We start from the raw sequence: 72,089 nt of genomic DNA on the forward strand, positions 1-72,089 counted from the left end.
CTCTTCCTGATGTTTGCTCCACCTTGAGTACCTTGATCCCGCACAGTACGTGCATGTGAACTACCTCTGTCTAAATCAGTTACAGCACCTCAAATGTTCAACTTACATCTACACGCACCTTTTGACACATCCAAAATACAATGTACATGTTACAGATTCTTAAGACAATTCTGTTATTTTATTCCATGTTGATGTAAATTTTGATTTGGCCATATATAAAAGATACAAAAGTTTAGGTTGTTTTTTTTGTATACATTGTCGAGGATCGTGTGAGAGCTAACACACAACGCACAGCAAGGGGGCATGAGACAAGAGGGGAGTGAGTGGGAGGGACAAAACAGTGGGGAACAGAGACATTAGGAGATCTGGGGAAGGGAGAGGGATGGGACGGGGAACATGGGGAATAGAAGAAGGACATTACAGGGACTTTCAGGAAGGAAAGCAGGGAATTTGAAGGAGGTGGGCTTGGGTGGATTATCGGGGGTAGAAAAGATCGAGGATTTGGATGGGGGATGATAAGAGGTGGTGGTGAACAGCTGTTTTGAAAGCCTGGAGGGAAGAATGGGAAAGAATAGAGTGAGGGAGTTTATTCCAAAGGCGAGAAAAAAGAGGAATGAAAGAGTGAAGGTGAGCAGTGATTCGTGATTTTGGTAGTTTTACCAGAAGGGGGTTGTTGGCAGACCTTGAGCACCCTGTGGAAATGTGGTGGGGACAAATCGCAGAGAGAGCAGGGGGGGCAAGGCTGGAGAGGAGACGGTAGAAGACAGAAAGACCACCGACCAACCTGCGGCGATTGAGTGAGAGGCCCAAAGACTCAGCCTCATTGCGGGAGATGCCGATGATCCGAAATGCCTTGGTTTCTACAGCGTGAAGCCGAGAAAGGTGAGAGGCAGGAGCACCAGCCCAGACGGGAGAGCAGTACTCCATCAAGCTACGGACAAAAGCTTTGTAAGTGGTCAGGAGCTCAGGAGGGCCGAGGAAGGACTTTGCACGACGGAGGATTCCCAGTCGGCGACTGGCTTTGGAGGCGAGGTTTGCAATGTGGCTTTCCCAGGAAAGGTCATGGCAGATAGTGAGACCCAGAAGCTTGAAAGAAAGGACTTCTTCCAGAGGATTGTTTAGAAAACCCCCCCATTCACTTTCTCAATGGTCCTTTCGAGGAGACATAGTGAGAGCAAGAGATTTGTCCGGATTGAAAGTCATGTTCCACGTGTTGGACCAGTTTGTGAATTTATCCAGATCTGCAGTGAGCGAAGAAGCTGCTGCTTGCCGGTCTGAGGGATAACCGATGGTACGGCAGAGGGTGGAGTCATCAGCAAAGAGATATAGAGGATTTTCAAGAGAGTCGGAGAGATCATTGATGAAAACCATAAAAAGAACAGGGCCCAGAACGCTACCTTGAGGAACTCCAGCCTGGACAGGAAGAGGGGATGAAAGAACTCCATTTCGGGCCACACGTTGACTGCGACAGGAGATGAAGTCTGCGAGCCATGAGTGGAGATTTGGATACCATAGGAAGATAGTTTGGTGAGCAGAGCAGGGTGTCAGACTGTGTCAAAAGCACGTGATATGTCCAGGGATACGGCTCGGATTTCCTGTCTGGCATTGAGGACCTCCATCAATTGTCGGGAGAGCAGAAGCAGCATATCCAGGGTAGAGTGACCTGGTCTGAAACCAAATTGATGATCGGAAATCAAGCCATTGGAGAAGAGGAAGGATTTCATGTCTGAAGCGATGATGTATTCCATAACCTTGCTGATGATTGGGAGAAGGCTGATTGGTCTGTCGTTGCAGTGATCTGTGTTTGCACCTTTTTTATGCAGGGCAATGATGTTTGCAGATTTCCAAGCAGATGGCAGATGACCTTGAGCAAATGAGAGGGTGAATAGAACAGAGAGAGGGTGAGCAAGAGCAGAAGAGCAGGCTCTGAGGACACATGGGCTGATGCCGTCTGGACCGGTTGCAGAATCTGAATCGAGGTTTGACAGCAAGTTCTCCACCTTGTCAGGAGAAAAGGGCACAGAGTCCAGGGACAGTTGGGTGCGACTGGGTAAAGTGGGTAGAGAAAGCAATGGGTTTTGGACACAAGATTTAGCTGCAAACACCGAGTTTAGGCATCCAGCTTTTTCACGTGCAGTATCAGCAGTGCGGCCATTTGAGGTAAGGGAGGGATGGAGGGGGAACATATACCAGAAACAGATTTGATTAGATGCCACCAGGATTTTGAGGAGGGAGAGAGGTTTGAGAGTTCAGACTTGAGATTAGAAAGATGTTGTTTTCTGGCTCTGCTGAGGGTAGATACACACTTGTTCCGAGCTTTATGGAAGGAACTGAGATTGCCCTCAGTTGGGTTTGCTTTCCATGAGGCAAAGGCAAGTTGTTTCAGGACAGCTGCCTCGCCACAAGCTTCAGTGAACCAAGGGCGGGAGGAAGGGGAGGACAACTGAACACGAGAGGGGATAAATCTGTGCATGAGGGAGAGCAAGTTTCTTTGAAAGAATTCCCAGGATGAGTTGATGTTGGAGAAAGTAGCGATAGGAGACCAGTCTAAGTTTGATGGCTGCTTGGAGACCCTGCGAGTCGGCTTGAGTGAAATGACAGACTCAACGGCGATGAGGTGGTTCTCTGATAATAGCCAGAGAGATGTCCACTTTGACAAGGACGTGGTCAGAAGAACCCATTGGAGCGGAGGAAGAGCAGCAGATATTGTCAGGGAAATTTGTCAAAATCAGATCCAGAAGAGATGGAGTACCATTGGTTGAGGTCCGGTTGAGGAGGCTTTGGGTGCAGGGGATGGGGGGAGGACAAGGGGGAGGGGGAGGGAGGACAAGGGACGAGGGGAGGTAAGGAGGGTTGTTGAAAGAGTGTGGGGGATTGCAGAATAGCTAGGGGAGGGGCCGAATGAGGAGGAGAAAAGGCTCTGTGGTGCTGGGGGAGAGGGGGGACAAGAGAGGCGGAAGAAGGCAGTTGAGGATTTGAGGAGGTGGAGTGAAGAGATGGAGGTGAGGGGGAAGTGGAAGGAGGCAACTTTGTGGATGAGACGGGTGGAAACTTTGAGAAGGATGAGTGAGGGGGATGAAAGGTGGGAGAAAGGTGTGGGGGAATTTTTGAGAGGGAGGCTTGGAGGGAGAAGAGTGGGATGGATGCTTTGAGAGCGAGTGAGGGGTGAGAGGGGCGAGTTGGCACTGAAGTTGGAAAAAAAGAATTGTTGATGGAAAGCGAACATTCATAGCAAACTGGGGTTTTTTTAAGTTTTCGGTCAGAGATGAGATTTAACACAAATCTTGATGGATGCAATAAAGGCAAATTCAGAGAATAGAGAGAAGAAATGCTGTAACAGTTGGATTTTTTAGGCAAGGAATGAAGGAGAGGTCGAATTGAGAGCAGTCTGTTTAAATAGCAGAAGAGTAATGCATTATGATACAGTAAAGAGAACCACATGTGTGAAAGAGGAAGATGAAGCATAAGAGATCATTTTTGTTATTATTAACCTCCGCCATCGAAGATGGATGGAGGTTACTGTTTTCACCCATCTGTTTGTTTGTTTGTGAACAGTATTATGGAAAAACTGCTGGACGGATTTCAACGAAACTTGGTGGGGGGATTAGGTATGGTCCAAGGATCATGCCATTAGATTTTGGACTTGGTCCAAAAATTTTTTTTTTTTTCTAAAAAATTTATTTTATTTGAAAAATATTAGAATTTTTTTTTTGCATTTCTACATGTTTTAAGTGATTTCCAACCCCCAAAAAAATTGTTAGAGAAAAAAAAAAACCCAGAAATTTTGCAACTTTTTCAAAAAAATTTCGATTTTTTTTTTGGGGCGTCGATCGTCGACATCGATGCATGTAGTCGATGACTACATGCGCGTCAATCTCGTTTCGTTTATTCAATCGTGGTTCAGTAGAGTCTCATCCGTCTTGACCTACAATGAATAGGATATCAGGTTCACTTAAGTGACCCAGCAGTATTGGTGGCGGAGGTTTTGCACTCTACCAAGTGCTCCCCCTCTAGTTATTAGTGTTTGAGAGTTTTCAACAGATTAAGTCATGCAAGTGTTGTAGAAAAAAAAAAAAAAAAAAACGAGGAAGAAGAGGATGAAGAAGAAGATGAAGAAGAAGAGGAAGCAGAATCAGGAGAAAGGTAGCGTTTTTTTTATTTTTTGATTTAAGATAACAAATGGAGTGATGAGTTGGGAGAGATGGAGGACGTTAGGAAAGTGGGGAAGATAGAAGTTGAAGGTAATGGGGAGAAAAAACAAATAAACACAATCGTACACCGAGGGGAACCGGTAGGCCTCAAGCCTAGGCCTCAAGCACCCGGTAAGACAACGTTAACAAAATCTCACAATTTTTGAAACAAAACCGAACTAGGAACACACAGTAACATATAGGTGAGAAAAATAAACAGTTAAAACGGGACAGATAACGACCGGAAACTTAACTTTGAGATCGTCAGCAGAGAGCCCCAAAGGAGACCTCTCGATGCTCCAAACCCAGAACCGGAAGTCAATGTTGATATAAAATCTGAGCCTGTTCAGCAATTTTATAATGAAGACATTCCATAGTGAGGCCTCACACACAAGCACAGGGGATGTGTATGAAGGAGTATTTGTACTCAGATGTAATCCATGGAGCACATATGGTAATATGGAGACAGTTTCCCCACATCACTGGGTTTCAGGTAATTAATAAGGAACCCACTTTTCAGAAAATCAGATGGCAAGATAACATTCACCTGGAAAAGCCTGGTGTTGGATTAACGGTTAAGGTGGCTGGCTTAAGATGTTAAGCTCGTGAGTTTGAGCCCCTATCATCACCTATTGAATGAACACCAGGTGGGTTGACCCAGGCCATCATCCTTCCGAGGTCAGCAAAAGAAATATCAGCTTACTGGAAACAGGAGGAATTGCATCAGCGGCACAGCCGAGTGCCCAGAAAATGCTTCAGCCAAGCAGCCACAGCCAGCATACAAATAAATAAAACAAGCAGTCATAAACTGGTACTTACAAAATCGTCAACTTGACCTCTGACCTTGTCGAATAAAAGCTGCCTCGAGAGAAGGTAGTGACGCAAACCAGAAGTTTCTACGATGATTCTATAACAAACCATCAAAAATCGAATGTTTGACCTCACTGTAACCTTGACCTTTGACCGATTTTGACCAAAATCTAATCAGGGCTCGCCATCACGTGGTGTAATTTGACATTGGTAGCTTCTTCCGTTCGAGTTCGAGGGAAGTAGTACTGGTTCACCTGTGTTCAGGATTTAAAGGAAGCCCATTTGTATCATTGGATAGTTTGAAAACTGGAGGAGTAAGTTTATTTGTTCATTCAATGAGGATAATTACACAGGAAAGAGCAAGAAGAATCATCAAATGCCAAAATTCCAAATCTTCAGCAACAGACAAATGGACAGCATTGTGGGATTTTAACATTTGTCTGCACACTCAAATATGCTTCAGATCCCAAAAACCTTCTTGATACACCAGTATATTCAGAAACCCTTGTTTCCCTTCTTGAAACAGAAAAACATCCCTCAAACACCTGCAGATTATGTCCTATTGTCCGACCAAGTACTTTTTTTTATTTATCTGTGTGCGCCACTGCTCGAAATTATAAACCATTAGAAGGTAACTCGGTAGAGCGCATACCTCCGCCCTGTAATTCCTGATCCACGAGAACATATCTGGCCCAATACATTTTTGAAATAGCATGCTACATATCGTTTTTTGAACCCTATCTCTCCATGATGAAGAATCACTTAAAAATTCTTGTAGTCGGATCTGAATTCAAATCTTCACCAAAATCAAATCAATTTGTCGTGGTTGATGGAAAGGTCCCTAACCTGACAACCAAGTTTCGTCTGAATCGGTCCACAACTTTTTTAGATATCCAGTACACAAACCGAATGGGAGTGATAACATTACCTCCTTCACCTTCAGTGGCAGAGGAGGTAAAAACAAACTAGAAAACAAGAATATGAGTGAAAACTCAGCGCAGTTCTCCCTTCCTTCGGCGCCCGGCGATGAAGTCATGCATCACCTGGATATGCAATTGTGAAGGAGCGGTATACAATAAAATGTGGAGAACGGACAATGTTAATAAAAATCCATATTGTTGAGTAAATCCACACTATCATTCATTGTACGATGAACAAGACATTAGTAAATGGACTAACCCACTTGTCCAACGGCGGAACGTTGTGGTTTTTAATCAAAAGTCTGTTGGATCAGCTAAAGATGAAAAGGGAAAGATCGTTCAACAGAAGGTGAAAATGGTTAAAAAAACCACAAAAAATTAACTTCATTTTAATTACACGGAAAGAGGGACAGAAATTACATCGATGGGAACTTACAAACCCTGGGGGGTGGGGGTGGGGTTAGCGTAAGGGGTGGGGGTAAGAGGGTAAGGGTAGGGGTGGGGGAGGAGGTGAGGGTAAGGATGGAGGTCCACATAAAGACCCAGGGGTGTGTGTATGTGTGTGTGTGTGTGTGTGTGTGTGTGTGTGTGTGTGTGTGTGTGTGTGTGTGTGTGTGTGTGTGTGTGTGTGTGTGTGTGTGTGTGTGTGTGTGTGTGTGTGTGTGTGTGGCGCCAGTCTAATAAGTCGTGAAACTGTTAAAGTGCCTGTGCTGTAAATATAATTGCATTTCTGATATTCGGTGGAGTTCTTCCCTTACATGCTCCCTAACTCCCCCCCATTATTTATAATAAATATCCCCAATTGTTGATGGGCGTGAGGATGAGGGTGGGGGTGGGAGGAGGTGAGTGTAAGGGGGTTGGGGTACGACAGTGAGGGTGGGGGTGGGAGGAGTGAGGGTAAGGGAATGGGGAGAGGATGGGGGGGGGAGGGGATGGGGGTGGGAGGGATGAGGATGGGGGTGAGGATGAGGGTGGGCATGAGAATGGGCGTGAGGATGAGGGTGGGGGTGAGGATGAGGGTGGGGGTGGGAGGAGGTGAGTGTAAGGGGGTTGGGGTACGACAGTGAGGGTGAGGGTGGGAGGAGGTGAGTGTAAGGGAATGGGGTGAGGATGGGGTGGGAGGGGATGAGGATGGGGGTGAGGATGAGGGTGGGCGTGAGGCTGAGGGTGGGAGGAGGTGAGTGAAAGGGGTTTGGGGTAAGAGGGTGGGGGTGGGAGGAGGTGAGTGTAAGAGGGTGGGGTGGGGAAGGAGGTGAGGGTAAGGGGTGGGGTGGGAGGGGATGAGGGTGGGGGTGGGAGGAGGTGAGTGTAAGGAGGTTGGGGTAAGAGGGTGAAGGTGTGAGGTAACAAAGTAGATCCACCCTTTACCTTCTCACACAATTCGTTCTCCTGTCGAGTTTATTTAAGATTTGATAATTAACTTCCGAACACATCGACCACAGACACTAAATTGTGTATTTTAATATGACGACAGGGCCTCCACCGTCACGTGACGGTCCGAAAAAAACATGAACATCGCGGGTCACGTTACGTGGTTACCCTTGGTGATCGCTGATATCGAGTGAAGAAATATCTTATAATCCGTACCACTAGTTTAATGTTACTCACGAAGATGTTTAAAAACCAGAAATGTTCACAACACAAAACTTCCTCTACTCACAACTCGCTTCGGGAAATGTTTCTCTCCCTGTGCTCGTCCCGCGAACACGGATCCACGTTTGATGCACACTCACAACTCTTCTTCTTCTCTATCCGATGATGTGTAACATCTCTGAAATCCCTCCCGATCGTTATCTCATCCCAACTAACGTGCATCACGAGATCATTTCCTCCAAGACGAGAATCTTAATAAAAATCATTCCACACAAAAATATCCAACGAGAAAAAAGGTTTCACAAGCCAAGCTAGAAGATACACCCCGGTGGTACTTTGAGGGTTAACGTCACAGAAAGGTTGTTGTTGTTTGTTGTTTTGTTGTTTTGTTGTTTTGTTGTTTTGTTGTTTTTGTTGTTTTTGTTGTTTTTGTTGTTGTTGTTGTTGTTGTTGATCATCGCCACAATAGCAGGACAAGTCGTGGGTTCCTTGACTCCGATTCCGAGAGGGCTCCGACTCCTGGAGGGGGCCCTGGGGAAATGACCGGTGGTTGACATAAAAATAGGAGGGTGTCAGCTGCTTCTCACTTACTGGGTACAGGTAGCCAGATTAGTACGATCACTTTGAGTTTCTTCAAAGAACACACACTGTGTGGGGCCGAAGACAGACTGTCCACATCAGGGTGGCTCAGGATCACAGCAGCAAATGGTCTGGAGATACCCTGCCTTGTCCGTCTTGTATTGGTTGTCGAGTCAATGGGCATGGTACTCCCTTGGTGTAGATTCTTGGTGATTGAGGAACCCCAACGTTTGAAGACAAATGTTCCCGGTGTAGTTGTCATGAACATCATCAGTAAGTGTCGTCAGTTGGTTCAAGCCGAGTTTGAATCCCAGACCAATATGGAGTTGAGTAATGACTGGAGTGAAGTGTTTCAGCAGGCACAGAAGTGTGGGCTCACTGAGAAGAGTACCATGGCTAGAGACGCAGGCAAGGATGCGGAGCATGTACCTGTGGGGTCTGTTGTGTCTGTCATGGCAAGCGGACGGAGGAACATGAGAAGGGACAGTGACAGGATGCTGTTGGAGCCGGGGAACACACCACTGCCTGGAGGTCTTATGGTTGTTCCGATGCTTACGAGTATCAGAGAATGCTGAGCGACGGTATTCAGAATCTGTTTGTGATTCCATCTCAAATAAATGACTCGGTTCCAGAGATTTTTGGAGAATTGCTTATAGCATTCTCAACCGTCATCAATAATCAATTCCTGTCCTCTTCAATGGCCCTGAAGTGCTTACTTCTCCTATTCATAGAGTCAACCTTTACTGACAATTTTACTGCGAACTCCACCCTTGAAGACCACTGACACTCGTTGCCTATTTTTCCTTACCGTCTTGACGCAAGGCTTTCCATAATCATCATCATCATTCCCAGGGAAGTTGTTTAGATTATGCAAGGGCTTGGCATCTCAACATCTACTAGACCAGATCGAATCCCTGTAATTGCTTTGAAGATATTGTTGCGAATCTAGAAGCCATGAGCACACAATCATTCAGGTTCCTATAGATTAGTTATCTCGGTAAGTACGTGTTTTATAGATAGTCCTTTCCCGAGTCTAATGGGTAATTAAATGTTCCAGTGCAGTGAAGTTATTTTAATCGTCAGGTTTTCTTTTAGTTGGTTTTTACACCACCGACATCACACCGCATCGCCCTCGCTTTCATTCGCTTCCTCCACCTGGCCAATCACAGGGTTTGCCGCCCGTTTTGGCGAATGAGAGGAATGCGAGGGCGCATACACAGGAGGTAGTCCGGTGTGGAGAAGGCTGAGCTCGGGGAGGGGCCACCCGGCGGCCCTCGACCAATCGGCGTGCAGCGGGTGGGAGCGCCCCACCGACCGATGATTCCTGTCGAATGAGAAGGTGAGTGAAAAAGAGAGGTGTGGTCGTCGGCACGGGAGGAGTTTGAGGAAAGAAGCGGCGGAGTCCGCGACGGCTGGAGGTCTCTTTTGTTCGAGTGATCCTGGTTCCCCAGCTCTCGCCACCGCTCTCCGCCTGGCTCGGTGGCCCACAGTAACCCACAAGCAGCCCCTCGTGCTTGGATTCAGCCATGCCGGTTCGACAAGGGCACAGAGAGCCCCTGGAAAGAGGAGTAGACGTCCAGCCACGCGCTCGCGGCAAGGCAGCCAGCTACCCTGACCCTCAGCTCGACTGTCCTCCGGGCTGGAAGTCCACATAAAGACCCAGGGGGGTCCGTGTGTGTGTGTGTGTGTGTGTGTGTGTGTGTGTGTGTGTGTGTGTGTGTGTGTGTGTGCGTGTGTGTGTGTGTGTGTGTGTGTGTGTGTGTGTGTGTGCGTGTGTGGCGCCGGTCTAATAAGTCGTGAAACTGTTTAAGTGCCTGTACTGTAAATATAATTGCATTTCTGATATTTGGTGTAGTTCTTCCCTTACATGCTCCCTAACTCCCCCCCATTATTTGTAATAAATATCCCCAATTGTTGAATGTACTCAGCTCGTCATGTCATTTCTCCATTGATTGAGCGTGTTGTGCATGTGAGGGATTAGCTGGCAGCTGTGCTCCGGGGTAACAAGATAATCGGGCTGGCGAAACTTGGCGATGATAAAACCGCTCGGCATCACACACGGAACGGACTCGCTAAGCGGCTCGCTTCCGTACGAGTTCCGTTGAGGGTGAAATTCCCCGGTAGTTGGACCACGTGGTTACTTTGGTAAATTGAAGTTGGCAATCAACCCTACCCCACGTGGTCTACCCATTGGCATAGTTTGGTCCAAAATAACCAGGACCCGTCGACCCCGGACTTCTCTGGGCCGGCGATCTGAAATTCCGGGCGATCGAGCCGAGGTGACTCCACTGCTCCATCTAGTGGTCATGCTCATGGCGACGCACCGGCGGAAAACGACAACACTGGTGTCAGAAGTGGGATTCGAACCCACACCTCCATTAAAAAATTGCAGGTTCAAAACTACAACACTGGTGTTCAGGAGTGCGATTCGGCCCCCTCCGCCTCCATAGCTAAATTCACGGACGCGGATCAGGGATGTACGGAGAGAACCCCCCCCCCCCGTGTCCCCAAATTACGAGCACTTGAAAAAAAAATTATATTTACCAGCACGCAACATGGCCAGCCAAGATGAGCTGGGGCAGGTGGAGAGTGTAGAGAATAAGTTAATGGAACCAGAGGCCCTGGACACGGATGCAAACCAGGAAGGATTGGGTGCAGTCTTGTCTCAGACACAGGGGGGCGTGGAAAGAGTGATCGCGTATTACAGTGGGGCCATGAGTAGGCCCGAACAAAATTATTGCGTTACTCGCAAGGTGTTATTGGCTATGCTGTCTGCCGTGAGCCATTTCCACCCGTACTTGTACGGGAGGAAATTCTTGGTTCGAACTGACCATTCCTCCTTGCAATGGCTCTTACGGTTCAAGGAACCGGAGGGCCAGATTGCAAGGTGGTTGGAAAAGTTGCAGCAGTACGATTTCAGTGTGGCCCATAGAACCGGGAAGGCTCATGGGAACGCCGATGCGCTCTCTCGACGCCCCTGTCTGGGAGAAAACTGTAAATATTGCACGAGGCATGAGGAGAGGAACCAATTGGCGGACACCTCCCAGAAGCCCCTAGCCCGTGCGGCCCAGGTGGTAGGCCCAGTTTTGCCACTAACCGCAGGTGAGGAATTTGGCGGTTTGGCGTGTAGCATGGCCCAGCGGGAAGACCCTGTGATAGGGCCCGTGTACAAGTGGGTCCAAGAAAACAAGAGACCCAGTGGGAAGGAGATTATCTCGTTCGGAGCGCGAACAAAGGCATACTGGGCCCAATGGAAGACCCTAGAGATGAGGGATAACACCTTATACCGCAAGTGGGTGGAGATTCCCTCGGAGTGAACTTATTGGCTGGTAGAAGTCCCAGATCAATTTAAGACGAGATACACTTCTAGTCTTGGGGGATTTCAATGCATCGACTGGAACTGAAAGGGATGGTTATGAGACGTGTTGGTCCCCATGGGTCAGGAACTATGAACCAGAATAGCACTAAGTTCCTTGACTTTCCAAGAAGTCATGGACTTAGGGTGGCCGGTTCATGGTTTCAGCACCCACAAGCTCATCGCTGGAATTGTTATTCCAACACTGGTGGTGTGGCAAAAGAGATTGGCCATGTTGGCCAATTAAAGGCATGTGGGATTGGCCATGTAGGCAAAAGAGATTGCCATGTGGGCCAAACAGGGGAATTCACGCATTGATGTTCGCAGCAGGATGATCCAAACCTGCAGGGACTACCGGAGTGCTCAGTTCCTCAATAATAACCACAGAATTATTGCAGCAACTCTGAAGTTGTAGCTTAAATCCAGGAGAATTGTACCATCCCAACCTAGGCTGGATGTTGGCAAGCTCAAGGATGAGAGCGTAGCTGAGGAATTTGTGAACAAGCTGAGTGGAGATTTGAGGAGTCTGGGTGCTTTGGGAGGTCCTGAAAAGTTGTGGAGTGCCTTCAAGACCACTGTCCTTGATGTTGCTGGTGGATGCCTTGGACCTCACCGTTGGGCAAAGAAGAATTTTGTCTCTCAAGGGACACTGGATACCATTGACCAGAGTCACAGGGCCAGGCTGAATGGCAGAGCTGAGCTGATCAGGGAGCTGAGGTGTAAAACTGTACGTGCGCTAAGGGTGGACAAGGAGGCCTATGTGCAAGGAATCTGTGAGGGGGTAGAGCATCACCTGTGGTCAAGGAATTCTCGTCCTGCTTACAGGGGAATTCACGCATTGCGTTCATCCAAGCCCATCCCACAGTGTACTGCAGTTAGAGCAGAGAGTGGTAGGCCCTTGACAGAGGAGTCCGAAGTGAAGGCCCGCTGGGCCGGCTACTTTGAGCGGTTGTACCAGGCTAATCCACCAGCTGTCGTGGTGGACGTCAGGGGTGTTACAATCGCTGTTGCTGAGCCTCCAATCAACTGTGGTCTACCTTCGCTTGTGGAAACATAGGCTGCGGTGAACCGGTTGAAATGGGGTAAAGCTCCAGGGATCTGTGCATCCATGCTGAACTTCCCAAGGCTGATGGAACTGCTGCACTCATGTCATTGTATGCAGTTCTGTGCTCTGCCTGGAACACAGGCATCATCCCAACTGACTGGAAGAGGGGCCTTGTTGTCCCTCTATGGAAAGGGAAGGGTGATTGCCAAGACTGCAACAACTACCAAGGGGTGACGCTGCTCTCACTGTCAGGAAGGTCTTTGCTTGCATAATTCTTGATAGGGTTCGCCACCATCTGCTTGAGCACCAGTGTCCAGAGCAGTCAGGCTTTACACCAAAGAGGTCAACGATTGACCGTGTCCTTGCTCTTCGGGTCCTCACCGAACGCAGATGAGAGTTTCGGCAGGGGCTGCTTGCAGCCTATGTTGATCTCAGCACAAAAAGCTTCGGTCACGATTATGTCGTGTTTGTTTGTACCCATATTGAAGTTCTGTAGTTCCAAACATCTGTTTATTCTCTAGAAATTGTTTTATACCCTTCTCCAGATCTATTCCTCCTCACAATTCTATCTTGGAGTCCTATAAACAGTTCCTTCGACTTCATGGTAGAGTTTCTGCTCTGACATTTATGGGACCTTCTATAGAAAGGTGTGTTTCTTTCTATATCATGTTCAATCAATATGATTGGCCACAGGTGGATTCCACTCAAGTTGCAGAACATTTCAAAGATTATGAAAGGAAATCAGATGCACCTGAACACCATTTGGAGTGTCATAACAAAAACATTGACTACTTCTTGATGCAAATCATTTCAGCTTTTCATTTTAAAAAAAATTCTAAAAACATGTTTTCACTTTGTCATAAGGGGGCATTTTGTGTGGATTGGTGACAAAATTTCAATTAAAACCATTTAATATTAAAGCTGTAACACAAGAAAATGTGAAAAAGTTAAATGGTGTGAATACTTTCTGAAGGCACTGTATTTGGAAATTGTTTGGAAGTTATCCAGGGTGTTCGTAAAAACTCGCTCACTCTTCACCAAAGACATCATGGGATACTTAACGTCCACCAACTAATGCTAACATAGAGGACACCCAGCTTAACCTCCATCCGAGAGATGGTACACATATTCATGAAATTCCCTGGATGTGAAAAACCAGGATGACAGTTTGTAGCTGGGCTAAGATTCAAACAAACGCAAGATTCAAACAGCTCAGAGGCCAGTGTGCACACCTCCATGTTCTCCTACCGGCACGAAAGGATGGTGCTTAGAGGAAAATGACAATTGCATGTGAAGAGAACATCAGTGAGCCAGGAAATAATGTGGTCTTGCGTCCAGAAACAGACCCTGGTTAGTCGACCGCAGTGCCAGCAAGTGTCAAGACAAACACCTTGAAGAAACTATTTCAATTGCATGCTTATCGAAATGTCAATTTCCTCACCATTAATAGGATCATTGCCACCCCAAGTATGTAATGTTACCTAGCAGATGACCCTAAAATTAAAGGCCAATTTTAAGGAAAGGAATCATGGGATATTCCACATCCTTAATCTAAATTTGAATGAGATAGCATGTTCCAAAATGCACCACTTCTTCCTGGCAGTGCATCAGTGACAGCTGTTATCACATTTGTTCCTGCAGTCATCAAACCGAAATCCTGTGCTGAATTGTGAACATGCCACCAGCTGACATATCCTGCCACTCTTGTATACATTTTCATCTTATTTAAAGAAATTGGTGTGGCCACGGCTCCAACATGTCACTTTATTCAAACAGGCATTTTCATAATAATTCAACATCTTGTTGAAAATATTTTTCAACTGGAGGGATCTGTGTCCCTTTTCACTTCTTGGTAAGTCAGAGTTCAAAAGCGTGCCCTCCATTAAAGAGGATTCACCATTATTTAGAACTTTTTGGTTGTCGTCAATCATGTGGCTTTCCCCACAAGATGCTGGTGGCTTCTTGATCGGAAAGAAATAGGATGCTGGCTATGGTTGTCTTCCAAAGCATCATTGGTTTTTCAATCAGTATGACTATTTGGAGGTTAATTTTGTAAACTTGCATGCATTTTATCATCCATGAATGTGGGAATATCAATGGTTTTTTGAAATCTTTCCAGGCTGTAGACAAGTTGATTTATCAAATCTTACAATTTTCGAGTATAGTTTAGTGTAATAATATATAGTCTATTGTTTAATAGCATCCTCTCTGGCATCCTTTCTGCTCTGCCTCAAAAGCTCATTGCTGGGTGACAAGTTTATCCTAATTCTGACGTCGCTGGTAGTGATAGCGCTCCGTAGAGTTGTCAATCAACATCATTACCATATTATAATACGTATGTATGCATGTGTGTATACGAGTATATATGTGTTCCAATGGTTGTTATCTCCATAATTCGGGTTTCAGAAGGTAAAACGGATTCCTCCCAGGACTCGAAGTATCCACCTTCGTTCCGTTGTTTATGTGCTAAGTTGTGTTGTTCTCATAGTTTTGTTCTAAACAGAAACCTCTTTTTTTCATCTTTTCAGCATTATCACGAGGTGCTGGACATCATCCAATTGGAGTTTGTGTGTGGTAATGTTCCCCAGGCTGGTTTGTCGGATCTTGCGAGGTTCTCCTTTTGTATTTCCAATACTCCAATTATCATTGGTACAATTTCGGCACTCTTCAGCTTTCAGGATCTTTTGTCTTCATTCTTGACATCTTGATATTTGGTCATTTTCTTGATTTCTGTGTTATTTAGACCAAAATCACTGGGTACTGAATCTTCAATTAGCAATGCCTTATTTTCCTTCTTCTATCTGAGTATGATGTCTGGTCGCAGTGCTTTGTTTTCTACGTTCACGCTGGATGGGATCATCAGGTCATATATGATGATTTGTTCTCCATCCCAATTGAGCTGACCTCGTCTTAGCCATTCCAATGAGCCTTCCTTGGCGATCCCCATTCTGTCAAGCTCTTCTTTTTCTTTTGATTTTAAATCTTCCTGCTCTTTTGTCATTCTCCCATTTCTCATGGTATATCTGCTGATAGATCATTTTTGTTGTTTTCCTTTTTTATCTTTGTAATCGTTGGGGCTGTATTTGTTTGTTTAATTTTTCTGGGTCATGTCCTACATTTGCACCTGTTTTTGGAAGTTTGTTGCAAAATGGGTTAAGGATATATTTTCTGGTCTGTTGTTTTCTTGCTCGTCTATAAATCTCATTCGATAGTCTGCTGAGCTTTTCACACACGCCACTTGTTCCACATGTTGTTCTGTGCACTTGGTAAAGTTCCATCAAACCACCTCCTTACTTCTCGTCTCATTAAGTACAACCTCGGTATGCATTGCCTTTTGCAGAATATCTTGTGAAATTAGAAATTTCCTTGTTTTGATGTCTAAGTTGTTCATCTCCAATTGTGACAAGTTTATAATTGCAGAGCTACATTGGCATACCGGCACTGCAAGTTGGGTTATAGCTTTGTTTTTTTTCTTGGAGAGAGGGATGACTTCAGAATTAGTCATCTATCTGCCTAGGTACTCTTTGCTGTTTATTTTACGCATATTGTGTGTTTTACCTTGGGGCCTTCTTCTATTTTGAGGTATATGTGAGATGCTTCCTTTTCTCATTCCTGTTTTGTTGTACTTTGATCGATTGAAATGTTGGATGTTCTTGTTTTTCCTCGTACAAATGTGCATTTGGCACATTTGGTCAGACAAAACTCCATTTGAATGTCCTCCAAGTATTGCTTTTGTAGTTTCAGATGATCTCCCAATTTTGCATCATTTGGTGCGAAGACTTTTAGATCAATCATGTGCAATAGATGGGTTACCTTTCTTGTTTCTTTGGTCATCCTTCTGTTGCATGTCATATTGTATCTGTGTCCTTGTTCATTGTTCTCAGTGGGTCCAGAGCCAGACAAAATAGGAGGGGGGGAAAGCCACCTTGCAAGATACCATGTCATATGTTTACTCCTGGGATTTCAATCTTTCCTACAAGTAAGGTCATATCAGCATTGTCTTCCAGTGTCATTGCTTTCTCAATCAGTGTGACTATTTGGGGGTTAGCTTTGTATACTTGCATGCATTTTATAATCCATGAATGTGGGAATATCAAACGCTTTTTTCATCTTTCCAGTCTGTGGACAAGATGGCTTGTCAAAGCTTGCAATTTTTGAATATGGTTTGGTATAATAACAAATGTTCTATTGCTTCATAACGACCTCTCTTCCATCCTTTCTGCTCTACCTCGAAAGCTCGTTGTTGTGGTAGTTGGTTGTAAATTGCATCGGTAATTATACTTGTTAAAAGTTTTATGTTGTTGGAAGGAACAGCGCAAGTGAATAACCCAAATCATTATGTAGTTGTTGACAGCCATGATAAAAAATTAATTTGTGCTGCGATTTCTAAAAAAAAAAACTGGAGGTCAGAGAATACAATACAAAAAAAAACTGCTGTCTCGAGAAAAAAGAACATGGTCTCTGAACCCTAACCGTTCTCCATGGTGAATCCTCATGTGAGGCTTCAGGATGGATGGCCGATGAAAAGATTTTCCTCAAACTATGCATTTGTATGGGCATACTCGTTGGTTGGTATCTCCATTTAAGGGTTTCCGAAGGTGGGAGGAGGTTTCCCAGAACTGAAAATCTCCACCTCCTTTTTCAATAAAAGATCATGCAGATTCATGAACCAAAATGTGAAACTTCGTTCTCAAAGCCTCGTTTCAAAATCTTCACTGAACCTCTGACAGCCTCCACTTGAAGCTCGTTTGTGGTGATATTCACCAGAATGCTTTTCGAATACTCGCTGAGGATTTTCTTCATCATTCCCGTTGCTCCGACTATCACTTGTGCATTTAGATGGGCGCTCAACATTGTGAATTATCATGTGCGTCTTAAGGGTACAAGACTGATTAAAAGATTTTCCACATGTTGAGCATTTGTATGGACATTCACCACTGTGAATTCTCATGTGTGTTTTAAGGCTAGATGACTGATTAAAAGATTTTCCACATGTTGAGCATTTGTACGGGCGTTCTCCACTGTGAATTCTCATGTGCCTTTTGAGGGTGCTCGACTGATTAAAAGATTTCCCACAACTTTCACATTTGTATGGGCGTTCTCCATTGTGAATTGTCATGTGCTTTGTAAAATTTGATGGCCAATTAAAATACTTTCCACAAACTGTGCATTTGTATGGATAGTCTCCATTGTGAATGATCATGTGTGTTTTAAGGCTGGATGATCGATCAAAACATTTTCCACAATGTGTGCATTTGTATGGGCGTTCACCATTGTGAATTCTCAAGTGTGATTTAAGATTGGATGATTGATGAAAGGATTTTCCACAATTTGGGCATTTGTGTGGGCGTTCTTCGTTGTGAATTATCATGTGCAATTTCAGGTTTGATGACTGAGGAAAAGATTTTCCACATGTTGAGCATTTGTATGGGCGTTCTCCACTGTGAATTCTCATGTGAGTTTTAAGTGTGGATGACCGATTAAAAGATTTTCCACAAACGGTGCATTTGTACGGGCGTTCTCCATTGTGAATTATCATGTGAGTTGTAAGTGTGGATGTCTGATTAAAAGATTTTCCACATGTTGAGCATTTGTACGGGCGTTCTCCACTGTGAATTCTCACGTGCCTTTTGAGGGTGCTCGACTGATTAAAAGATTTTCCACAACTTTCACATTTGTATGGGCGTTCTCCATTGTGAATAGTCATGTGCTTTTTAAAATTTGATGGCCAATTAAAATACTTTCCACAAACTGTGCATTTGTATGGGTAGTCTCCATTGTGAATTATCATGTGTGTTTTAAGGCTGGATGATCGATCAAAACATTTTCCACAATTTGTGCATTTGTACGGGCGTTCTCCACTGTGAGTTCTCACATGCCTTTTGAGGGTACTCGAATGATTGAAAGATTTTCCACAACTTTCGCATTTGTATGGGCATTCACCATTGTGAATTCTCAAGTGCGATTTAAGATTGGATGATTGATGAAAGGATTTTCCACAACTTGTGCATTTGTGTGGGCGTTCTTCGTTGTGAATTATCATATGCAATTTCAGGCTCGATGACTGAGGAAAAGATTTTCCACAAACTGTGCATTTGTATGGGCGTTCTCCACTGTGAAATGTCACATGTGTCTTCAGATTGGAAGACTGAGTAAATGATTTTCCACAACTTGTGCATTTGTATGGGCGCTCTCCATTGTGAAGCATCATGTGCGTTTTAAGGTTGGATGAACGTTTAAATGATTTTCCACAACTTGTACATTTGTAAGGGCATTCTCCGTTGTGAATTCTCAGGTGTATTTTGAAGGTGGATGAATGAACAAAGGATTTTCCACATCTTGTGCAGTTGTATGGGTAGTTTCCATTGTGAGTCATCACGTGTGATTTCAGGGTGGATGACTGATTAAAAGATTTTCCACATGTTGAGCATTTGTATGGGCGTTCTCCACTGTGAATTCTCATGTGCTTTTTGAGAGTACTTGACTGATTAAAAGATTTTGCACAACTTGCGCATTTGTATGGGCGTTCTCCATTGTGAATTGTCATGTGCTTTTTAAAATTCGATGAACAATTAAAATACTTTCCACAAACTGTGCATTTGTATAGGCGTTCTCGATTGTGAATTGCCATGTGTGATTTCAGGGTGGATGATCGATTGAACAATTTTCCACAAGTTTTGCATTTGCGTGGATGTTCAGCTTTTTCCCCTTTGTGAACCTTGTGAAAATTATTCTCTGAAAACATTTCATTATTCGGTGCGTCTGGTTTGTAAAAAGTCCTCTTCCTCGTTTCAGTTGGCGGGTCCTGTGGGCGTGTGTCTGAGCTGGTCCTACAAGTAGGTGCAGTCTCCATTGGGGATTCAATGGATCCACCTGTAAATATAACATCACATGACCTGTAAGAAAAAAAAATCAGATTCGGTACAATACTTGTCATATCATTCTGACAAACGTAACCAGACATGTACGACTGTATGTGCTGTAGCATCAACTGCTTAACTGTCGTCTAACTTGTTGCGGTGGGAGGAAAACATCTCACGCTGTTCCACATGGCTTAACTCTTGTGGACACGTTCCAAATTAATGGCAGACAATGCACACGCCGGTCTTGAGGAGAAACACGAGAACCTTAGCTCTATTGAAACCAAGGGGTTTATTCAGAAACCACAAACAACCAGGGGATGATTCACGATGAAAGGAATATGATGGCAGTTTGGGATAGGGAAGAAAAATGGACACAAAAATGATGTGCAATGAATCTAAACCAGAGTGGTGTCAAAGCCACCCAATGCTCGCCTGTTTATACATTTATTGTTTTTAAAGACTAGTCTAATAATATTTTTTATAAAGCATTGCAATGAAGTCTGATCCAAATAATTTTAAAGCAATATATGTATTTGTATATTGTAATCAGTAAAAAATAGTGTGGTAGATAAAAAACATTAGAAAGGAAATAACTTGCACCAAAAACTTTAACATTTTTATGCTCACGCTGACGCTCAAGCTCAGGCCGGGGGTATCGCTATATGTCTCTGTTCTTCGAACAGCCGAGCTAAAAATGAATCTAAAAAAACAGGCACCTCACACCAGATTTCAGTCACTGGCGTTAAAGGGACAAAACCAGGGGATTCACATCTGCTGGACGAGCAGATGGAAAAATGAGTGCGGAGGGCAGCCATGAGCATGCGACAAGGAGGGACGAAGACAACGAGGAGCAGGAAGACGAACGGACACAGGGTGACAAAACCAGGCAGAGAGACAAACAGGCAGGATGACCTCCTCAATTTTTTTTCTCCTTATGAAATCGTTCTCCTCAGACCAAACCCATTCTCAGACTTCGATGCGCCTCACCTCTTGAACCCCAACCGTCCAATTCGGCTCCCAACCCCGATTCTGTGGTTCTCAACCCCGGCTCGCTTCCTTCATCCTTGCTGCTATTCTCCACCATAAACTCCTGCACATCTGAAATTTGGTGCCGCGGGGTTCTTCCAACACGTGCCAAGGAAATGCAAAAAAAAAAAATTTTTTTTTTGAAATTTCCGGCACGATCAACTATTCCCTGGTGTGTGCCCCGGTTAGAATAGGTACACCGTATCCCTGCGTGTCGTAAGAGGAAACTAAAAGGGTTGGCGTCAGGAAGGGCATCCGGCCATAAAAACATCACCTCAAAAGGAAACCATGAGTACAACTGATGGGCAGGGTACAGCCCGAAGTACCCCATGGGGGTCCTCACCCCCTCTCGTTAAAACTCAAGGTGGGGAACCCGATCGAGGCAAAGGAGGAAATTTTTCCATTTATGATGACCAATCGTCTGATGCCCCACGTGGAGATCAGTTTCTGAGGTTTGGTACAAGGAATGTAGGGACAATGACAGGGAGATCTGGAGAAGTGGTTGAAACATTGGTCAGAAGAAGAGTGGACATATGTTGTGTGCAGGAGACACGATGGAAAGGAAGTGGTGTGAGAATGGTGAAGGGTAGAGTCCCTTTATCGAGAGATTAGCGACAACTAACGATTTGACGCCATTTTGAGTCCATTCAGTGCGGTGCGCGCGCGGAGCTGCCGTATGGCGCTAGTGCATTGAACCGTATATTCCATTATGTTCTCTATGTATGAGAGATGGGAATTGGCTTTTCCATGTTGATAATGAACAAATTATGTGAAGATGACAAATTAGAAGATTTATGACAACTAAGAGCCATATGAGAAAGAAGAAATTCACAGAGCTGGTTGTGATTTAACAGTCACAGACATTTAGAACCATGACAAAGAAGGAATGAACGAGACAAGTACATGTGCTGCTTATTTCAGCCTCATTTTAATTTCAGGGAGGCGAGAGCGAGACTCGAACTCTCACCTCCCTGCTTATACATGTACATGTACAATACAATGTTAAGAGTTATCTTTGTAATTCTGCAGTTGTTTGACCTTGTTTATCATGTGTGGGAAAATATTTGTGTTTGTTTAATTTTCATATTTAAATTATTAATCTAAACTTTGCTGCATGTTGCTGAATGCCGATCATATATTAATCCCACCAAAAATAGATTAGCCCACCCCACCCGGCCCCCTCATTCACACACACACACACACACACACAATCTCTAATACATATACAAATTACATATTTACAATCACACACACATACACGCATGTACTAATGTACACACATACAAATTATAAATTGAAAGTCACACACACAAACACAAGTTAATGTGCTCACACATTCAAATCAACAGAGACAAATACATACATTCAATGCATGTCCCCCCCTCATGCCCCCCCCCAAAGGTAAAAGCCAGTCCCAACCATTCTACACTCAGAAGTTAGATGGGCTCCCTTCTATGCTTCTATGGGGTGTTGACCTGTTTCGTATCCTGAGATCTGGCAGTCTACACCCACACCAATAGATTTTTAATCTTTGGTCAGAATTAGGGTTAGGATTAGGGTCAGAATTAGGGTTAGTGTTTGGGTTAGGGTCAGAATTAGGGTTAGGGTCAGAATCTTCTCTTAAAAGCTAGGGTTGGGGTTAGGGTTAGATTTAGGGTTCGGGTTACGGTTAGGGTCGGGGTCAGAATTAGGGTTAGTGTTAGGGTCAGAATTTTATTTTTTTATTTTTTTTTTTTTGTATACCTTGGTCGAGGCTCGTATGAGAGCTAACACACAACTCACAGCAAGGAGGCATGAGACAAGAGGGGTGGGAGTGGAAGGGACAAAACATTGGGGAACAGACACAGGTGAACTGTGGAAGGGAGAGGGATGGGGATGGGACGGGGAACATGGCGAGGAGAAGATGGACATTACAGGGACTTTAAGGAAGGAAAGCAGGAGAATTGAAGGAAGTGGGCTTGGGTGGATTATCGGGGGTAGAAAAGATCGAGGATTTGGATGGGGGAAGATAAGAGGTGGTGGTGAACAGCTGTTTTGAAAGCCTGGAGGGAAGAATGGGAAAGAATAGAGTGAGGAAGTTTATTCCAAAGGCGGGAAAAAGAGGAATGAAAGACTGAAGATGATCAGTGATTCGTGATTTTGGTAGTTTTACAAGAAGGGGGTTGTTGGCGGACCTTGAGCGCCCTGTGGAAATGTGGTTGGGACAAATCGCAGAGAGAGCAGGGGGCCAAGCATGCAGAGGAGTCGGTAGAAGACAGAAAGACCACCGACCAACCTGCGGTGATTGAGTGAGAGGCCCAAAGACTCAGCTTCATTGCGGGAGATGCCAATGATCTTAAAAGCCCTGGTTTCGACAGCGTGAAGTCGAGAAAGGTGGGAGGCAGGAGCACCAGCCCAGAGGGGAGAGCAGTACTCCATCAGGCTACGGACAAAAGCTTTGTAAGTAGTCAGGAGCTCAAGAGGGCAGAGGAAGGACTTTGCACGACGGAGGATTCCCAGTCGGCGACTGGCTTTTGAGGCGAGGTTGGAAATGTGACTTTCCCAGGAAAGGTCATGGCAGATAGTGAGACCCAGAAGCTTGAAAGAAAAGACTTCTTCCAGAGGATTGTTGAGAAAGTGGATGGGGGGTTTTGTAAACGGTCCTTTCGAAGAGACATAGTGAGAGTGTGAGATTTGTGTGGATTGAAAGACATGTTCCACGTGTTGGACCAGTTTGTGATTTTATCCAGATCTGCAGTGAGCGAAGAAGCTGCTGCTTGCCGGTCTGAGGGATGACAGATGGTACGGCAGAGGGTGGAGTCATCGGCAAAGAGAAATAGAGGATTTTCCAGAGAGTCCGAGAGATCATTGATGAAAACCAGAAAAAGAACAGGGCCCAGAACGCTACCTTGAGGAACTCCAGCCTGCACAGGAAGAGGGGATGAAAGAACTCCATTTAGGGCCACACGTTGACTGCGACAGGAGAGGAAGTCTGCGAGCCATGAGTGGAGATGGCCTTGAATACCATGGGAAGAGAGTTTGGTGAGTAGGGCAGGGTGCCAGACTGTGTCAAAAGCACGTGATATGTCCAGGGATACGGCTCGGATTTCCTGTCTGGCATTGAGGACCTCCATCCATTGATGGGAGAGCAGTAGCAGCATATCCAGGGTAGAGTGACCTGGTCTGAAACCAAATTGATGATTGGAAATCAAGCCATTGGAGAAGAGGAAGGATTTCATGTCTGAAGCAATGATGGATTCCATAACCTTGCTGATGATTGGGAGAAGGCTGATTGGTCTGTAGTTACAGGGATCTGTTTTTGCACCTTTTTTATGCAGGGCAGTGATGTTAGCAGATTTCCAAGCAGATGGCAGATGACCTTGGGAAAATGAGAGGGTGAATAGAACAGAGAGAGGGTGAGCAAGAGCAGAAGAGCAGGCTTTGAGGACACGTGGGCTGATGCCGTCTGGACCGGTTGCAGAATCTGACTCGAGGTTTGAAAGCAAGCTCTCCACCTTGTCAGGAGAAAAGGATACAGAGTCCAGGGACAGTTGGGTGCGACTGGGTAAAGTGGGTAGAGATAGTGATGGGTTTGGGACACAAGATTTAGCTGCAAACACCGAGTTTAGACATTCAGCTTTATCACGTGTGGAATCAGCAGTGCGGCCATTTGAGGTAAGGGAGGGGATGGAGGGGGAACATACACCAGAAACAGATTTGATTAAACGCCACCAGGATTTTGAGGAGGGAGAGAGGTTTGAGAGTTCAGACTTGAGATGAGAAAGATGTTGTTTTCTGGCTCTCCTGAGGGTAGATACACACTTGTTCCGAGCTTTGTGGAAAGAACTGAGATTGCCCTCAGTTGGGTTTGCTTTCCATGAGGCAAAGGCAAGTTGTTTCAGGACAACTGCCTCACCACAAGCTTCAGTAAACCAAGGGCGGGAGGAAGGGTAAGACAACTGAACACGAGAGGGGATAAATCTGTGCATGAGGGAGAGCAAGTTTCTTTGAAAGAATTCCCAGGATGAGTTGATGTTTGAGAAAGTAGTGATAGGAGACCAGTCTGTAAGTTTGATGGCTGCTCGGAGACCCTGCCAGTCGGCTTGAGTGAAATGCCAGACTCGACGGCGGTGAGGTGGTTCTCTGATGACAGCCAGAGAGATGTCCACTTTAACAAGGACGTGGTCAGAAGAACCAATTGGAGCGAAGGAAGAGCAGCAGCACGTTAGTGCTGCTAATTAGGGTTAGTGTTAGGGTTAGGGTCAGAATTTGGGTTCGGGTCAGAATTAGGGTTAGTGTTGACCCTAACCCTGCCTTCGAAGAGTGGGCCGAGTTAGCCCGGATCCGTTCTCCGTTCATTAGTCTGTTTTGACTTTAGTTTGACTTTGACTTTGAGTCTGAGTCTGATTTTGGAGACATGATCTTGACCCTATATTAATTGATCTATCTCGAAGACTCCAACTCAAACTTAATTTTAAATAAAGATGCCTTCCCTTTCAAGTGCTAATTAATCCACGAGCAATGAATAACAAGCCTGAAAAGCCAAAGCAAAGGCCAGTCTCACTCGCAGCACACAAATATACACATATGGGACCATTACCACAATCACACTGACCTGGCAGAGAACCGACGAAGAAGTTGCTTTCCATCCAACACGACTGACTGTTCTCCAAGATTTTCCGTCTTTTAGCATCTGATGGAAATCTATACATCTTGAATCCCTTCTCTGTTCTATTTGTGCACCCAAAGGTGAGTTGTGACAGGGGTGAGTTGCTTGAAGGATGAAGTGGGACAAATCGTTGTGGACTCAGATGGAATTAAAGGAAGATGGAAGAGATATATGGAAAGGCTGTTGAATGTAGAAAATGAATGGGATAGCAACATCGAGAGTAACCCAGTTTAGGACCAGCAGAGGAGATAACTGAGAAGGAAGTTGAGGAAGCTATAAGAGCAATGAAGAGTAGAAAAGCAGGAGGGCCGAAGGGAGTTGTGGGAGATATGTTGAAGGCAGCGGGAAGTTGGGGTGTGAAGAGAATGACAGAGATCTGTAATCTGGTGGTGAAAGAAGGCCGCATTCCAGTGGATTGGGAACCGAGTACCCTCGTCCCTCTGTACAAGGGGAGAAGGTGACCCTCTGGACTGTGGCTCCTATAGAGCAATAAAGTTATTGGAGCATGGAATGAAGGTATTGGAAAGGATGTTGGAGAAGAGGATAAGGAAGAAAGTAAAGATTGATGAAATGCAGTTTGGATTTATGCCAGGAAGAGGAACGACAGATGCAATTTTTATTTTAAGGCAGTTGCAGGAGAAGTACATGGAGAAGAGGAAGAAGTTGTTTTTTGGGTTTGTTGATCTGGAGAAAGCATTTCATAGGGTTCCACACGAAGTAATGCATGGGCATTGAGAAAGTTAAGAGTGGAGGAATGGTTGATCAGAGTAGTGATGGCCATGTACGAGAGAGCGCGCACAGCTGTAAGGATGAAGGATGGGAACAGTGGTGAGCTTGAAGTGAAGGTGGGAGTGCACCAGGGGTCGGTACTAAGTCCATTTCTATTTGTAGTTGTGATGGAGGTGCTGGCTCGGAGGGTAAAGGAGGGTTTACCGTGGGAGCTGCTGTTTGCAGATGATCTGGTGTTGATTGCAGAGATTATGGAAGGACTGAAGGAGAAGATGAACAAGTGGAAGGAATGTATGGAGGCAAAAGGTTTGAAGGTGAATATCGGAAAGACGAAGGTGATGGCAAGTAGTAAAGCATGTGGTGAGGTGGAAAGGACTGGGAAGTGGCCGTGTGCTGTGTGCAGGAAGGGTGTTGGAGTGAACTCCATTCAGTGTACAATGTGTGCTGAATGGGTTCATCGAAAATGTAGTGGTGTGAGAGGGTCATTAACCAGTGTGGCAGCTACATTCAAGTGTAAGGTATGCATAGAGGGAGCAGCAGATGAAGGAATTGTTGAGTTGGATCTTGGAGATGGTGTGAAGCTGGAAGGGGTGAAAACATTTTGCTACCGAGGAGACATTGTGAATGGAGAAGGTGGATCAGACTCTTCGACGGTTGCGAGAGTGAGATGTGCATGGAAGAAGTTTCGGGAACTGAGTGGCGTGCTGACGAAGAGGGGAGTGTCGTTGAAGCTGAAGGGAAAGGTGTATGCTACATGTGTGAGGAGTACGATGATTTATGGGAGTGAGACATGGGCACTGAACATGGAGCAGCAACAAAGGCTGGAAAGGGTGGAAATGTGAATCGTTCGGTGGATGTGTGGAGTATCGTTGAGAGAGAGGAAGACAAATGATGACCTGCGGAAGATGATGGGAATAGAGTCTGTGATGGAGGTTGTGAAGAGAAACAGGTTGAGATGGTTGGGTCATGTGTTGAGGAAGGATGAAAGTGACTGGGTGAGAGGAGTGTTGGAAATGAGTGTAGTAGGAAGTAGAGGACGGGGAAGACCGAGAAAAACTTGGCTAAAGGTGGTGGAAGAAGAAATGTGGGCAAGGGGATTAAGAAGGGGAGATGCAGAAAATAGGGTAAAGTGGAGAAGATTGTAATGGGGCCCACAAGGCTAACCCCCGCTTTAGTGGGGAAAATGGCCTTTAAATGCGTGTGTGTGTGTGTGTGTGTGTGTGTGTGTATGTGTGTGTGTGTGTGTTTGTGTTTGTGTGTGTGTGTGTGTGTGTGTGTGTGTGTGTGTGTGTGTGTGTGTGTGTGTGTGTGTGTGTGTGTGTGTGTGTGTGTGTGTGTGTGTGTGATCAACTATTCAACCACACAAATCAACTATTAATTTTGGAAGTCCTCGGGTCCAGTGTTTTCGTTCCTTACAAAGTTCCCGGGCACAAGTTAACACTGACCCTGTGACGATCATGCATTTGCACATCAGATCAATGAATTCAACCACCTATTACTTTTGAGGGTAACATAGGCCAAAAGGCCAATTTGGGCCAAATTTTCTAAAATCCTCAATTTTCATCTGATTGACTTGAAATTTGAAAACCATTTGCATATCAGGTCACTGAACTCAACCACCTCTTACTTTTGAGGGTAACATCGGTCAAAAGGTCAACATAGGCCATAAGGTAGGCACGAGAGAGTCTAAAAAAAATTAGCTGAAAAAAACGATGGGCCGAGGCGAAAAAATTTGTAGGCCGGGGTTCGGGGGCCTGGGTGGCCCCCGAATGCTAAAGGTTCCAGGTGTTCTCACCTGCATTCTACTGCATTTCCTGGTCCCTTTTAAGAGGATTGTGTATAGTGTTGTCCTTGTTAACAGGGTAAAAGCACTGAAGACAATCATTGAAGACATGAAATTCATCTTGCAAATTATTAATCAATGTTGTAATGTAAATTGTTGTCAAAATTCATTGTACAAATCATGAATCAATCTGTTGGATAATATTCTTTCATTGTCTTTATAGCAAATTAAACAAAGTTGACAATAATTGATACCAAGTTGCATAATAAGTGGACAATAATTGATACCAAGTTGCATAATAAGTTTGCATAATAAGTTGACAATAATTGATAACAGGTTGCACTAAAAGTTTGCATAATAAGTTCACAATTGGTAACACTGTTGCATCCACTAGTTGTTGAGTTCTTGAGTCGATAATGTCGACAGGCGCCTAACCACTGAACATTGTTCACTTCTTTGTCTTTTGGTTCAGGTTGTGCTTTTTTTTGCTTGCACGTTGGTGGGAAAGTCTTGCCTTCTTTGCAGCCTTCTCAGTCAGTTATTTTGTCTTGCGCTTGGTCAACTTACTGAGAGCAGCTGCACCCACTTCTCACCTTCTTTCTTCTTCTTTGTCCCTCCTGTCTGCCAGTTCTGCCTTGTAGGTTTTGTAGGCTCCCCTCATGTTCTTGCACAGGTCTAGATCTATGGGACTGTGCAGTTTGTCAGTCCTACTGTAGTACTCCACTGCAGTTTGTCCTGATGATCGAAGATTGTACTTGACACCCATCACTGCGCTGTAGGTCTCCATGTTTAGTCGGTGTGATCTGACATCAAAGACATCTTCCATGAGATTGAAGGCACTCTCAACTTGTGGCCCATGGAAGCAGGACAGCACAGCCTTCACCATTCTTGAGAGTAGGGGTACTTTCCACCTTCAAAGACCGTAGTCCACAAGTCGTCGATGCGAGCAGACTCATCTTCCTGAGCTGGTGGCAGGCTAGAGTCGATCTGGAAATTCCGAACCTCCAGTTCAAAAGCATCACATTCCTCTGGTGCAAGGACATTTGTCACCAGGCGTGGCAATTTCAGGAGCTGCTCCTGGCTGACAGTGTGCCCTCTGCTGAGTGGATCAATTGCTGAGACACTTCTGAGGACAGCATTATGCAGGGGCATTTTCTTCTGGAGGTACTTTCCACATGTCACATAGGCCTTCTCCACACTCTGCAAGAAGTCATGCACTTCTCCATCTCCACTACGGGCAGTGTTGACATTCTCAGACACACCAACTCCAAGAAACATCTTCTTCACTTGTAGCAGGTTCGCTTTCTCATCCAGGTCGAGGGTCTGAAGTCTCTTGCCTGAGGATGGCAGCTTCTCAGGTTTGACAAAGCAGGCCATGAACTCTCGGACAAGGTCCACCTGCTGGTCATTGAGCTTGTGGATCAGTGGGGCCTTCATCTCAAACAGGAGGACATACTTCTTCAGCAGCGGGAACACTGATGTATAGAACATCAATATCAGTCTCATCAATTTCTTCTTGTGGAAGACTCGCTGCAGTATACGCTCCTTTCGTGCCTTGCCATCTTTGGTGATATTCTTCTTCTTCAGAACATCATGGATCTGGCGTATTCTCTCCTTGGCTTTTGTGTCTACGTGCCTGCGATGGTAGACCTCCACAACCCGTGACAAGTAGTGTGCGCGATCAGCTTGAGATAGGAAGCCAAAGTAGAAGACAACAAAGGCATCCCACAGCCGCAGAGTGTCAACACTGACATCATACACAGAGAGCCACCTGTGACTGACATACCGCTCTGGCATGGTATACCTGACACCAATCAGCCCACAGATTTCCTGCAAGAACTGCTTTAAGTCAGGTGACCACTTGAAGTCATTGTAGATGTCAGAGAGCATGCGCTCTGCGAAGTTGTCGAATGAATCGCTCAGCTTCTTGGACGCATTGTGAGCATGGTGACAGGAGTCCCCATCTATGTCCAACATGTGTGGGGCATTGTTTTCCCTGATGCGAACTTCGACTCCTGACTTGGATCCCCGCATGACTGAGCAGGAGTCCATGAGGATGGATATGCAGTTCTTCCACGGTAGCTCATACTTCTTCAACAAGTCAACCAGTTCCTGGTGCAACGAGGCACTGTCCACTTTGATCACAACAAGGGACTCTAGATGCTGCACTATGACCTGTAGTAACTGGCCAGGACACATAAGACCCTCTGATGGTTTGTGCTTGTTGACTCATCAATGGTCAGAGAGAAGTATTCCCTCTGCAGTGCTCATATCAACTGGTGATGTACGGTATGTCCTAGTCCAAACCTAAGCTTGTAGGAAGCAGATGTCCTGTCCATTGTGAGCTGACCAAGGGCCTTTGCATCCAGGTTGAGTGCTTTGGCCAGGCTTATCAGTTCAGGGGCAAGGCTGAATGGCAGGGAATGCTGTGCGAGGAAGGAAAGGACCGGGGCTTGAACATTGGATACCGTCACCTATTGGTACAGCAGGCATCGGTGTACAGGGGATGGGGGCAGTAGAAGCAGCAGTTCAAGAGGTAGCAGAAGGTGTGGAAACACCTGGAGAAAAAGCAAAAGCCAAAGCCAATGCAGAGTAAAAAAAGAAAAGCCAATCACCATTTATAATACGTGCTTCAGAAAGTGAATACAGTGATCGGTACAGTGATTACACTAAGCCTCAGACTATTAGTCATTGCCAGGTGCTATTGGTGGTAAACAAGATTGACCCAATTCTGAGTTGTGGCTTGCTTGCCAATTAACATAATTTATTACTGTAGTGAAAGTGCACCACACCACACTACACTACATTGACAGCATAGATGTCTACTGTGTACATGTATACTGATAACTGTACATGTATAAAGCCCAAGGCTATATTTACCAGGAAGACTGTAATTGGATGCCCGGATTCTCTGAATATCACGATGCTTCTTGCTCTCCGCATGGGATTCCAATGACTTGTACCCACGTCCTCCATAAACAATCTCCTTTGAGCACCATGTGCATACAGCCTTTCCTGGCTGGGCTATCTTTTGAATGAAAGCCCCACAAGCCACCGTACCGCATGGCATACGCTCCAGCCATTCCCACTTCCAGGAATTCTTGCAAGTCTTGTCAATTAGTGCAGCCAAACAAGCATCACAATCCCAGAACAGCCTGCGGCTACTGAATGCGGCCACGTTTTAGAAGCGACCTTGGCCTTGCACACTCGAAACACCACGCCTCTAGCTCGATTAATGCTGCTGTGACAGTTTCAGGAGTAATGCGGCGAGGTGGTCTGAATGTTATGTTAATGAATCTGGCAATGACGTCAGTGCAGTGTGCCGGGAATCTGTATTAGGGACCTCAGAATACTTTTTTTTAATAAAGATCGTCGGCGGCATGAAATCACTCCCAACAATTGACTTAACCCCCCCCCCCCCATATCCCCTATTTTTTTCTCTCAATGGATTTGTGCTTAACTCAGGAACGTTCCTGGGTGAATAAATTCGCGGATTCTGCGAATTCGCGGAATTTTCTCATGCCAGATAAGGTCAGCCCAACATAGGCCAACTTTTAATATTGTTCCTAAAATTGTCAATTTTCATCCAATTGACTTGAAATTTGAAGACCATTTTCATATCAGGTTGCTGAAGACCATTCCACCGAAACGGACGTAACATTCAGACAGAACTTATTGGCAGTTCTCAAAAATATTTCATGAAGAACAAGGTTATCATACCAAATGTATGTTTATTTTGTGCAGTGAACACAAAGGTGCCAGGAAATGGTAATTATATGAGATTAAGAATTTTTGCCTGAGTGTTACAGTATGATGAATCTTCGTAACGAATGTAACCATCAAAATACCCGCTTTAGCATGATGATCGTTTTGCTCACAAATTTCTGTGAAGTGTTCTACAACAGAAGACTAAATGTGGTATAGCAGCTTGGTATAGGTACGTCATTGTATTCCCAGTATTTATTTGAGGAATTAATGATACCGAGTAGGCAGTACTATGGCAAATGTAACGGACATAACAACTGAGCGTAACAGACATAACATCTCCGGACGTTTATTAATAAACGTCCGGAGATACGACCACAATGTATACAGACACTGCTTGATGAAGCTAAAATTGCAAAAAAATCAATTATTTCAATTCATGATCTGTCATATGGTATATAAGGTTTAATGAAAAATGTACTTTCAAAAAATAGCCACCAGGTAACTTTTCCCATGGAATTACCCTGAATTAAACCACCTATTAATCACTATATCTCAAAAAGTTGTGGATGAGTTATGACAAAACAAGGTGGATAAGTTGAATAGGTGACAATAACAAGTAGATTGGATTTGGGTTCGGATCCAGCCCATCAGTGGGATACAAAACATAAACTGTTCCACCTGGCAGAGGTATGTGCTCAACCGAGAGCCGTTCTATTTATTTTGTGCTGTTTTGCCAAGTGTCGCTCATTTAGTGATTTTTCATTTGTTTGTCTGTCCGCTCGACTCCAGCCCAAACCGCTCAACAAATTGTTCTGAAATTTTCAGAGGTTAATGTCACCGACCCGTTGACGGTCACGCATTGAAGTTTCATAAAATTTGCTCGACCAAAAAGGTCTCCATCGGCCAATTTGAGCTAAATTTTCTAAAATCCTCAAACTTCATCCGATTGACTTGACAATTGAACAAGATTTGCATTTCAGCTCAATGAATTAATCGACCTCTTACTTTTGAGGTTAACATCGGTCAAAAGTCAACATAGGCCATAAGGTCGATCCAACAGGCCAAATTTTGAAATTGTTTCTAAAATTGTCAATTTTCATCTGATTGACTTGAAATTTGAAGATCATTTGCATGTCAGGTCACTGAATTCAACCACTTATTAGGGTACCCTGTCATTCTGACAGGGAACCCTATTGTTTTTCTTCTGTTTATTTCCTTATTTTTTATTATTTATATTTTTCCGCCGGCAATTTTGCGGGTTCTTACGCTTTAAAAATCATTTTCTCAGGAACGGTAAGTCCGATCGACACGAAATTTTCACCATAGTATGTATCCTTTTTGATAGCAAACTTAATTGGTAATTGTGGCGTCATAGGTCACGTGCTACGGGCGCCATCTTGAAAAAAACCGAAAAATTTTGGACCTCTGTATCTCTGAAACTTTCGAGGGTAAAAATATTTTCGCTTCATAAATTTGAATAAGCTCCTCAATGGGAACAGGGGTGATTTTTCGTGAGGTCAACGGTCAAGAGGTGTGCAGGTCAAAATTCGTTAGGTACAACGCTGCGTAGGAAAAATCTGAAATTTCTTGAGCCTCATCTGCACAACAATTGGCCATAGAAAAAATATATTATGACGTCATAGGTCACTTGGTTCGGCAGCCATCTTGTTTTGGGAATTTTTTTTTTTTTAATCTTCTTCTCCAGAACGGCTAAACAGATTGAGGCGAAACTTTACACACACATTCCCCATGAGGTCCTTTATCAAGTTTGTTAATTTCTTATTGATCGGTCATATGGTTTGGTGGCCATCTTCAATTTACCCTAAACCTTCAAACATCTTCTCCAGAACGGCTCGTCAGATCAAGGGGAAACTTCACAAACCTATTGGCCATGAGTAGGGAATATAGCTTTGTTAATTTCTAATTGATAGGTCACATGGTTTGACAGCCATGTTGGATTCATGAAAATATTAAATAATGTTTTCTCTGGAATCATATAACCTATCGAAGCGAAAATTTGCGACTATCATCCTCCATGATGTCTGCATTCATAGTAAGAATTATGATGTCACAAGTCACATGGTTTGGCGGCCATCTTGGATAGAAAAACTGACCTTATCCGATTTATACGAAACTTCACACACTTGTTAGGGTCCCCGATAGGAAGCTGAATATAAATTTATGATGTTATAAGTCACATGGTTCGGCAGCCATCTTGGATTGAAAATGAATAAATTTTAAAAATCTTCTTCTCCAGAACGGCAAGACAGATTGAGATGAAACTTTACACATATATTCCCCATGTGGTGCTTTCTCAAGTTTGTTAATTTCTTCTTTATCGGTCACATGGTTTGGTGGCCATCTTGAATTTACCCTAAAACCTTCAAACATCTTCTTCTCCAGAACGGCTGATCTGATCAAGGGGAAACTTCACACACGTATTGCACATGAGTAGGGAATATAACTTTGTTAATTTCTAATTGATAGGTCACATCGTTTGGTAGCCATGTTGGATTTAAGGAAAATATTAAATAATGCTTTCTCTGGAACCGCTTAACCTATCGAAGCAAAAATTTGCAAATGCCATCTTCCATCAATTCTGCATACATGGTAAAAATTATTACATCACAAGTCACATGGTTTGGCGGCCATGTTGGATTTAAGAAAAATATCAAATAATGTTTTCTCTGGAACGGCTTAACCTATCGAAGCGAAAATTTGCAACTGTCATCCCCATGATGTCTGCATCCATGGTATAAATTATGACATCACAAGTCACATAGTTGGGTGGCCATCTTGGATAGAAAAACGCACCTTTTCCGATTAACACGAAACTTCAGACATGTTGCACGACACAGTTGAAAGCAGAATATAATTTTTTTTTCATCTCATGTATCTCATGTTGTATCAAGGGCCGAGGTCTGGGTAATGCACACGAGTGGTGAATATAACTTTGTTAATTTCGAATTGATAGGTCACATGGTTTGGCAGCCATGTTGGATTCAAGAATTATATTAAATAATGTTTTCTCTGGAACCACATAACCTATCGAAGCGAAACTTGGCCAATATAATCTACCCCCATGCCTGCATGCACGTTAAAAATGACGTCACATGTCACATGGTTTGGCGGCAATCTTGGATAGAATAACGCACTTTGTCCGATAAAGACGAAACTTCACAAACGTGTTCCACTACACGATTGGAAGCAGAATTTAAATTTATGTCATAGATCACATGGTTCGTCTGCCATCTTGGATTGAAAATTAATAAATTTTTAAAATCTTCTTCTCCAGAACAGCCAGACAGATTGAGGCAAAAATTCACACAAACTTTCCGCAAGACATCCTTTCACAAGTTTGTTAATTTCTAATTGATAGGTCACATGGTTTGGCAGCCATGTTGGACTCAAGAATTATATTAAATAATGTTTTCTCTGGAACCACATAACCTATCGAAGCAAGACTTGGCTACTATAATCTAGTCCCATGCCTGCACATATGTTAACAAGGACAAATGTGTCCAAGAGCCACGTCCTAAAGGTTTTGTCTTCACCAGAAGAAGAACAAGAACTTAAGAAGAAGAAGAAAAAAACAACTTCCGATATTTCATCACATGCCTTGACGGAGCAAATAGCGAGACCAGTCATGGACGAGCGTCGTTCATGACAAGAAAATAATGTATTTATGAAATTACAATACAATAAATGGAATAATTTTTAAATAGTAACGTGAACTTTCCGAAACTTTAAAGCAAATGTCAAAATATATTTAAAAGTTCATGATAGACGCTCTCAAAAGGCACCCTCAATGCGAGGATGTGTACAAGTGTTTAGTATTTAAGGAGATCCGGATCCTGTATATGAAATAGTGGAGTCCTAAAGGATCTATCTTCACGAGGAGAAGAAGAAGAAGAAGAAGAAGAAGGAGAAGGAGAAGGAGAAGGAGAAGGAGAAGGAGAAGGAGAAGGAGAAGGAGAAGGAGAAGGAGAAGGAGAAGGAGAAGGAGAAGGAGAAGGAGAAGGAGAAGGAGAAGGAGAAGGAGAAGGAGAAGGAGAAGGAGAAGGAGGAGAAGAACAACAACGCCGAGCTCTCTTAATTTTAATTTAGAAGAAGAGTAATAAAATGAAGAGGAGAAAAACAATGAAGAAGAAGAAGAGTAATAAAATGAGGAAGAAGAGTAATAAAAAGAAGAGTAATAAAATGAGGAAAAAGAGTAAAAATGAAGAAGAAGAGTAAAAAAATGAAGAAGAAGAGAAAAAAAATAAAGAAGAGTTGAAATTGAAGAAGAGTAGAAATTGAAGAACAAGAGTAAAAAATGAAGAGTAAAAAATGAAGAAGATTAAAAAATAATGAAGAAGAAGAGTAAAACATGAAGAAGAAAAAGAGTAAAAAAATGAAGAAGAAGAAGAAGAAGAAGAAGAAGAAGAGTAAAAAAATGAAGGAGAAGAAGAGTAAAAAATGAAGAAGAAGAGTAAATAATGAAGAAGAAGAGTAAATAATGAAGTGCTAAAATAAGACATGCTAAAAATTATGACGTCGTCACATTGTGTGGTGGCCATCTTGGATAGAAAAACACACCTTTTCCGATTAACACTAAACTTGACAGACGTGTTCCAACACACGGTTTGAAGCAGAATATAAATTTGTGATGTCATAGGTCACATGGTTTGTCAGCCATCTTGGATTGAAAATTAATAAGAAATTTTAGTCTTCTTCTCCAGAACAGCCGGACAGATCGAGGCTAAAATTCACGCACTCTTTCCCCAAGACATCCTTTCACAAGTTTTTTTAATTTCTAATCGATAGGTCACACGGTTTGGCGGCCACGTCGAATTTACCCTAAAACTCTCAAACATCTTCTTCTCCAGAACGGCCGGTCAGATCGAGGGGAAACTTCACATACGTATCGCACCCGAGTGGTGAATATAAGTTTGTTAATTTCTAATCGATAGGTCACATGGTTCGGCAGCCACATTGCAATTCAAGAACAACATTAAATATCGTTTTCTCCGGAACCGCTCATCCTATCGTCACGAAACTTTGCAACCGTCGTTTAAGTCTCACGTCGTATCGAAGGCGTCGTATACGGGTACCCGGTCATCACTGCCAGCAGTTATAAAGTGGCAGTTCTAGTTAATTTTGCGATCAACAGAGGTCAAAAGGACAATTTGGACCTAATTTTCTAAAATCCTCAATTTTCACCTGATTGACTTGAAACTTGAAGAGCATTTGCATATCAGGTCACTGAATTCAACCACCTATTATGTTTGAGGTCACTATAGGAAAAACGATCAACATCGACCAAAAGGTCAACATAGGCCAAATTTCTAAAATCTTAAATTTTAATCCGATGAACTTGACATTTGAAGATAATTTACATATCAGGTCAACAAATTCAACTACCTATTATTTATGAGGTCAACATCGGCCAAAAGGTCAACATAGACCATAAGGTCAACATAGGCCAAATTTATAAAATTGTTTCTAAAATTGTCAATATTCAGCCAATTGACTTGAAATTTGAAGACCGTTTGCATATCAGCTTCCTGAATTCAAGCCTAAATTATTTTGAGGTCAACATAGGTCAAAATGTCAACAAAGGCTAAGTTTCTAAAATTGTCAATTTTCATCTGATTGACTTGAAATTTAAACAGGATTTTCCTATCAGCTCAATGAATACAACCACAATCATTTTTGAGGTCAGCACATGCATTTGTTGATGCATGCCAAATGGTCAACATTGGCCAAAGGTCAACAACTTCGGATCACTTTCTAAAATCCTCAATCTACATATTTATTTAAAGTGAGAGAGCGATAGAAGGGTGGGAGGAGAGCGCTGCATTTTATTAGGAGGGGGAAGTGAGGAGGGGACAGACTGAGAGAGAAGGGTGGGGGGACAAGGAGAAAAAAAACCCACAGGTGAGGGGTGGAGGTGGGGTTAGCAAAGAGAATGATATGACGCTTAATGAATGAACACAAAAAAATATTTTAAAAACATGTCAGAACAGCTGTATACACAATGACACAACAGAGTTTGCAAAGTAAAATTTGTAAAGCTATGATGAACAGGCATTCGATAATAAGAGTGAGAAAAGTGAAAACAACAACTTTATCATTAAGAAATCGTTGCGGCCTGTGCTGAATCAATGCATGGTTTTGCAGGCCAAAAACATGGCAGCTTCAGACTTCATCGAGGTTATCCAGGAAACACCTTATGACCCAGAGAACGAGGTGGCCGAGGATCGCCTGATGAAGGATATACTTAAATAAGGCCGTTAATTATCTTAAAAAGGAGTGTTTTAATTAAACCAAACACCCAATTTTCACTCTTGCACTTCCTTGGAGTTTTGTAAGTCTGCATGAAAAGTTTCAGGCTGCTAGGTTTTATGGTTTTGGAGTTATGGAGGAGACACACAGACACCTTTTTATTAGTATATGCATATAAATAAATAATTAAAAATAAATTTTAAGTAGACGACACTTCCATTCAAAAGTAAAAATATATGTATAAATTACCCCCGTGTGGGGGTGACGGTCATCTCTATAATACCACAAATTCTCAATGTTCAGTTCAGGTAACCGCGAAACAGTACAAACTTACCGTTTAGATTGAAATAGTTCAGAGATACACTAGGATAATACGACTAATGACATAATTAATAAATATGTATTGTTCATTTAGTACCCGGATTAACACATCAGAATCACCAATAAGTGCAACACATGGTTTTCCGGTGCGTCCACTCTCTGGGGACATTTCACTTCCGGTTGTAGAAAAAAAACGAAAAAATATGCTTAGCTCTCGGAGATTATGACAATCCTGTAGATTATTCTTCACTGATTATAATGCAACTTTCAGAATGAAAATTGGTCAAGTATTTATTGAGATATTGAGGTTTGAAAAATCGTTAGAGTGAGCAAATTCATTAATTATTAATTCCACAGAAGTTTCGTGAAATTGCACAAAGTAACATGTCAGGTATGAAAAAACATTTTGTATGCCAGATTCATTAATTATTAATTCATTAATTATGGAATGTACTCATTGATATATTAATCAGAAAGCCCGAAGCATGTTGCATAATTTATCACTTATCCCCTCATCCGGGATCCGTGGCCTCGTGCCACAGCCTGCAGCCCTATGTCCGCCGGTGATTATGTTAGATATCGGCATGATCGATAGGAGCCTGCAAATTATCCCTGCTGATGCACTGAATTGATGTAATCGTTCAGCCAGAATATTCGTTGTCAAGATGTTGCGTGATTAAATCACCAATACAGTCACTGAAATTTATACCGCCGACATACTTCTTAACAATCACCTTCGCCCCAGAAACCACAGTAAATCTGAATCACGCTGGCCACTGCTCAGACGCCATGACCGGACTACTGCGCAGTTCTACTACGCAGTTTGGTTAAAGATGACTCGGCATTTTGGCACGCGCGCACAAAATTATATTTTGAAAATAAATGCCGACGTTTACATTTCGGGTTTTGAAACTTTTGCACCTTCGGCGGAAAATGTATAAATATAAAAAGGCCAAAAATGTGTTTTATATTTATATTTCATTTCTCCTTCCTTCCTTCTTTGTGAATCGCATCGGCGTTTTTGGCCATCTTCCAGATCACATGACGATCAAACGGGAAGGAAATTCAAAAATCTGTCTGGTTAGATACAAGATATTGTTACGTTTGAAGGGGGTATGCATTCAAAGGGTAATTAGGATGTTTAATTAGGTATGCCATGCTGTTCAAGTGTACCAGGATCTCGATGTAATAAGTAGCAATTCAGTGGTGATAAGTTGTCTAGTAAATGTCCATTTCTTCAAGGGGGAAATGATAATTGTCACGTAATTAGATAGGGATATGGGATAGGGTAAGTGTGTCTGCGTAAACCCCTTTTAGTATTCTCTGGAGGCTTGCCGTGACGTCACAGGACAGCGCTGTGGATGGCTCCGCCCCGTGATCACGATTGGCGGAAGGCGACGGCGCAGGGCCAATAAAATGGCTTGATTGGAAGTGACGAGGACGGGAGGATAAAAAGGTTCTGTTCGGGGTCGAAAAGGAAGAAGAAGAAGATCAGGACAGAAAAACTGTTCTGGTGGAGGTTGTTGTGCTGGGAGCGTGCTGTGTTGTTGGGCTGTTTTCGATCCTGGTTTCATCGTGTCTTGTAGCCTTGCTGAGCCTCGTGCCTCACCTCGGTTGGGTCTGGGGTTCTGCTGGCTTGGAGTACGGGGTCGAACGGCGGGCGGACCTGCCTCCCTCTCCTGCTCGCAATTTGGCGCCAGAACTGGTTCCCTGGTGGCTGTGAGCGGACTTGGGCCAAGACCAGGAGGTCGACAGCACCACGGTTTCTCCTACCCCCCTGACAAGAGCAACGCCAGCTCGTCCAACGCCAATCCAGGGACTGTTGCGTCCACACCACGGGACAGCCTGACCACCAGGACCAGCTACGGTGTGTGTGTGTGTGTGTGTGTGTGTGTGTGTGTGTGTGTGTGTGTGTGTGTGTGTGTGTGTGTGTGTGTGTGTACCTGGCGCCTTAGAGGGTTTGAGATTTGTATATTCATTGGAATTGTCTGTGTTTTCCCCACGCCCGAACCCACACCACCATCCCGTCGAATCACCCCGGGTCCCTCTTCTTGCCGAGTCTTGTTATTTCTGGTTAGAGAAATAAACGTTATCAACTCAGTGAAAAGCGACTCGTGCCACCTTCCTCGTCCCGTTTGCGGTAGAGGGATTAGAACCGCCATCTTTGGGTTGTAAAGGATAAACCGCCTCCATCGTTTCGGCTCATTCTACGTTAGCGGGACTGTTCAAGTCCTGTGGACGTCACAATATTTTTTACTATCATAATCAATAAACAGTTGCCGAATATCTTGTAGAATGGCAGACTAGCTAGGTTTTGAAAATGGCGATTTTTATAACTTACGTGACCTCGTGACCTTGTCCCTGACCTTGAACCCGGACAAAAGTTATATCGTTGTGCAACACTCATCGACCTCTACCCACATACTAAGTTTCATCAAGATCGGAAAGAAAAATTGACGGACGTACGTACGGACGGACGTACGTACGGACGGACATTTGGTCCAGCTTTATTAGGTCATCTCGGTAGAGATAACCTAAAAAAAGATTCCAATAATTGCAGCAAAAAAGCGAGAGCAGACCTGGTCTCAGGCAACGTTTCGCCGGTTTTGCAGCCGGCTTTATCAGGCACAATAGAACCCGAGCTTCAGCACGTGTCCGGTTTTTATTTCGATACGACCGCTCATTTCCGGTCATGGGCTGGTGCTCAAGGTCAAATGGAGGAGTCCTTTTATTTTTCAAAAGCAAAAACAAACGTCAAATCACATCGTTGAAAGGGTGCTCTGCTCTTTTTTGTTATTACTTACACGTGATCTGGTGTTGTGTGTGTGTGTGGGGGTGAGCAGTTGTGCGCTTGTTGTTTTTGTGTTTCAGGGGAACGAACACAGCTGGTTTCGTGTCTGGGTTGGGCATGATGAGGTGTTGGTTGTGTGAGTGTTGGGGTTGTTGTTGGGTGTTGTGCACACGTGGGTGTGGTGTTTGGGATGGGGTGTTTGTTGCTCTCCTTATCCAGCCGTTTGTACCATCCAGTTTTCGCCATTTGCATTAGAGGTGTGTATTGTGTGGGTATGTCCACAGTCTCCCCAGTTCGACCACCCTCCCAGCTCTTCATGTGCCATGCTTCCAAAATCAACCTGTGTCGTTTGTTCGATCTAGTGTCTTGGACACAGTTTTGATTAAAACTAAAGGACCCAAAACCAATTGGTGAGAAATCTGGAGTCATTTACCATTCATCATGCAAAGACTGTGACCAATTCTACATTGGTGAAACTGGAGGAAATTTAAAACAATGGCTAGATGAACATGATAGAGCAATTAGGCTTGGAAAGGTGACCCAGTCAGCCATAGCACGTAATTACCTGAAATCTGGCCATAAATTTGACTTTGATGGGACCCATGTCTGAGACACTCCATCCAACAAACGACACAGGTTGCCACACTGCTGGGAACTGCAAGACCAATCCTTTGAGAAGCACAGGAGAGCACGAGCACAAATAACATAACAGGGTGTTGCAATGACACTTGCTCCCAGCGGCAACACCACTCCCCGAACACAAGAATAGACGGTACGTTCCACAGAATGGGGCGTGCTTGTGTCGGAGGAACAAGGACAGTTTGCTTGCATCTGGGGAACCATGAAAGCTTGCTTGCACCTGGCGAATGGAAGGACGACTGCTGTGCTTTGAGAAACAGAACCGGACAGTCATTATTGGGGCGATTCTTCGCGGGTGAATGCAGCACAAGATCTTCGTGTGCAGTGGCTTTACACATTGACTTGCATGATCTTTCCTTCCTATCCCCAATTTCTAAATTGTCGACTTGAAATGCAAAAAAGAACGGTAAAAAGAGTGATCAATGATTACTTCTGGGCAAGGGGGCACTGACACGCATATCACACCTTTCCTCTAGTGCTTACATCGCATATGCCGCACCTCTCCCAACACATTGCACCTCATTACCCCCTTCTGTTTCCTCCTCCTCCTACCTTTCCTCCCCCCCACCTCACTTTGGGAACAACATAAGACCACACATTCACGTCGGGTGAGCAAGGGGACGATCTTACTCCTCGAATTATCATTGTCTTTCTCCCTCCTTTTCCTGGAGTGACTGAGGCATGCCTCTCCTGTGTTTCGAGTAAGATAAGAATGTGTAAGGGGTTCTTCTCTACTTGAGGTAAGACTGTTTCTTTGGGACTCTGCACTTTGTAGACACTTGTGTCTCTTTCCACCAATGGTTAGACATAGCATTTAATAAATAGACAAGAGGTTGTCCTCCATTGATTCGCTGCATGAGATTAGCTGATGTCCCAGCTCCGGTTTTGCTCAGCCGTACGTAATAAATAGTTAAAGGTGGGAAGTTGAGAGCACAGCCCACATCTTGGAGGGGCAAAATCACCAGGAAGGTGATGAAACATTTGGCGTGGAGACCCTACCAGATTTGGTCACCTCGGATAGATCCATGGTCGCATTAACAACCCGTCGGGTTGTGGAGTTATCCGTGGCTCGTCAGCTTCAGCATCAGAGGTTGAGAAACATGTCCGAGTCATCCCCTCATTAAACAAAATGTGTGTGGGTGTGTGTGTGCGTGCGTGCGTGCGTGCGTGCGTGCGTGCGTGTGTGCGTGCGTGCGTGGTCTCATAAGGCCGAACATCGTTGACTTGTACTCTCCCACCAAGGCTTCAAAGTTCACCACCATTTCATGCCATGCACTTCCCCACCCATTCTGTATAGCTTCCACACAAGCCACAACCTGCTCAACCCTGTTATCATCAGATTACTGTTTCCTCCCTTCTCTCCCTCTCCACTTCCTGTTCTTGTTTCCTTGTGTTCAACTGTGCCTCACTGTCCAATTGTCAATTTGTTGCAAATTTTTCTCTCCGTCACCACACAATTCCACGAGTCAAGATCACATATAAACATGTAAAATAAATCAACAAAAGGTGTGCAATTAAAGCTCAATTAGAAATGACGATCGTAAAAAATTTCGGATAACAGGATATAACAAGGTACAGTATTGTTGGTTTAAATATTTCACCGAATGATGAAAGGGATAATGGATGATTGAGAATTTGATCTGCCATCGTGGTCATTTCTTAAAACAATGAAATCAAAACAGAGGGATGTTTCTTTTTTCCTTAACAACAGAGTTCATCATCAAAATGTCTGAAACAAAACGTATCCGGATTGACAAAAACCTTCATGGTGATGGCTCTTAAGGAAGGAAGGTTCAGAGTCATTTGGTTCTGGTCGATCCAGGTGGACATCAATGTCGTGTTCGGTTTTCACTTCCACTTTCACAAATAAATCTGGAAAAAGTAACTTTCATTAAATTCAGGCAGTCTTGCGTCGCATACATAGGCAGTCTTGCGTCGCATACATATGGCATCCAAGGCCACCTCCACACAGGACTCACTGACTTCCTCGACTCTCGCAGAAAAAGCATCCCGATGGAATCCTTTCATCTCCTCTCCCTGTCAGTTCCGGAGTGTGCCAAGGCAGTGTGTTAGGCCCAGTCCTATTCTTCACCAATATTCTCTCTGACTCTCTGGAAAATCCTCATTATTTGTTTGCTGATGACTCCAACCTCTGCCGTGGCATCATTCAGAGAGACAGGTAGCAGCCTCTTCCCTCTCTTCAGACACTGATAGAATCACAAGCTGCTCAAATACTTGGAACATGCATTGCATTTCTGGTAAATCTCTCAGTCTCTGTCTCAACTTTCTAAGGAATCCTCATGAAGAGGTTCAGTCACTGAAATTTTTGGGTCTCACTATCAGCCCTGACCTTTCTTAGGGAAATCACATCTCTGAATTGGCCTCGAAAGCCAGAGTAGGCATCCTTCATTGGGTAAAGTCCTTCCTGAGTCCACCTGAACTGTTATCCAGCAACAAGGCCTTCATCGGCAGCATTATGAAGAACTGCTCTCCCCTATGGACAGGCAGCCCTTTTTCATATTTTGCTCAACTTGAAGCTGAAGAAATTAGGGCTTTCAAGATTATTGGAATCTCCCGCAATGAAGTTGAGTCAATGGACCGATCACTTTCACATCGCAGAAAGGTCGGTGGCTGGGTGTGCGCTGCCGCTCGCCACGTCGCCACAGGGCGAATCTCCCTTACCTGTGGCTAATATTTTAAACCACCATTAGCCACTGTGGCTAATCCATGTTTGTGTGTTTTTTTTATTTACCAGTTTTAGACGAATTTTGGATGATTTTAGCACAGAATTCAACCTTCGTTGAGACAGCCGCCATTTTCTATGTTTTGATTATGGGAATCACGCATGATTTCGTACAAGCTTATCTACTATACTAAAAAAAATAGAATATGTTTGTATGTATGTTTGTTTGTTTGTTTGTTCGTCTTTTATAGGCGGCCAAACTGTTGGATAGAATGAGATGAAACTTGGTACGAGTAATCCTTGGGACATGAGAACGGATATGGGGGGGGGGGGGGGCGGTGGGGCAACTTCAAAGGTCACGGGGTCAAGAGGTCACCGGGTAACTTCAATTTCTCAATTTCATCCGATCGAGACGGGACCAACGCCATTCGACAGATAATCAAAATTAAATGCCACAATTGATTGACGACATTCACTTCCGACTTATGATGTCATAAATTGACTAAAACGTCAATTTTTCATGCTTGTTTGTCCTTTATAGACGGCCAAACCGTTGGATAGAATGAGATGAAACTTGGCATATGTGATCCTTGGGAACGGACATAAGGCGATCAAGGTCAAGGTCAAGGTCACCGGATAACGTCAATTTCTCAATTTCATCCGATCGAGACGGGACCAACGCCATTTAACAGAAAACTGTACCCGCCCATGGGCGGGTACTTTGCTAGTTTATACTAACATTAGTGGTTTTAAACTAGTTTCTAGTAAAAAAAAAAACAAATCGACCGAAATTATGCATGATTTTCGTCTCAAAATTTTATTTTAATTTTTGTGAAAAAATTTTTTTCCGGAATGATTCGGCGCTACTCGACGCTACATGATGCTTCGTTGGGTCAGTGGTTGCCAGGTGAGTTTTGACACAATCAGTAATAGTAGCTGAAGTAGGATGAGTTTGTATGGATGAGAGAGTTTGATGGGTAACTTTGGTTGGTTGGATGAGTGAAGTTGATGGGTGAGATTGGTTGTATGAGTGAGTTTGATGTGTGACATTGGTTGGAAGTGTGAGTTTGATGTGTGAGTTTGATGTGCGAGATTGGTTGGATGAGTGAAGTTGTTGGGAGAGATTGGTTGGATGAGTGGGTTTGACTGGCGTGAGGTTGGTCCAATCCTGGTCCACAACCAACCTCATCCCCCACTACCACAACGACCATACCACACACACACACACACACACACACACACACACACACACACACACACACACACACACAATCACCACCTCCCCTGATGGTCGTTCATTCACCAATCTCACACGTCAAACTCACTCATCCAACCAACCTCACCCATCAAACTCACACCTTAAAATTAACTTATTATTTCATATTGCTAAAAAAAAAATTTGGAATAAAATGTGTGGCTATTTCCTTTCTCCTGTGGCTAATCATTATAAACCTGGATTAGCCACAGTGGCAAACTCCTTTTGAAAGCCAGAGCACACCCAGCGTGGTATCTCCTTCTTTCACTGCGTCCTTTCTGGTTTTGCACCCTCCACTCATTCCATGTCTTATCCACCCTCCCACAGGTTTCTGGAGGCAACACACGGTCCACCAGCAACCCCTTTCTGGTGAAACTCCCAAAAATCCAGAATCACTTCTTGCCTCCACACTTTCATTCCTCTTTTACCCACCCTGTAAATAAAACTTCCACATGCTCTTCAATCTCATTTTGCCCTCCAAGTTTTCAAAACACTTGTTCACCAGCATCTGAGATCATCCCCCATCCAACCATGATCTTTTCCACCCCGAAATGACCACATTCCAAAGCAATCCCTTTTTCCAGGTCATTGTGATTTTTTTTCCCCCTCCTCCCTCATCTCTTTACATTTGTTCATTGGTTGTTTTGTTACTTTTCTGTTTCAAGCCTGCTTTCCCCTTCCTATTCTTCTTGTGTTTCATTCAACGTGTGGAGCTTGTTCATCCTGATGTGTCCTTCCCCCAAACCCCCCCCCCCCACCTCACTGCCCTAAATCTCACTTAGACTTCTACTCTGCTGTTGTTTCCCCCTTTCCATTCTACTATCAATCTTCCACAAGCCTCCATCATGTATTTAAAAAAAAAAACAAAAAAAAAACTGGGCACTAAACAAACACAAATGCCATCAGAAGTGGAGGAGATCACACAACTCACCATTCAGCTGGTTGCTTTGCTCCTCTTCCAGACCAAAGGAGTTCACATCCTCTATTTTTATCTGTAGAATCTCAGGAAATCCTTCCAGCTCCTCAACCTTCATTTCACACCCGAGCACAGTCGGCCGTTCCACTTCTGGCTGCACACGACAGGAATCCTTCCATCAGCCAACTTGAGTGTACATGGTGGATGAACCTTTAAAGAGGCAGTAAATGCACCACTCTTCCTGATGTTTGCTCCACCCTGAATACCTTGATCCCACACAGTACCTACATGTGAACTACCTCTGTACTTGTCACATTATCCTTTGTCTAAAATCAGTAACAGCACCTCAAACATTCACCACACATACACACGCACCTTTTGACACCTCCAAAAAATAAATTGTACACGTTTCAGATTCTTAAGACAATTCGGTAATTTTATTCCATGTTGATGTAAAACATACAAAGGTTTAGATGTTGATATAAAATCCGAGCCTGTTCAGCAATTTTATGATGAAGACATTCCATAGTGAGAAGGCCTCACACACAAGCACAGGGGATGTGTATGAAGGAGTATTTGTACTCAGATGTAATCCATGGAGCACATATGGTAATATGGAGACAGTTTCCCCACATCACTGGGTTTCAGGTAATTAATAAGGAACCCACTTTTCAGAAAATCGGATGGCAAGATAACATTCACCTGGAAAAGCCTGGTGTTGGATTAACGGTTCAGGTGTCTGGCTTAACATCTTAAGGTCGAGTTTGAGCTCTTAAGGTCGAGGTGAGGGTGAAGGTGGGGGTGGGGTGGGGGTGAGGATGAGGGTGGAGGTGGGGGTTAGGGTTAGGGTGAGGTGAGGGTGAGGGGTGGGCGTTAGGGTGAGGGTGGGGGTGAGGGTGAGGGTGGGGTGTGGGGTGTGGGGTGAGGTGGGGGTGGGGATTAGGGTGAGGGTGGGGGTTAGGGTGAGGATGAGTGAGGACGCGGATGAGGGTGTGAGGTAAATAAAGTAGATCCACCCTTCACCTTCTCACACGATTCGTCCTCCTGCCGGGTTTGGTTAAGATTTGATAATTAACTTCCGACCACAGACAAGCAGAGACACACAAACACTAAATTGAGTATTATAATATATGACGACAGGACCTCCACTGATCCACCATTGTGATCCATGAGGTCCACAGTCAAATGACTAAAGCCCCCACTGGTCACTTCACGTGGTTACCCTTGGTGATCGCTGATATCTAGTTAAGAAACATGTTGCAATCTGCACCACTAGTTTAATGTTTCTCAAGATGTTTAAAAACCAGAAATGTTCACAACACAACACTTCGTCCACTCACAACTCGCTTTGTAAAATGTTTCTCTCCCTGTTCGCGTCCCGGGAACACGAATCCACGCTTGATACACAAACACAACTTCTTCTTCTTCTTCTTATTCTCATTCTTCTTCTTCTTCTTCTCATTCTTCTTCTTCTTCTTCTTCTTCTTCTTCTTCTTCTTCTTCTTCTTCTTCTTCTTCTCTATCCGATGATGTGTGGCATCTCTGAAATCCCTCCCGATCGTTATCTCATCCCAACTAACGTGTATCACGAGATCATTTCCTCCCAGACGAGAATCTTAGTAAAAAATCATTCCACACAAAAATATCCAACGAGGAAAAAGGTTTCACAAGCCAAGCTAGAAGATACACCCGGGTGGTAGTTTGAGGGTTAACGTCACAGAAAGGTTGTTGTTCTTGTTGTTGTTGTTGTTGTTGTTGTCGTCGCGCCAGTAGCAGTTCTAGTAGTGGATTCCTTAACTCCGACTCTGAGAGGGCTCCGTCTCCTGGAGGGACAATGGGGAAATACCCGGTGGTTGACATAAAAATAAGAGGGCCCACAACTTCTCACTCCCTGGATACAAATAGCGAGATGAGTTCGATCAGTTTCGTTCAAGAACACCTTGTTGTGGTGTTGGGAGTTACATGAATATTAAGGAATCCATGATGAACCGGAACTGACGAGGCAGAACCGAGAGTGAGTGGAGGAGGAGACGCCATTAAAAACGGTTGAGCTGAAGGACCAAACCTGTGGTCTCACTTCACCACACAACACAACACAACACAACACAACACAACACAACACAACACAACACAACACAACACAACACAACACAACACCCACTGTGTCGGGCGAAGACATACAGTCCACATCATCTCTGGAGCCTCTCTTAATCCGCTGCTCTGTTGCATCTTTCAGCCTTTTCTCTAGATATTTTGACAAAATGTGCTTTCAGGGTCTCTCACAGGTTGTTCCACCCGAGCATACTTTCAGTCGCTCCACACATTTGGCAGTTTCTTCCCATCCATACTCTTTTTGTCTCAAGGAGTAGGATGATGAGGTATTGTTGTCCCCCCCCCCCCCACCGCACTGCATAACTTTCAAACAGTTTACCTGCATCCTGCTTCTGAATCCCAACCCACCTCAATTCAAGAGGAATGTCAATAGATTTCTCCTTTCTGTTTAATATCTACAGTTTCCTTTGTGTAGTCCCCACGTTGAGTGGCCTTTGGCTTTGTGGTGGGTGAAAACTCATTTAAAATTTAAAAAAACAGACTGAGTCAACCCCACCTGGTGTTAATTCAATGGTCACAGGGACTCAGGAACATAGGATACCAAGCCAACATCAGAATTAAGAGGGACCCAGCATATGCTCGTAGGTGGTTGAGATATGCCGAGAAGAATGACAAAAATTCGAATGTGAAACTCAAACTTCTCGCTCTTCAGTGGGCCGTATCAGAGAACTTTTGAGGGTAACTGTTACGCTCCAAGTTTACAGTGGTCACAGATAATAACCCCCTTTGTCCACTTTGTCACCTTCACTGTGCGAAGTTGGGAGCAACAGAGCAGAGATGGGTTGTGCATTTTGTGATTTTTTAATTTTTTTTACTTCGATGCATCGCCCTGGGTATCGTAGTGCTGCAGCAGATGCCATCTCGAGGCAGCTGTTGGCAGGGGAGGACAAACCAGAGGTTAAGGATGAGGATGATGACTTTGTGGCCATTTACAATGTCATCTGCAGAGGTACAGACCTGAGACGTGATGTAGTGCAGCAGGGGATGAAGTGCTTCAGAGTTTCTCATATCTGGGTACGAGACATAGGAAGGGATTGTGGTTCTGGGGGAACCCGTCAATCGTTCCAGGTTACACCAGAGAGGAACTGCAGAGGTTCCAAGATGCTGACCCCACAATCGGTGTGTTTTGAAGTTTTGGGATGCCAAGAGAAAACTTACAGGCAAGGAAAGATGGGTTATGTCACTGTTGAAGCAATGGAATCGTGTACAAGAGAATGGGTTGCTGTACCGGGTTATCAATGATGTCCACTTTGGTGCATGTTGACAGCTGTTGCTACCCGAGTGTCTGAAGGATCGAGTGCTTGAAAGTGTGCATGATTGCATGGGGCACCAAGGCATAGAGCGCATGTTGAATCTGTTGAGAAAGATGTGTTCCTGGGTGGGAATGTGCAACGATGCAGATTAAGAACTGTCAACGTTGAATTTTGACCAAGATGTCACATCCGAACGTACACACATCCATGGGCACAATGTCCACTTGGCGGCCATTGGAGGTGGCAGCTGTAGATGTCACTAATCTGGAACCTGTACTGATGGCTGTGAGAATGTGTTCGTGTTTCCTAATGCATTCACGAAATTCATTCAAACATTCCCTACGAGAGACCAAAAGGCCAATACCACAGCTAAGGTCCTGTTCAGGGAGCGTTTCATGAAGTACGGTGAACTTGACAGATTGCACTCTGATGAGGAAAAGAATTTAGAGAGTGATGTTGTTGGTGAGCTGGGAAAGCTCAACGGTGTCATCCAAATGTGCACTACCTTGTCAGGTCAGGTCACATTATATCTGTGACTTGCTGCAGGTACCATGTAAACCTGAATTAACCTGTTTCATGGTGAGAAGTGTGTATGGATATGGACACGCAGCAGGATTAAAAATAAAACCTGCCAAAGGGTGGATGAGTTCCTTGTGAGCCAACAGCCATCCATATCTAGTACGCACTGTGTCTGCAGACGTCCTCCTGCAGTTGGATTACTTTTTATTAGGAGGTTGGTGGCAGGATTTGCAATCCGGCCAATGTAAAATCCTTCATTCCAAAAAACGTACGAAAAACACAAAGAAGTCTGAAAACCCACACTCCGTGGGAGTACCTCCTGTGCAGCTGCCCTCTACAGGGCAGCTCACTGGATGACGGGATTGGGGCAAAGCTTTCGGGGCCCCCACTCTTTGATGATAGGAGGAAAACCATGGGGTCACCTTCCCAGGTCAGATCAAATGTGTTCGTGTGGTGAATATGTTCGTGGTTCATGAAGTATGGTGTATTTGAAAGATTGTACTCTGATGAGGAAAGGAATTTGGAGAGTGATGTCTTTGCTGAGCTGGGAAAGCTGTATGGTGTCAACAAAATGCGCACTACTCCCCATCATCCCGAGGGGAACGCTCAGTGTGAGCATCTCAACTGAAAGGACCGTTTAGAAAACCCTCCCATCTACTTTCTCAACAATCCTCTGGAAAAAGTCCTTTCATTCAAGCTTCTGGGTCTCACTATCTGCCATGATCTTTCCTGGGAAACCCACATTTCCAACCTTGCCTCCAAAGCCAGTCGCCGACTGGGAATCCTCCATCGTGAAAAGTCCTTCCTCGGCCCACCTGAGCTCCTGACAACTTACAAAGCTTTTGTCCGCAGCCTGATGGAGTACTGCTTTCCCCTCTGGGCTGGTGCTCCTGCCTCTCACCTTTCTCGGCTTCACGCTGTGGAAACCAAGGCATTTAGGTTCATTGGTATCTCCCACGGTGAGGCTGAGTCTGGGCCTCTCACTCTCTCACCGTATGCAGGTCGGTGGTCTTTCTGTCTTCCACTGTCTCCTTTCCAGTCTCGCCCCCCCCCCTTGCTCTGTCTGCGATATGTCCTGCCCATATTTCTGCAGGGAGCTTAAGGTCCGCCAGCAACCCTCTTTTGGTAAAACTACCAAAATTACAAATCATGCTCACCTTCACTCTTTCATTTCTCTTTTTCCCCGCCTTTGGAATAAACTTCCACAATCTCTTCAATCCCATTCTTTCCCCCAGGCCTTCAAAACAGCTGTTCACTACCACCTCTTATATTCCCCCATCCAAAACCTCGATCTTTTCTACCCCCGTTAATCCACCCCAAACCCACCTCCTTCAAATTCCCTGCTATGTGCATTTTGTACACCCCATGTTCCCCACCCCATTCCTCTCCCTTCCACAGATCTCCTAATGTCTCTGTTCCCCACTGTTTTGTCCTTCCCACTCCTGCCGTCTTGTCTCATTCCCCCCTTGCTGTGCATTGTGCGTTTCCTCTCATATGAGCCTTGACAATGTACACCAAAAAATGTTCTATGACCTTCCAAGTACACTTTCCCTGGGGAGAAAAAATAGGTGCTGGCCCGATCATTTGCCTGAGTTGCGACATGCATGCAATGTGATACCCCATGCCACTACTGGTTCCTCACCATACGTTCTGTTGTTTGGTGTTGGTGTAAATCCTCATTTTCCTACTCATGCTTTTGTAGGCCAAGAAGAAGTGAAGGATAAGAGACATGACTGTCTAGTTGTGCACCAGGAGCGTTTGAGGGAAGCACATGCCAAAGCGAGAGAGTACTTTGTCAGAAAAGTAGTTGAAAGGATCTCTGCTCAGAAAGACAAGGTCTACTGTCTGTCTCTACATATGGGTTAGTTTATCTATCTAAGAAATAGACTATTGGGGAGGAACAAAATCCAAGATGCTTGGGGACCCACAGTGTACCAGGTGGTTGAAATACGGGTGCAACTCATATAGTTGGAGGGGGGGGGGCAGTTCCGGAGAGTGTATCAGGTGCATTTAAGGGCCTCTGTGGGATCTGTCCCAGAGGAAAGAAAGGGTACGGTTCATCAGAAGAATCGAGGGAGTAACCCTCCTGCTATTTATCCGGAGAATATGCCCGAGTCAGAATCTTCGGTTCTGATTTTGGTGTTGCGGAAGAGGAAGTGTTTCCAGGATTGAGTCAACCCACCGATCTTGGGATTCCACAGGAACACAGGGTGTAGAGGAGGAGCAGGGGAAGCCAATTGACACACAAAAGGTTTGTGCAAATACAGGAAGGTCTGTCCAGAAAGTGCCAGTGCTTGCCCCTCGCAAAAGTCAAAGGTCAACAGCCGGTATTAATTTAAATCCCAATCATTATCCTGGACGGCCTACGTGTCCCGATTCTTTGAATAAAGAATGCTCCAGGCAGCTTCTCAACATTTTGAAGTTTAAATCACTTTTACTTTATTTTAAAACAGCCCAGGTGTGATGGTAAAAACCATGCCTTCTCCACACAAGACCACCATTCTGCCAGACATGGAAGAGTCACTCTCGCCTGTTCCCAATGGGCATGAATATACATGGACAGAGCATAAATATACATGAGGCAAAATATGTATGAGGCAAGACATGGGCAGAGCAAAAATATGCATGAGGCAAGACATGGGCAGAGCAAAAATATATATGAGGAAAAATATATACATGCTTGAGGAAAGACATGGGTGGAGCATAATTATGTATGAGGTAAAATATGTATCTGCATGAGGAAAGACATGGGTGGAGCATAAACGTACATGAGGAAAGACATGAGTGGAGCATAAATATGCATGAGGAAAGAAATGGGCAGAGCATAAATTTACATGAGGAAAGACATGGGCAGAGCATTAATATGCATGAGGAAAGACATGGGCGGAGCATAAATATGCATGAGGAAAGACATGGGCGGAGCATAAATATGTATGAGGAAAAAATATATACATGCTTGAGGAAAGACATGGGCGGAGCATAAATATACATGAGGCAAGACATGGGTGGAGCATAAATATGTATGAGGAAAAATATATATACATGCTTGAGGAAAGACATGGGCGGAGCATAAATATACATGAGGCAAGACATGGGTGGAGCACAAATATACACGAGGAAAGACATGGGTGGAGCATAAATATACATGAGGCAAGAAATGGGCGTAGCATAAATATGAATGAGGCAAGACATGGGCGGAGCATAAATATGCATGAGGCAAGACATGGGCGGAGCATAAATATGCATGAGGAAATACATGGGCGGAGCATAAATATGCATGAGGCAAGACATGGGCGGAGCATAAATATGCATGCGGAAAGACATGTGCGGAGCATAAATATGCATGAGGCAAGACATGGGCGGAGCATAAATATGCATGAGGAAAGATATGGGCAGAGCATAAATATTGTTGGGGATTCGCGCCCGCGGCGTGCGAGCGGCCACGTAACTCGAATCGCGGCACGTCGCCCACCGGATGGACAATCCCGTCATGACCATCTCGGACTAACGCCGGGAACTAGTCACGGGTGGGCCTTTCGGCCTCACCACGATCGTGCCAATCGGCCCCCCGCGTGGGATAGGGTTGCTCGCCAAATTCGACCTACCTAAGTACCCACACGGAGGGTAGACCGGGCGATCGCACCTCGCCGCAGGTTGACTTCGGACACGGGCCACTTTAAGCGACCCGTTCCGTACTATCGGGATAACCGAGCGGTGTTATCGTCAACCTCGACGGTTCGATTAATTATTGGGCGTATTTAGCCCACGACCAACCCTTTACGTGAAGTAAGATGGAGATTCAATTGAAGAAAAGACGAAACGAAACGGGAGAAACAGTTCAACATAAAGCACATTTATTCCGCGGCAAACGGAAAGCACACATATACAATTACCACAATTATGCACCAAAAGCAAATGTAACAAAAGAAGAAACACCACAATAATGCACAAAAAGCAAATGTAAAAGAGAAACACAATGCAGATCTACTACCGACTACCGAGCACACGGCAACACTTATACAGTTTTACTTCACAGACGGCGCCGACAACACATATACTCAAAGCAAAAGAAAAAGGAAGGGGCCACCCTCAACGATGAGGGGGGCAGACGGGCCTGGGGCCGAGACCGCGTCGAACCTACCCGTCTGGTGATGAGCCGCAAGATGGCGGCGGCGCCCCGACTCTGCGGGCCTCGCTGGCACTGCCTGGAATGGGGTCGGAACGGGGGCCCCCTTCTCACACTATCTCAGCGCGGGGGGAAACAGGAGGGGGTTGTTGATGCTCGGGGGAATGAGGATATCTCGCTGGCTTGGGTCCCGCGACGAGCGACTCCACCGCGACCTCGGTCGCGTTACCGGCCTCCCCTCTCCGCAGCTCCCCGACTCTGACACGAGCGCCCTCTCGACTGCCTTCGCCGCCGCCACAACTCTCCAACTCTCCCACTCTCCACTCTTCTCAACTCCGTCCAACTGCCTCCTCTTCTCAACTCCCTCCAACTGCTAACTCTTCCCAACTGCTCAACTCCGTCCAACTGCTCGACTCTTTCCAACTGCTAACTCTTCCCAACTGCCGCTGCCACACCTCTCCAACTCCCCCCAACTGCCTCGATTCGCTCCGCACTCGGTGCTTTATAGTCCGACAGGAGAAATCATATGCAGATTTTTGGATCAGGAATCGCTCGGGGGCGGAGCCACGCTCCCCATTGGACAGAGGAAAAGTGGGCGTGAATGATTCTTGATCCGCGAATCTGCATATAGCGATTATACTCCGACGCACCTGGAGGCGGGGCCAAATCGCCCCACGCTCGCTGATAGGACGGAACAGAAGTGGGCGTGAATCGTACTTGATCCGATTTCTCGGAAAGGCTGGTGTTTTTGCACCCGCTGCTCGGTGCGCGCCCTGTACGAGTCCAGGATCGGTGCCCACAAGCGGCGCGGGAATGGCGGTGATGCGATGGTTGCGAGAGCGAGATGTGACGGCAAGGGTCGTGGCTGTTGGCGTTGTTGTTGTTGTGAAGCGGCGTTGCGGTTGGTGGTTGTTGTGTGATGGCTGTTGAGACGTGGTTGGTGGTGGTTGTGGTGGTAGTAATGGCGGCTGGTCCAAAATAAAGATAGTAAAAGAAAAACGGCTATCTAAAAGGGTCGCAGCCCGGATGAATGACATTTATTCCCTCTAAACAACGGGTTTGGGCCTAACTACACATATACTTACAGAGATATCTCACCTACGGGACCTGAATGGTGGTTTGCGAATTTCGTCAACCACAACAATATGTATGAGGAAAAATATGAATATACATGATTATTGATTATCCGTACATTTTTACATTCAAACTTGGTTCCATCACAATCATCAAGCTCAAGTTGTAACACCGTCGCTTGAAGCCAGAGCTTGTGTCTCAGTGACTGACGAGTCTGGGAACTGGATTTTTCATAGAGGCTGTGAAAGTCACAAACATGTGTTAATGACCGTGGAGGGCGATTCTCAGCATGTGAAAATGTAACCAGGTGGTAACATGTTTGTGATGAAGACCCTCACCAATCCTGACCAAGAATTGAGGGGAGTCAACTGAGGATTCTCGAATATACGGTTTATTGAAGTTGCACAGCACACTTGCAAGCGGAGGTGGCACAGGGACCAACCACAGCAGTCAGACCCTGTACCACACTAAAGGTTACACACCAAAAGTTTCATATATAAAACCTATTCCTTGGCGGAGAAAAGCAAGCAAAAAAAGAAACTAAGATGCAAGTGGGCTTTTCCCCCCCTTCCTGCGGCCCTCGCGGAGAATTAGCAGTAAACAGCTTCTTTCTCACGCTTCAAACAGCGAGAGAGTGCTGGCACATATTCATAAACAGGAGCAAATCCTTTGTAGTTCTCCAAGATTGTTGACACTCCAATGGAATTCATAACAGCCTGCAGACGCTGCTCTCTGGCAAGGCCAGGCTGGCTTGTTGATATTACATTTTAACACATCGTACAGCAAATTGTAAAACGAGGGCATAAGCTTTGAGACACAATTTGAAGCAACCAGGCCAATGGTTTGAATCCAGACACCTGGTTAATGCAATTGATGAATGTTTAAATAAGTCAAATGTACAAATATGGGCCAATGGGGCCATCACCTGATATGCCACAACAGTATTCCCTCCTTGGCCACATTTGGACATCAAACGACATAATTTAAATATTCTTGAGCAAGGGAAAAACATCACTAACAACCAATTCGATTTTATAGCCAAAAATTAAATTTATAAAACCCCAAATGATTATATCACCCATGATCACCATACCCTGTTCCTAGAGGAGATAGATATGCATCGCACCAGTCCAATTAACAATGGCAGTGAACGCTCAGAAAATACAGTCGAGGCACACCCGTTGACCTGAAGAGAGTGGGGGTGGGGTGAGGGTGGTGGTGGGGGTGAAGGTGGTGGTGGGGGTGAGGGTGGTGGTGGGTGTGGGGTGGTGGTGGGTGTGGGGTGGTGGTGGGGGTGAGGGTGGTGGTGGTGGGGGTGGGGGTTAGGATGGTGGTGGTGGTGGTGGTGGGGGTGGTGGTGGTGGGTGTGGGCCATCTGAAGGAAACAATCCCAGAGAGAATCTGAGACTCAAAGTGTTCGTTTGGGGAGGAAATGAAACACGTGTTTGGCCACTCCCGCTTTTGTTGTGGGATTTGTTTTGACCAAACCGTTTTGTGAAGTCCTGATTAAAGTTGCACCAAAACTTTATTTTGTTTAATAACACTCCACAACATAATTATTCTCGATGAAGTAACCCCAAATTAATTTGTGTGTTCGAGATCACTTGGCAACATATATTATGCCAATGAAATCATCACCATCACCACCAATTTCTGTGAAGTTAAACTCTGAAAGTACCACCGGGGTGTATCTTCGAGCTTGGCTTGTCGAATCTTCTTTTTCCTCGTTGGATATTTTTGTGTGGAATAATTTTTTTGAAGATTCTCGTCTGGAGGAAATGATCTCGTGATACACGTTAGTTGGGACGAGATAACGATCGGGAGGGATTTTAGAGATGTAATGTGTAATAAGAAAGAGAAGAAGAAGAGTCGAGGGTGTGCGAAACGTGGATCCGTGTTCCCGGGATACCAACAGGGAACGAAACATTTCCCGAAGCGATTTGTGAGTAGAGGAAGTTTTGTTGTGTAATGTTGAACATTTGTGGTTTTTAAACATTTTCGTGAGTAACATGAAACTAGTGTTACATTTTATTACATGTTTCTTCACGAGATATCAGCGATCACCAAGGGTAACCACGTGACGTGACCCGCGATGTTCATGTTTTTCTGACCGTTAAGTGACCGGTGGAGGTTTTAGTCATTTGTGGACCTCATGGATCACAATGGTGGATCAGTGGAGGTCCTGTCGTTATATTAAATTACACAATTTGGTGTCTGTAGTCGATTTGTTCGGAAGTTAATTATCAAATATGAACCAAACTCGTCAGGAGGACGAATCGTGTGAGAAGGTAAAGGGTGGATCTACTTTGTTACCCTCACCCTCACCATCATCCTCACCATCACCACCATCCTCAACCTCATCCCCACCCACACCCTCACCACCACCTACACCCCCACCCCCACCACCAACCTCACCCCACCCCTACCCTCAACCTCACCCCCATCCCCACCCTCACCCCTCCCCCATTCTCACCCTCACCCCTCCCCCATTCTCACCCTCACCCCCACCCCATTCTCACCCTCACCCCCATTCTCACCCTCACCCCACCCCCATTCTCACCCTCACCCCACCCCCATTCTCACCCTCACCCCACCCCCATTCTCACCCTCACCCCCACCCCCATTCTCACCCTCACCCCCACCCCCATTCTCACCCTCACCCCCACCCCCATTCTCACCCTCACCCCCACCCCCATTCTCACCCTCACCCCCACCCCCATTCTCACCCTCACCACCACCCCACCTCACCCTCACCACCACCCCACCTCACCCTCACCCCCACCAACATCCTCAACCTCGCCCCCACCCTAACCCCCACCCCAGGGTTCGTAAGTTCCCATCGATGTAATTTCTGTCCTTTCCGTGTAATGAAAACTAAGTTAATTTTTTGTGATTTTTAATCATCTTCACCTTCTGTTGAAAGATCTTTCCCTTTTCATCCCCGTTCGGTAATTACCTTTCATCTTTAGCTGATCCAACGGACTTTTGATTTTAAAAACCGACATGGGACAGGTGGGTTAGTCCATTTACTTATGGGGGGGGGGGTGTTTTGTTGTAATCATTTTTGATGATAGCTGCCATACTCAAGAAGAACAAGATCTCTTTAGGAAAGGACGTTCCAGGCACCCACCCGAAGGTACCGCCTCAGGTTAACCCGAGGAGACCGCCATCTGGTTGATGACACCTTAGCACCACCCCGACACACACCACAGTGTGTTTTGCGGAGCGGTGTTTTGTGGTCACCAGAGTGCAAATCCTGCCATGAACCTCCGAGGGAAGGTTATCAACTTCAGGAGGACGTCAGCAGATGCAGTTGGCACCACATACGGATAGCCGTTGGCTCACGAGCTCCTCATCCCTTTGGCAGGTTTTGTATTTAATCCTGCTGGGTGTCCACGTCCATACATCCTCCACATCAGGGGGAACCTGATGGGAGCCGGTTTAGTCGCTGACACTCAACTATGAACTCGTAATGTGGATTTGCTCAACAATATCGATTTATATACCATTAGCCGTTCTCCATATTTTATTATCATTCTTGTTGCATTTTTATACATTAAATGTAGTTATTTTTCCACTTAACCTGCTTTCTCCACTAACTTCACCCCCCTTAATCTCGTAATAATCTTGTCTTGTTAAACAGGGGAAAACTTCCCCCACCCCCTTTTTTTTCTTCTTGAGTTGCAATGTTCCTTTTTTTGCTGTGTTTAATACAAGTTCGTACAAGTATTGATGTATTTTGTCAACTAAGTGAGATCAACCACCACTACCACATCCTACCCACCAACACCACCACCACCTCCAAAGCTTATGTACCCCGATCAGTCACGTAGGGTTCCATGTTTCCTCAGGTGCCCATGTAATTGCATGGTTTGCACGGCCTGGGCCGCATGATCTTACCCTTCATTCATTTCGGGATTGAGTGTAAATTAAGAAAATGTATCTCCTTGTAGAATCTATCCATTAAAGTTTAATTTTTGTTCTTGGGTCACAATCCGAAAAAAGTAGATCAAGGACACTAATGAACTCGAACGGGCACTCAGTAGAGCGCATACCTTCGCCAACGCTACATCCCCCCCCTCCCACCCCAGAAACCGTTGATTGTGAGGGTATTTAATCCCATACCACATCTGCCATCTCACATGTGTTATGATGGCTTAAAAACATTGAATTTCCTGCTGTTTGACACCGATTCACGTACATTGTACAATTTCGGTATGAACTCCCTGACCTTTTTGGGTGTTGGTGTCAAGTCAATCTGATGACAACTGGTCACATTATAAGATATTATTTTCTGGCATTTTAGGGGCATTTAGCACACATGAGTTTGTTTTTCTATATAAGTTATTTATTGTGAACAAACAAACATTCATTGTACAAAAATGACGATTTTGACCTTTTCATGACCTCGACCTTGACCTTTGTACTCTTAATTTTGTAATTGGTATTAGAGTGTGGGGAAAAGAACAGTCAACATTTTGGTGTTGGTTTCATGCAAATCGGATAAGAATTGACCGTGTTATGACTAAAACCGCACATTTTGCAATGTCATGACCCCCCCCCCCCCGACCTTTGACTCCCAACCGCAAATAAGGGTTATTACGTCATTGTGTCATGTCACATATCACAAGATGGGGCATTGAACTCTGAACATTTTGGCATTAGTTGCATGCAAATTGATGGAGCTATGGTAAAAAGATGATTTTGACCTTTTATTGACCTTGACCTTTGACCCGATCGCTCCCAAAATCTAATCAAATGGTCCTCGGATAATAACCAATCATCCCACCAAATTTGCTGCGATTCAGTTCAATACTTTTGGAGTTATGCGAATAACAAACAAACAAACAAACACATATTCACAAATAGATAAATACACAGCGTTTCAAAACATAACCTTCGCAACAAAGTTTGCGAAGGTAAATATCAGGTTCACTCATTGAATGCAGGTACACCAATATTATGGAAGAACATATTGGAAGGCGAAACAGTCTTTCAGATTCCGCATTGGCAAAAATTGAGCGATGACAAAACAACATCATGTTCTTTTTCGACCGACCTTCACTTTTGACTCGGAGTATAATTTAATGTAAATTAAGCCTAAACACGTGTTGCTACCCAATCTAGAGAGGGCGATTTTGTTCTGATCGGACAAACCTTGGTTGAGTTTTTGTGAAAAATGTTGAAATGCATGTAATTTGTCTCATGACCTTAAAAATTAGGTCAAGGTCAAAAAAATTGTGCCACCTCTGCATATGCTTATTCCCATTATTAATGCGAAATTTCATTCTCAAACTCCCAGCCGGCTCCAAGATGTATAGCTTGGAAATTGATACAGGTCCGAAATTGGGAGAACAGGAAGAAGAAATTAAAAATAACAAAGAGCTGACGTTCGAGGTCCCCCACCTTTTGGCGTGGCATGATGAATGGATCTGTCATACGAAAGCTCAATCCTGAACAATTTTTGAAATAATTTGTGCACAAGCCAAGTTACTGAGATAGGTGCCATGGCAACATAATTCAGCCAATCACAACCTTGATCTAATCATGTTATGGTAATGTCACGAGGAACAGATATCTGCAATGTGAAAGCTAAATGTTCAACGTTTTTTTTTTTTGAAATATCACGTACACAAACGTACATGGACAGTTGATCGGTCGGTCGGCCGGAGCTCCATTTGATGTGCCCCATCTCTGACCTTGTCGGAGGGGCGGGGGACAAACATTAAAATGTTGGTTTAGTACTCCTCGGGGTCAAAGAAACTCTGGGGTACCATTAAATATTGGGGGTGCCAATTGTAGAAACAAACCCTCCAGCAGATATGTCTCCCTTGCCCTCGAGGCCGAGGGGGAGGATTCATTATGGTTCCCATGTGGAAGTATTGTCTGTGGTGTCCCGCTTTTTGAAGAATAAATTTTTCATTATTTTTAGTCGCTATTATTTTTCTCTCCACAATTTTGAATTGTTTCATTTTCAATCCAATTTTTTTCCAATTTTCAAATGGTTTTTTTTTTTCTCTCTCCAATTTTATTTATTTAATTATTTGTTTTTCAGTTTTCAATTTGTTTTCATTCTCAATTATTCAAATTTTTTTTCACATTTTATTTTCCAATTATGATTATTTTTTAAAATTATTATGGTTCCCAGGAGGAGGCATTAAGTGTTTAGCGTTGGTGTCTGTGATGTCCTGCTTTTTTGGGGGGGAAAAAACCAACCTTTTTTCATGATGAGGCAGAATTTCAAGTACTACCATTTAGCTAATATTACGAGCTGGCGATCTCAGATTGCAGCCCTTTAGTTGGCACGAGTTTTTGCAGAGGGACACTGATCTCTTCGAAGGAATGCTTACAAGCCTGATAAATATCTTCACCACGTGTATATTCAGTCAGTGGTACAACTGCCAGCATGTCTTCTTTCATACTACAATCCTCAAAAACAATCGAGCCATGTCACACATGTCTCTTGATTGGTCAACTTGCGTGAGTGAAACTTCACAATGCATCAAATCCTGCTTTTGTGTGCAGGTCACATTTTTTTGACATTGCTTCTGTTCTCCTCCTAACTGAGTTTCCAGATAGCTGAACATCTTTCGTGGCAGACATAATTTCTGACTTTTTTTGAATTCTTGAAATAATGTTTCAGAAGCTGTGAGCATAACTTCCTTAATTACCACTTGGTGAGTCTTCACCATTGCGTGATAGGTATAAAATCGATATATCACATGATATCTCAAAAATTAATCCATGGATGGATTCGGACAAAACGTGGTGAACAGGTTGTGTGTGTGTGTGTGTGTGAAGGACTAAGCCATTCGATTTTACGAATGATAGAATACGTTTTGGATAACTCTGAAAGCCCAGCATGTCTATCACAAGACCACAGATACCATTTGCAACACACCTCTGGACGGATCTTCGCACCCAGGGTCAGTTTTCCATACCTGTGAGATGAATGAAGCAGATTGGGAACCATGCCTGCAACTGCCTACCGGATATTAAATGGCCGAGCGAACCAGCATTACGCGCAGCACTCTGTTGTCTATCAGACCAATGAATCATTTGGGCCATTTCAATTGCCCCAGGAGTGCTATCTCAGAGCAAAACCAAGTGGGATAAGTCAAGACACAATATCAAATCTTTCATTAATTTATTACATGAGCTGGAAATTGTCGGGAGAAATGGCGGTTGGGCAATTCAAACAGGGAAATGGTGGGAGAATTCAGGAAAGGAAAGGTAAACAAGATTCATAAATCCACAGGCACTTATACATTCTTACTTATCCCCAATGCACTAAACCCACCCTTGGATGCCTTACAACAAAAATGTAGCACCTTTACGTTAAAATGGATCCAGAAACCCGAAGAAAGGAAAGAGAGCGTGCGGAGTGGGGTGAGAAAGAAGTAGTGTGGGCGCTTTGACATGCTCTATGCACCTTTCACAACCTTGGTTAAAGCTGTGGTTCGGGCTCGCTTCCCCCCACACTCCCTCCTGGACTACATCCTCTGCTCTGTCAGTGCCCTGGTTGTGCGGGGGTCACTAGATGTTCTTTTGGCTGAATGCGATGGCTAGCAGGGATCTCATGTGGTGAGGTGGTGGCTCAGTTGTGCTGCGACAACAGGGTTATAGGAAGGTTCGCTTAGGTCAAGATGTGTGTCAGTGTGTGAAAGCCGAGGAAAGTACAGAAGAAGGAAATGGAAAGAGTCATAAAGGTGGGAAGAACGTCATGAAATGAAGTCGGGAAATTCGTAATGTGAAGAAGGGGAAAGGTTTATGTAAAGTGTTATGTGGAAGAGGCACGGAGAGAAAAGATGTTCGACTTTGTACCACAAACTCTCTGACGTTTGCCCAGTTCCTCATTTATTCCTCCCCAGCCCCTCTGTTACTCTTTGCCTTTGGGGCTACTCATTGGTGCAGGACTTGCAAGGGTGGTCAAGACTCTCCTTGGTGGTCATCGGTCAAGTCCCGTATTCTGACCCAGCAACGGTGCCTGAATGGTGGAGTGGCCTCTGCAGGCAATCTTTCTGGGAAATTGGAGGGAGCTCTTAGATTAGCACTCACCTGTCAGGGGCAGCTGGCACGTAGCCTCAACATCCTCTCCTTTACCCGAGCCAATTGCACAAGATTCTGCAATTTCTTTGCAAAAGGAAGGATGTGAAGTCTTCGTGATGCATGTGCATATGTATTTTGTATTTAGTGGGAAATCATTTGAATTGAGAGTGTCAAGGAAAGATAGAACGTGAACTTAGTCGAACTCGTATATGTAATGCACATCTATCCCCATGAACACCGTTTAACTTGATTGCTAAACAGAGTACTTTGGATAACTGGCTTTAAACCTTGAGATGTCCATTTTTTTTGTCCTTCCCCAAGGGTTCACAACTGTCCTCCATGGAATCAGAAATGTCATAATAAAACACAAAAAACACCTGCTCATGTCTCTGTATAACTTTGTAAAAACTATCCTTGTATAGGGGCTAAAGGACAACATTGGAGAAACGTTGACCTTTCCGCACCATAGGGAAGGTATCGAAGTAGATGAGGAGCCATTTTGAAAAAAATCATAGTTTGAAACAGCCGGTCTGGATTTGCCGAAGGGAAATCATGTTTGAAAAATTTCTTTGGAATTCTTTAAGGAAATTGCCGATTGGTTCGATGAAGCAAGAGCAGTGGGTGTAACATAGTGTGACTTCCGCAAACCATTTCGTAAATTTCTGCACAAGAGGCTATTGGTTCAGGTAGTATCTGGCAGAGTCTTCAGTACAATGGCGAAATGGAGCAGGAACTGGCTTCAGGAAAGGAAGAAAAGGGTTGTGTTAATCAGAGGGCATCGGAAAGGGGAGTTGTAAGGAATGGAGTTCCTCAAAAACCACAAAGGCCATTGTTGTTTGTAATTTATAGCAAGAGCGCACACAGATGTAGAAAAATAAAAAAGTACTTGGATGCACAATAGGCCATGATCTACAGATATCTGAGGGATGTTTTGCTTTGTTTGAAGAAGGGATATGAGGGTTTCTGAACATAGTGGTGTATCAAGAACAGTTTGGGATCTGAGGTGTGTTTTAGTGTCGGCAAATGTTAAAACCCCACAATCCTGCCCATTTGGCTGTTGCCTAACATTTTGAGTTTTGGGATTTGATGATTCTTCTTGCTCTTTCCTGTGCAATTATACTCATTGAATTAACGAATAAATTTAACTTTCCGACAGCGTTCAAACTATCCAATGATACAAATGGTCTTCCTTTAAATCTTTAATACAGGTGACCCAGTACAACTTGGCAGTGTGATGAAATTGAAATTAATTCCCACGGACATGTTTCAGGTGAATTTTTGTTTTATTTATTCACCAGCAAATACCACCCGTCTCTTCGCTGACGGGAATACTGAGTGTGAAGGGAGAGAGGAGGAAGGGGGAGAGAGGAGGGTTTGGGGAAGGGAAGAAAGTATGAGGTGAGAGGAAGCAAAGGCAGACATATGGTGGAGCATTATTTACGATTTATACCGTTTCATGAAAATGCTTCTGCATTGAACAACAGTGAAGATGGAAAAAAAAATAATGTCTGAAATACATTTTCTACCGGTCATACGATAAACACTGCCCGGACATGTCCAGACACAAACTCCCGTCTGGCCCTAAATACCGTCCAGACGCATCCGGAGCAAAACTGTATGGAGACAAGCACTGCTAAAACACGTGCGAAGACGGACTATCATCTGGACACGTCGGGAGCCAAGCCATCCAGAGACAAACTCCCCTCCAGACAGAAGTACAGCCCGGACACTTTCGGAGACAAACACCGCCTGGACGCATCCGGAGCCAGGCTGTTCGGAGACACACTGCTCGGATATGTCAAGAGATAAACTCCCGTCCGTAGGCAAACACCACCCGGATGCAGGACGAGCGCCGCCTGGATGCATCCAGGGACAAGCACTGTCCAGACATAACCATCATCCAAACATGACCAGAGAGGGGGGAGGGGAGAGGGAGAGAGGTATAGGAGGAGGTGATGCACTGTATTGGGAGGGAAAAGAGCAAGGATGGGACAAAGAGAGAGCCAGAGGGTTGAGGGTCGGGGAGTTGGCAGCGAGAATATATTATTCTTTATGAACAACACACACACACACACACACACACACACACACACACACACACACACACACACACACACACACACACACACACACACACACACACACACACACACACACACACACACACACACACACACACACACACACACACACACACACACACACACACACACACACATTTATTAGGAAAGATATGCAGGCTGTGGCTGGCTGCTTGGCTGAACAACTTTTTGTGGGTGCGGCTGTGCCGCTGATGCAATTCCCCCAGTTACCAGTAAGCTGTTACTTATTTTGCTGACCTCAGAAGGAGGACAGGCTGAGTCAAATCACGTGGTGTTAATTCAACTGAATGACAGGGAGTCGAGCTCATGACAAGAACATCTTAAGCCAACCACCTGAATTGTTAAGCCAACACCAGGCTTTTCCAGGTGAATGTTATCTTGCCATCTGATTTTCTTAAAAGTGGGTTCCTTGTTTATTACCTGAAACCCAGTGATGTGGGGAAACTGTCTACATATTACTATGTGTGCTCCATGGTTTACATTTGAGCACAAATTCTCCTTCGTACACATCCCCTGTGATTATGTGTAAGGCCTTCTCACCATTGAATGTCTTCCTTATAAAATTGCTGAAGAGGCTCAGATTTTAAATCGACATCCAATCTTGTGTGTTTTATATATGGCTAAATCAAAATTTACATCAACATATCGTCGACCGAGAATTAACAGGGTCTATCTGACATTTCATTCAAATTTAGAAGAAGTCCACGTAGAAGGGCAACAGAGAAAACTAAGTAAGATTATTTTATGTAACCTTTATATGTACCTGTTATGTAGCACACGATATGAAAATAAAATGTTATGAGATAGCGGCAAAATTCCACTTTGAATATTTGATTTCATTTTTCTCAAACTTTAAAAAAGTGTAGTTGGACCCTGTTAATTCTCGGTCGACGATATAATACAATTACTGATTGGTCTTAAGAACTTGCTGTTGTCTTAAGTACAATTTATTTGGGGGGGGGGGGTGTCAAAGCGTTTGCATATGTGTGTCGTGTATGTTTAAGGTGCTGGAACTGATTTCGGCAAATGATAAGGTCTGAAGTACAGAGGTAGTTCACATGTCGGTACTGTGTGGGGGATCAAGGTCCTCAGGGTGGAGTAAACATCAGGAAGAGTGGTATGTTTACTGCCTCTTTAAAGGTTCAGCCACCATGTACTGTACACTCAAGTTGGCTAATGGTTGGATTCCTGTCGTGTGCAGCCGGAATCGGAACAGCCGACTGTGCTCGGGTGTGAAATGAAGATTGAGGAGCTGGAAGGATTTCCTGAGATTCTGCAGATAAAAATAGAGGATGTGAACTCCTTTGGTCTGAAAGAGGAGCAAAACAACCAGCTGAATGGTGAGTTGGATGATCTCCATCACTTCTGATGGGATCTGTGTTTATTTAGTGCTGAGTTTTCATTTTTTTGTTTACATGATAGAGGCTCGTGGAAGACCAAGAGCAGAATGAAAAGCGGGAAACATCAACAGCAGAGCACAAGTAGAAGTGAGATTAAGGAGAGGGGAGAAGGACACATCGGGGTGATCAATCTGCACACAAGGTGAATGAAACACAGGAAGAAGAGAAAGTTGAAAGCCAGGATGAAACTGAAAAGTAACAAAACAACCAACGAACGAATGTGAAGAGGTGAGGGAGAAGGGGAAAAAATTACAATGACCTGGAAAAAGGGGGTGCTTTGTAATGGGGTCATTTGGGGTGGAAATATCATGGTGAGATGGGAGATGATCTCAGGTGTTGGTGTACAGCTGTGTTGAAGACCTGGAGGAAACGATGAGATTGAAGAGAATGTGGAAGGTTTATCCACAGGTGGGAAAAAGAGCAACGAAAGTGTGAAAGCGAGCAGTGATTCTGAATTTTTGGGAGTTTCACCAGAAAGAGGTTCCTCGTGGATCACATCTTCCCTGCAGAAACGTGGGGGTGGGGACAAAGCATGGAAAGAGTAGAGAGTGCAAGACCAGAAAGGAGGCAGTGGAAGAAAAAGATACCACCGACCTTTCTGTGATGTGAAAGTGACCGGTCCATTGACTCACCTTCATTGCAGGAGAGTCCAATAATTTTGAAGGCCTTGGTTTCCTCAGTGTCAAGCTGAGAAAGATGTGGAGGAGGGGTGCCAGCCCATAGGGGAGAACAGTACTCCACCATGCTGCTGATGAAGGCCTTGTTGCTGGATAACAGTTCAGGTGGACTAGGGAAAGACTTTGCACAATGGAGGATGCCCACTCTGGCTTTGAAAGCCAACTCAGACATTTGGTTTCCACAAGAAAGATCATGGCTGCTCGTGAGACCCAAAAGTTTCGGTGACAACTTCTTCATGAGAATTGTAAAGAAAGAAGATGGGAGGGGTTGCCAGATGGTCCTTGGAGAGAGACGGACAGATGGACAGACAGACAGACACAAGTGTTTAAGGTCAGTGTTTTTAAACGTGAAGGACACTCAGTAGAGCGCAAACCTCCACCACGTAATGCCTGATCCACAAGAACATGTCGGGGCCCAATACATTTTTGAAATGTCATGTTGTATATCGTTTTTGGTCCTATCTCTCAATGGTGAAGAATCATGGTGGAATCCACCGTAGTTCGATTTATTGAAATCCGTTAATCCATTCTCAAGTTACAACATGACAAACACACGCAGATACGGCTCCTTTTATCATGTACATTAAAATTGATAGCCTTAATCAAAGCTCAGGTTAATCAGATGAAAATTGATTATTTTTCAGATTGAAATTGATGATTTTTGAAGTTTGACCTTTGACCTTTTGACCTCAAATAGTTGGTTTCCCAATTCAATGACGCAATCTGCAAATCCTGTTCATATTTCAAGTCAATCGGATTAAAAGTTACGATTTTAGAAATTCGACCTCAACATGACCTTTGACCTCAAAATCATTAGGTTTCTCAGTTGAGACTACCTCTACATCTTCGTAAAGGTTCGTGAAGATTGGTTTAAAATTGTGACCTGTCTGCGATTGACATAGAATAACAAAATCGACTGACCAATATACTTGAAAAATTGAAGATTTTGAAAGTAACAGACAAGACAGAGGGGTGAAAACGTAACCTCCTTCACCTTCGGTGGTGGAGGTAACAATTCTATTCAAAGATAAACCATAAACAAGAAGAGGTTAAATTACCAAAGAAAGCACAAAGTAAATTTGATGAAGGCTCGAGATTGAGCACCAAACGGCCATCAGATATTTTACAAAAGTCATCATTTATACATCATCATTTCTCAGAAAGATCAAGTTGGCGAGAAAGAATATAACGGTGAAATTCAAGTTTTATCCGGCTTTCACAAAGTGCTCTAAACACTGCGAATTAAACAAAGTGCTCTCGACATTAATCTGTACGAAACAAATCATTTTTACCTCTGCCATCGAAGGTGAAGGAGGTTGTTTTCACCCCTCGCTGTCTGTTTGTTTCTTGCAAAATCGAAGATTTTTTTTCAAGCATATTGGTCAGTCGATTTTGCTATTGTCTGTCTGTCTCAATCGCCAACAGGTCACAATTCCAAACCGATCATCATGAAACTTTACGAAGATGCAGAGGTAGTCTCCACCGAGAAACCGATTGATTTTGAGGTCAAATGTCATCTTGAGGTCGAATTTTTAAAATCGTAATTTTTCATCTTGAAATTTGAACATGATTTGCAGATTGCGTCACTGAATTGGGAAACCAACGATTTTGAGGTCAAAAGGTCAAGTCGAGGTCAAACTTCTAAAATCAATTTCAGTCTGGAAAATAATCAATTTTCATCCGATTGACCTGACCTTTGATTAAGATTGTCAATTTTAATCTAACGAAATGGACAATTTGATGTATCCATAGCATAGAGTCAGGTCAGGCCAGATTAGATCTGTGACTTGCCACAGGTATCATGTAAACCTGTACTAACCTGTTCCATAGGCGGGTTGTCGGCGACTAAACCGTCTCCCCCACCAAGTTTTTTTTTTTGGTGAGGAGGGTGTTTGAATATGGACACCCAGCAGGATTAAAAAGAAAACCTGTCAAAGGGCGGAAGAGCTCCTTGTGAGCCAACGGCCATCCATATTTAGTGCCCAACTGTGTCTGCGGACGTCCTCCTGCAGTTGGGTTACTTCCTATTAGGAAGATTTGCACTCCCTCCAGCCACCGTAAACCCTTCATTCCGTAAAACCCAAAAACGCAAAGAAATCTGAAAACTCACTCCGTGGGAGTACCTCCTGTGCAGCTTCCCTTCGCAGGGCAGCTCACCGGATGACGGGATTTGGGCAAAGCCTTCGGGACCCCCAATCTTTGAAAGGAGGGAAACCATGGGGTAACATTCCCGGGTCAGATTGCGGGAGAGTGTGTCGGAGTGCTGAGGTGTTGTCCGCCAGACGGCGGTCTCCTTGGGTTAACCTGAGGCGGTCCCTTCGGGTGGGTGCCTGAAATGTCCTATCCCAAAGAGAGGATGATCACCTGTCTCTGTTATCATCTGAGCTCAAGCGTTTGGACATCGGTATTGCAGCACTCTCTGGGGTTCGGAGACCGGATTGCGGCGAGATCATGGTGGATGGTTAAGGCCCGGTCACACCTTGACGTTTTAGCCAGCGATGGCAACGTATTAAAATGTATTGTTGTGGTTACCAAATTCGCAAACCACCATTCAGGTCCCTTAGGTGAGATATCTCGGTAAGTATATGTGTAGTTAGGCCCAAACCCGTTGTCTAGAGGGAATAAATGTCATTCATGCGTGCTGCGACTCTTCAGGATAGCTGTTTTTCTTTTACTATCTTTATTTTGGACCAACCGCCATGATTACCACCACCAACCGCGTCTCAACAGTCATCACAACATCAACCACCCACCACAACGCCGCTTCACCACAACAGCCACGACCTTGACCGTCAACCCTCGCAACCGTCGCATCGCCACCGTTCTTGCGCCGCTTGTGGGTACCGGTATTGGACTCGTGCAGGGCGCGCGCCGAACAGCGTGTACAAAACCACGGACTTTCCGCTCCAAAAACGGATCAAAAACGACACACGCCCACTTTTGTTCCGTCCAATCGGTGAGCGAGGGGCGATTTGGCCCCGCCTCCAGGGCGTTGGAGGGCGGTCGCTATATGCAAATTCATGGATCAAAATGCATTCACGCCCACTTTTTCTCGGGCCAATGGGGAGCGAGGTGAAAGGTCGAAGGCAGGGGGTCGAAGGCGAAGCCACGGGGCTTGTATAAGCGACCGCGTTCGTCGGTCAAGTTAGTTAAGACTTCGCAGTCGGTGGAGTTGGGAAGAAGAAGCAGTTGGAAGCGGAGGAAGAGGAGTGTGCAGTTGGGAGTTCGCGGAGTCGGAGTGAAGAGGACGGAGCTGTGGAGAGGCGGCGGCGGCGAGGGCAGACGAGGGGGTGCTCGCGTCGGTGCCGGGAGCTGCACACCAGGGAGGCCGACGGCGCGACCTGGTCGAGGTGGAGACGCTCGTCACGGGACCCGAGGCAGAGTAAAAATCCTCCTTTCCCCGAGCATCAGCAACCCCCTCCTGTTTCCCCCCGCGCTGAGATAGTGCGACCAAGGGGGCCCCCTTCCCACCCCCTACCAGACACTGTCCGCGAGGCCCACGGAGTTGAGGCACCACCGCCGCTCCGCGTCTCATCACCAGACGGGTAGGCCCTACCCAGTCTCGGCCTCAGGCCCGCCTCATCCTTGAGGGTGTTCTTTTTCTTGGTTTTGGGTATGTGTTGTCGGCGCCGTCTGTGAAGTAGAATTGTATAAGTGTTGCCGTGTGCTCGGTAGTCGGTATTAGCTCTGCATTGTGTCTTCGCTTTTACATTTGCTTTTTGTGTAAAATTGCATTGTGTTTCTCTTCTTTTCTATGTGCTTTGGGTGGAATTGTATATGTGTGCTTTCCGTTCATCGCGAATAAATGTGCTTTATGTTGAACTGTTTCCCGCTTCGCTTCGTCATTTCTCTCATTGAATCCTCATCTTGCTTCACGTAAAGGGTTGGTAGTGGGCTGGATACGCCCGATAATTAATCTAACCGTCGAGGCCGACGATAACACCGCTCGGTTATCCCGATAGTACGGAACGGGTCGCTTAAGTGGCCCGTGTCCGAAGTCGACCTGCGGCGAGGTGCGATCGCCCGGTCTACCCTCCGTGTGGGTACTTAGGTAGGTCGAATTTGGCGAGCAACCCTATCCCACGCGGGGGCCGATTGGCTCGATCGCGGTGAGACCGAAAGGTCCACCCGTGACTGGTTCCCGGCGTTAGTCCGAGAGGGTCACGACTGGATTGTCCGTCCGGTGGGCGACGTGCCGCGATTCGAGTTACGTGGCCGTCAGCACGCCGGCGGGCGCGAATCCGTAACAGTATGTAAAACGCTGGCTTACGTTGAACTTTTGATGTTTTTTCTTAAAGATTCGGACGTATTCATAGCGACTTGGTCTTATGTATAACGCATTGGTAACGGACACAGAACGTTTCGTTGTGTTATAGATAACTTATACCAACGAATGCTGAACCTGTTGTCGGCCTACACAACCGATGCCCAACGATGGTCTAACTTCGGCATAGCGCGTTGCACGCATCGCCGACGATGTCGTGACGTAGCCTATTAAAAGGCTGACGCACAACAATTCGAATCATAACTGCCGTAGAAATGGAAGTGTCAACATCGCGGTCACACCTTGGCGATCTTGCCAGCGTATGCCGACCGAAGAAAAATGTGTCTAAAACGTTGGGGCACGTCAAATACGGTATGAGTAAGTTTGGTATA

General features: G+C 44.7%; 3 protein-coding genes across 16 annotated transcripts in view; 1 reads left to right on the forward strand and 2 right to left on the reverse strand.

Moving 5' to 3' along the window:
- The window catches only part of LOC147009407 (uncharacterized), a 58,084-nt gene extending 50,230 nt beyond the window's left edge, over positions 1-7,854 (reverse strand). For 2 of the 3 annotated variants that reach the window (XR_015052838.1, XM_085861953.1), the window contains exon 1: positions 7,581-7,854. The gene's annotated coding sequence lies outside the window, so the exon portion shown is untranslated. The remainder of the gene's footprint in view (positions 1-7,580) is intronic. The other variant, XM_085861954.1, reaches the window with a different exon arrangement.
- Positions 7,855-14,242: 6,388 nt separating this feature from the next.
- LOC147009408 (uncharacterized) lies at positions 14,243-47,584 on the reverse strand. Of its 6 annotated transcripts, none has more exons than XM_085861793.1 (4): positions 47,462-47,584; positions 46,137-46,275; positions 43,029-43,139; positions 14,243-19,365 (listed from the first exon to the last, which is right to left on the reverse strand). In XM_085861793.1, exons 2-4 carry the CDS (start codon positions 46,237-46,239, stop codon positions 17,183-17,185), a joined length of 2,397 nt encoding a protein of 798 aa, XP_085717919.1. In that variant the 5' UTR covers positions 46,240-46,275; positions 47,462-47,584; the 3' UTR covers positions 14,243-17,182. The 6 variants fall into 6 exon arrangements, with proteins under 6 accessions (XP_085717919.1, XP_085717915.1, XP_085717916.1 ...); XM_085861789.1 differs by having other exon boundaries at positions 46,137-46,331; positions 47,462-47,546; XM_085861790.1 differs by lacking the exon at positions 43,029-43,139 and having other exon boundaries at positions 47,462-47,559.
- A 9,396-nt stretch (positions 47,585-56,980) lies between these two features.
- The window catches only part of LOC147009409 (uncharacterized), a 41,416-nt gene continuing 26,307 nt past the window's right edge, over positions 56,981-72,089 (forward strand). Inside the window, exons 1-2 of one of the 7 annotated variants that reach the window (XM_085862025.1) lie at positions 56,981-57,147; positions 66,558-66,696. In XM_085862025.1, the coding sequence (XP_085718151.1) occupies positions 57,046-57,147; positions 66,558-66,696 (241 nt within the window). In that variant the 5' untranslated portion in view covers positions 56,981-57,045. Of the gene's footprint in view, positions 57,148-57,272; positions 57,494-66,557; positions 66,697-66,778; positions 66,899-66,924; positions 67,765-72,089 lie in introns of those variants that run through there. The other 6 variants (XM_085862022.1, XM_085862023.1, XM_085862026.1 and 3 more) reach the window with 6 other exon arrangements.

This window comes from Eptatretus burgeri, chromosome 17 (assembly GCF_056783735.1).
Source record: "Eptatretus burgeri isolate ZD-2024b chromosome 17, Ebu_testis_v1, whole genome shotgun sequence".
Classification (NCBI taxonomy): Eukaryota; Metazoa; Chordata; class Myxini; order Myxiniformes; family Myxinidae; genus Eptatretus; species Eptatretus burgeri.

Bases quoted from the DNA above. Each gene is read 5' to 3' on its own strand.
- LOC147009408 (XM_085861793.1), bottom strand. From the start codon at position 46,239: ATGAAGGTTGAGGAGCTGGAAGGATTTCCTGAGATTCTACAGATAAAA. The intron at 43,140-46,136 runs GTGAGTTGTGTG...TACTTTTTCCAG, and splicing joins GCAAAGCAACCAGCTGAATG to ATTTATTTGTGAAAGTGGAA. The intron at 19,366-43,028 runs GTTTTTGTCAAT...TTATATTTACAG, and splicing joins TAAGAGCCATCACCATGAAG to GTGGATCCATTGAATCCCCA.